At 39.0% G+C, this 72,089-nt stretch overlaps 1 protein-coding gene and 1 non-coding gene across 2 annotated transcripts; one reads left to right on the forward strand and one right to left on the reverse strand.

Moving 5' to 3' along the window:
- Positions 1 to 47,011: 47,011 nt before the first annotated feature.
- Positions 47,012 to 47,416, reverse strand: LOC133799543 (uncharacterized). The gene has a single exon (XM_062237552.1). It carries the CDS (start codon positions 47,414 to 47,416, stop codon positions 47,012 to 47,014), a length of 405 nt encoding a protein of 134 aa, XP_062093536.1.
- Positions 47,417 to 48,487: 1,071 nt separating this feature from the next.
- On the forward strand, positions 48,488 to 48,594 carry LOC133802976 (small nucleolar RNA R71). The gene has a single exon (XR_009877718.1). It is a non-coding gene; the product is annotated as a small nucleolar RNA R71 (small nucleolar RNA).
- Positions 48,595 to 72,089: the final 23,495 nt, after the last annotated feature.

The raw sequence follows: 72,089 nt of genomic DNA on the forward strand, positions 1-72,089 counted from the left end.
AACTTGAAATCAAAATATTGAGATATCAAAATCTTTTTGGCACCTTCCTCTTCCACCTTGAATATTGTGTCAAGTGCATCCCATATCTCCTTTGCCGATTTGGTTTCAGTGTAGAGATCATAGAGCCTATCGGAAAAGGAGTTGAGGATATGACCCCTACAAAGGATATTTTCCTCCTCCCTCTTCCTTCTTTTCTCCACCACCTTGGGAGTGTCCTTGTCGGATGGCGTTGGGAGAGGTTCTAGAGTGGACTCTAAATGTAGGCGATTTTGAGAGTGGTCAAAAGGAATCTCACCTTGTCTTGCCATCTAGTGAAATTGGACCCATCAAACCTATCCAACCTCACTAGGTCTTGATTCATAATCTTGACAATCCATTGGAATGTTAGGAAAAAAGTGATCGCCTCAATGGAAATTGGTAAGAAATGTTACAACTTTAGACAAAATAATACAAATAAACTTTAGATTGATTAAATAGTGTTACAACTCTATGACTAAAAATACAAATAGACAATAGAAAAATTAGAAGAAGAAGATAGAGAAATACAACTCTAAGTGAAAAGATACAAATAAAGTAAAAGTGTTTGAACAAAAGAAAAGAGAGGATTACAAATCTTAAACAAAAGTACATGTTAATAGAAGAAGAAGAATATGAAGAAAAAGCAATAGTAGAAAAACAAGAACAAGAACAAAAACAATAAACTCTCACTCACACAACAAAAGTGAAGAGTGTTGGGGATCACCAAATTGAACAAGGTTTGAAACCTTTGTCCAAAAGCTTATTTCCTTCTAACTCAAGCACTAAAGGATCTCGCACAGATTTTGGAAATGTTTTCTGGAATAATCAAGCCTCTAGGTGTTTCTAGCCAAGCGCTCTAATGAATAGAAAAATTGTGTCTTACAAGTGAGCAATAGGCTCCTATTTATAGAGTTTAGAGACACCCTCTGAATTTCAAATTCCACAAACCTCCATGGCTATTACCAATGAGTAATTGGATGTTTATGGAAAAAAATGAGAGTTGGGAGTTATTTGGGATTTTGGAGCCGTTCAAAAAGGTTGGAAAAAACTAGTTAGTTTTTTCACCTGTGGCCGCGACCAGGAACATCAGTGGTCGTGGCCACTACTCTCTGTTCCCCAGGCCGCGGCCACTAACCATTTTTAGCGCATAAAATTGTGTTGTTTTTCCAAACAGTTCCAACACCCTGCCAATTGATTTTTTAACCCCCAAAACACATTATTGGGGTTAAAATCATATCTCTAACAGTCATTTCACTTATGGCTTTAAGAAATTCATCTTAATATTGTGTAACAATAAATCTACACTATAATGGGAAATATTTGGAAGTTACAAATTTGTGACTGAATTTGTAACACCAAATATGTTACATATTTGGATATTTTACATATATCTAAATATTGTAACTCTCTATTATATGTTACAATATGTGACACTCTTTGTCATATTTATTTAATCTAAAATATTATATTATAAAATAATATAATATTACATTATATTATAAAATAATATCACAGTTTCCTTGCTATTTGAGACGAAATCCTAAACAATACACGTTTAAGAAGAGGACATAGGCCATATTTGGAACGATTGTGCCTTTCAAGTTGACCCTTATGTATTTTATCTCTAGTTACCCTATTTGAGCCTGAAAGTTGACTTTTTTCATTGTTTAACACATGTTTTGAGTCTATACTTGCATTCGTGTATTCATTATTTCCTTTGTCCTATACCATGAGCATAAACACATATCTTTTGATTGGAAGGGGGAATTAATATTTAAGGGACATATGTATAAACATGTGATTACTAAGCGCATAAAAAGATTGAAAAAAAGAAAAGAAATTATAAATTCAAAATAAATTACATTCCTTAAGTTATTTACTCAAAAATCTAAGTTTGGGGGAATGTAGTTTGAAAAAGAAGAAAAAAATTGATGAATAAATAGTCGACTTTTCTAAATCTTGAAACAAAATAAATAAAGGGGTTTACAATGGGATGTGAAATTAAGTTAAAGAGATAGGTTACTTGGTTTGAGTACTTATGGTATACTTGAGCCTAAAATGTCTTCTCATCCACCTTTGCCTAAACCATCTATTACAAGCTTTGTAAAGTCCTATTGATTTTTAAGTTTGTATTTGTTTACATTAGTTGAGAATAGTAAGTATAGCAAGCATATGGAATAGCCGTGTTGAGTGGAATGATGATGAGAATTGGGCATGCATACATTGGTTCAATTGTTTACATTTATTGGTTATGAATGAATGACCATGAGTTATGATGGATTACAGTGGTGGGTGAAGTATTTTGATTGAAACTCTGGATTAATATTGGGAGTGGCTTGTTACTTTTGTTTAGAACTATATGCACATGGTATTCATGATTTTTTTGAGGTTATTTTATGGTTGTTAACTTGGATAGTTTAGGTTTTGAGTCTTACTTGTGTTTTTTCCTCGAGGGCGAGTAAATGATAAGTTTGGGGGAATTGGTTAGGATTTGTTTTGGTATTTTTTATGGCATGTTTTAAGATACAATTTTAGTCTTTTATTTGGCTTTGTGCGATATTATGCATGTGTTTGTTGTGTTTTTCAGGATTAAGTGTGGTTATTAAGGGAATAGCTTGAAATTGGAGGAAAAATGCTTAATTCTTGAAGAAACAGTGTTAAACGGGCTAAGGAATGGAAACTGGGAGAAATCAGGGGTCAAATTGGTGATTTGGTGAAAAATTGGAATTAGAGCCGCAACAATATAGTGTAGAGCCGTAGCCCTAAGAGTTACATAGAAGGAAAAAAGAATCAACAAGAGTTAGCGCATAGGCACCAGGGAGACAAAGCTAAGGCTCTATTAAAATGGTAATTAGAGTTGCAGCGCTACCAGATTGAGTCACGGTGCTACATACTCCAGAGACGATGTCTGGAACTCGAAGCAACAAATAGTCGCGACACTACCAGATGGAGCCGCGACGCCAGTCCGTACAGAAGCATAATTTAGGATATTTTTTAAGGGAAATTTCGTTCTTTCACCCATAATTAATTAGGGACTATAAAAGCTTTCTTGATGACATTTTTAAAAGGATGATTAACCCTAGGAGACGGAGATAAGCACATTGTGGAGGATTGTAAGTGGAATCAAAGAACTCATTATAGTTTTTCTTCTTTTCTACTTTTAATTTCTATAATTTGGATGCTTTTTAATTATTCTATGGTTATTATGAATTATGTCATGAACAAAAATCTTTTTCTAGGATGTTAATGAATTATCCGAAACTTTATTTTGAATTAATGCATGTTTTATTATTTCTATTCTATCTTGTGATCTATTCGAATTTACTTAATTCTTTTGATTGACTGGCCATCTATTACATGATTTATATGATCTTGATTTGAAATCTGAGAAGTGAGAATTGATTTATGTTGTAATTGAATTGACATAGATTTCATTATAGGACAAGAGTACCTATTTGGGCTGTGTAGCTTTAGGGTTGTCTTAGTTAATGCATGTCTTATTTTCATTTATCACAATGATGTAGAAAGTTTACATAAGGTTGAGACTTGTATATCCTAGTACGAATATAAGTTACTTTTGTTTACCTGCTATCACGAGAGAGAATTGAATAGTATAATTTGTGTTACTGATATATAAAGTGGATGGTAGATGAAGTTAATTGCCATAGTTCATTTAATTATTGAATTCTATTTCCTTTGCTATCTTTTATTCCAGCAATTACGTTCTTATTTCAATAGTTTTCATTATTTATTATAATCTAATTATCGTTAACTAAATAGAATATTATGATTAATGATTGGTACTTGGTATCAGTTCTTTTGGGTTCGACCTTTTCTTACATTATATTACTTGTCAAACGAATGCTTATACTTGTGTGTAGAAAATCTGTAACAAGAAGGGGTAATAGCAATAAAAACTATGGTCTCCATTATTAGTTAACACTGATGTTTCATGGAATGAGCCTCGAGGCGCCTATGTTTGCATCCCCCTGAGGAAGGTTTCTGACTGTGTTGTTATTCATGGTTAACTTCTATATAGAGTGGATTGATGATGTATTGTAAGTTTGACTGACCCTAAGTCACACTCTTAAGTTAAGTCATTAATATAAAATAATGAGTTACACTCACAAAGCTTAACGAGGTTTTCGAGCGAACTAGTTTATCTTGGCCAAACAAGCGGTTGTTCATAAGTCAAATGAGAAAATAGTAGATTTTAAATTTTCACTTATGAATTTGTGAAGAGTCTCAAAATTAATTTAAGATTAGTCTGACCTACCCTATGGCTGGTCCATTAATTTTTTAAATTAATTTATTGTGGAATCAGTAATAATTGTTTTATATGTATTATTTAATTTGTTGCATTCATGGGTCATATGTACTATTCAAAAAATTGTTGATATTCATAATATATGCTAAATTAAATTTTGTTTTATTTATTTAGTTCAGCAATGATGAATTCAAGCCCTATTACTGCTTTACATGCAAACGAGAAACTTATAGGTCATAATTTTATGAAATGGAAATCAAATATGAACATTGTTTTGATTTGACCACAAGTTTGTCTTTACTGAGGAATGTCCCGAGGTCTCGCTAACACTACTCCCAAAACTACTAGGAAGAAGTATGATCCTTGGACTTTATCCAACAACAAGGCTAAGTATTACATGCATGCTATTATGAGTCATGTACCAAGAAAAAAGCATGAAGACATGGAGACTGCATATGAGATATGGGAGTCTCTTTAAGCCATGTTTGGACAACAGTCCGATCAATGCAAACATGAGGCTACTAGAACCTACACGAACATGAAAATGAAGAAAGGTGTTTCTGTCAGAGAATATATTCTAAACATGATCAATACAATGCATGATGCGGAAGTTCATGGAGCAACCATTGATGAGATAACTAAAGTTAGTTTGATACTTGAATCACTCACATTTACTACCAACTATGTTATGAACAAGTTGGAGTATAATATGACCCAGCTGTTAAATGAGTTGCAGACTTTTAAATCACTCAATAAGAGTAATTCAAAAGTAGTAGCAGGAAATGTTGCTGATTCTAAACCTTCCTCTACAAAAGGGAAAAATAAGAAGAGAAAGAAATCACGTGATAAGGAAAATGACAAAGAGGATAGGAAGCCTAAAAATTCACCCAAAGGCAAGGAGAACAAATATAACAAAACTTCCAAGAAAAAGCAACCCAAGGGAACATGCTTTCATTGTGGAGTTGAGGGTCATTGGAAGAAAAACTATCCTAAGTATCTCTCAGACCTAAATGAAAAGAAGAAATGTAAATATGATTTACTTGTTTTAGAATCCTATTTAGTGGAAGATTATACATCATCCTGGATTGTTGATTCTGGTGCCACTAACCGTGTTTGATTTTCTGTACAGATTCTTAGTTCTTCGAGGGAACTTACTGATGAGGAGGTGACTATGAGGGTTGGCAGTGGTCAGGTTGTCTTTGCCAAAGCAGTTGGAACAGTCCGTCTAGAATTTGAAAAAAATAAATTTCTTAGTTTAGACGATGTTTATTTTATTCTTGGATTTACAAGGAACTTAATTTCAGTTTTTATGTTGCATGAACAAGGTTTTGATATCTCTTTCAATAATAATTCAATTGTTATCTCAAGATCTGGTATTGAGATATGTCATGCAAAATCCAATGATGGGCTGTATAAACTTAAGGCAAAAGAACGATCTATATACAAATCTGAAATCTTTAATGTTACAAACCCAAGATCTATTAAACTTCTAAAAACTGATTCCACAGTAAACATATATATGTCATTTGAGATTGGGGCATATTGGTTTGGGTAGAATTAACAGACTAGCAAGGGAAGGAGCATTAAGATAATTAACTATTGGCTCTCTTCTAGTCTGTGAATCCTTTTTGGAAGGCAAGATGACCAAAAGACCTTTCTCTACAAAGGGTTCAAGAGCCATAGAACAATTCCAACTTGTACACATTGATGTGTGTGGAGCACTTAATGTGCAAGATAGAGGAGGTTTTGAATATTTCATCACCTTAATTGATGATTATTCTAGATATGGTTACCTATGTTTGATGCAAAATAAATCTGAAACTTTTGTAAAGTTTAAAGAATTCCAAGCTGAAGTTTAAAAACAATTAGGTAAATCAATGAAAGTTCTTCGATTTGATCGAGGAGGAGAGTATCTGGATTATGAATTTTAGTACCACCTGCCTGACCATGCAATTCAATCCCAACTCACTACACTAGGAACGCCACAACAGAATGGTATTTTTGAAAGAAGGAACATGACGTTATTAGACATGGTTAGATCAATGATGAGTTACTAATCATTGCCACTGTCATTCTGAGGCTATGTCAATCAATGTGCAATGTACATATTGAATTTCATTCCTTCCAAGTCTATCAAGAATACACCATTGGAATTATTGAATAGTAATAAACCTAGTTTACACAATTTTTCGTATTTGGGGGTGTCCAGCATACATGCTGAAAGGAAAAGCTGTAAAACTTGAATCTCGCATTGAACTGTGCATGTTTGTGTGATATTCCAAAGAGACTGGAGGTGGTATATTTTATAGTCCAAAAGAAAATAAAACATTTGTGTCAACAAATGCTACTTTTCTTGAATATGACTATATTAACAACCACAAACCTCCCAGTAAGGTTGTACTAGAGGAGATAGTCTCAGATCAAGTAATAAGATCACAAAATGTTTCCAATGAACAACGGAAAGAGGAAACTATAAGTTCTAGTCAGAACAATAGAGAACTTCGTCGCAGTGGGAGGGTTGTTAGGCAGCCAACTCACTATGAACATTCAGATGCTTGTGTCTAACAAAAAGAAAGATGATCCATTGACATACAAAGATGCGATGGAAGATTCTGACAAAGAAAATGGCAAGATGCCATAAACTTGGAAATGGAATCAATGTATTCCAATTCCGTATGGACTATTGAAGATATTCCTAAAAATGTTAAACATATTGGTTGCAAATGGATATTCAAGAGAAAAAGATGAGCAAGTGGGAAAGTGGAAACTTTGAAAGCTAGCCTTGTAGCCAAGGGTTACACTCAAAGAGAAGGAGTAGATTATGAAGAAATTTTTTCTCCTGTGGCCATGCTTAAATCCATCCGCAGACTCTTGTCCATAGATACTTGCATGGATTATGAGATATGTCAAATGGATGTTAAGACAGTTTTTCTGAATGGCAGTCTTGACGAAACCATTTATATGTGTCACCAAGAAGGGTTCATAGTAAAAGGTCAAGACAAAAAAGTTTGCAAGCTTCTTAGGTCCATTTATTGATTCAAACAAGCTTTGAGATCTTGGAATCTGAGATTTGATGACACAATCGAAACATATGGTTTTAAACAAAAATGTGATGAGCCTTGTGCCTACAAAAAAATCAAAGATGACATCGTGGTATTCCTGGTTCTTTACATTGATGACATCTTACTGATTGGGAATGACGTGGGAACATTGAGAAAAGTAAAGAAATGGCTAACCGAGCGATTCCAAATAAAAGATTCGAGAGAAGAAAACTATGTTCTAGGCATAAAGATCCTTCAGGATAGTCAGAACAAAGGTTTGGCTCTATCTCAAACTACTTATATAGATAAGGTACTAGAGAGATTCAGTATGCAAAATTCCAAGAAGGGTGATATGCCACCCATCATGGAATTATCCTTTCTAAAGAGCAGTGTCATGAAACACCTCAAGAAGAAGAGGATATGAGAAAGTATCCCTATGCCTCTGCGGTAGGCAGTCTAATGTACGCCATGGTGTGTACAAGACCTGACATTTGTTATGCAGTAGGGATAGTCAGTTCTTATCAATCAAATCCTGGATTGAGACATTGGATTGTGGTAAATAATATTCTCAAGTATCTTCAGAAAACTAGAGAATATATGCTTGTGTATTTAGGTGGTGACCTGAACCCCACTTGACACATTGATTCTGATTTTCTATCAGACAGAGATAGTCGAAAATCAACTTTTGGACCAGTGTTCACACTTGGTGGATGAGCTGTCTTCTGGCGTAGTATTAAACAAACAAGTATCATAGATTCTACCATGAAAGCCGAGTACATAGCGACTTGTGAAACAACTAAGGAGGTTGTATGGCTACAGAAGTTCTATTCCGATCTGGAAAATTTTCCAGATATGAATAAGCCACTTGTCCTATACTATGACGACAGTGAGGCAGTAGCTAACTCGAAAGAACCGAGAAGCCACAAAAGGGGAAAACCTATTAAAAGGAAATATCATTTGATCAGGGATACTATGCTAAATTTAGCACAAAAAATTAATAAATAATATATTTGACACAACTATAAATAATTTAGTAAATTAATGCCAATCTAAAATTTGAATAAATTTCATTTATTATTTATTGAAAATATAAATTTTTTTTATAAAGTTACATTTAATGAAAATAATAAATTATATACTAAAACTAAATTATAAAATAATCATTATTTCCATAAAAGTAAATAAAAAAGTAAGTATTTATCGTTGATTTAAATTTGGATCATGCAATATTCTGTGTCAAATTTGGCACAACTTTTCGCAAACCATTGGACTAGATCTTGTCTAAAGTATGGTGTATTTTATCAATGCATCAACATTTTGACACTCCGTAAGAGATGCTGTAAGAGTATGACTATTAATGCAATTTTTTTTGGAAGGTGTGTGGAAAAAAAATTAAAAAATCCACGAGAGGTTTCGATAAAAAAAAAGTGAGTAGAGAACCCATGATTAATCTTTTCACATAATTTTTTATAGTTTACTCATTTGGCACCCTTTGTTTTTGCAAATTATCATTCTGATACCCTCTGTTTTCAATAATGCTTATATGATACCCCGTATTTTAAAAAAATGGATATTTGGTATCCTAATTGATAAAATTTTGTCAATATGACCAAACTGTCAGAAATTATATATAATGTGTAGCTCGTATGATTGAGAGTAATTTGATTAAAATAGTAAAATTTTATTAATTAAATTTGAATTTAGGGTATCAAATATGTATAATTTTAAAATAAGGGTACCAAATATGTACGATTTTAAAATGCAGGTACTAAATATGTACGATTTCAAAATGCAGGGTACCAAATGAGCATTATTTCTAAACAGGGGTTACCAAGATGATACTTTGCAAAAATACAAGGTACCAAATGGTTACCTACCCTTTCTTATACGACTTTTATGTCATCTAGAAAACGTCGTAAACAAATTTTTTGAAATACAACGGCGATCTTTCCCTAGTTTGTCTTTTGTAGGTGCACTCCCTTTTGTTCTTCCAACGAAGAACACATTTATACCGTTGGCCATGCCAACGGAATATGAAGGTTACTGATGACCTTCAACGACTATGAACTATACTTGGAATTGATAATCAATTAAATTAAATGAATGATTTGGGGGGAATATTTTGACTCAAAACAATTGGCACGGTCTGCAGGAAGACAAACAATAAAGCGATGTGCAATGATGCAGAAAGCAATCTCTAAAATTCTTGGTAATTGTTGTTTTTTGTATCTATTGCAAAAATGATGTTGATGGTAACAAGGAAAGAAAAAAAAATGCTTCATTAAAAAACGCAGCTAGAGGAGGATGCAAGCGAGTCATCTCAAGTTGATTACATGCAAGAGCTGCATAAAGTGATGCAATACATGCAGCAAATGACAGAAGAGGAAGATGTCAGGTTCCGTTTAGCTTAAGAACAACGTCAATAGGTAGAAGAACGACATCAAAAGCGAATAGAAAATTTCGACCCAAAAGGGTCTTAGATGTCTTCGACCTCTTGTAAATAATTGCATGATACAGTAACTCGATCAAATTTAGTAAAACTTAACAAGGAAAAAAGAATTCAAATAAGGATTTGAATTAGTGATGTTCGCAATTCTGGAACTTGTTCAACATAAAGAACTGGTCCTTGTAGTCGTTTGGGTGGCTTGGAAGGTCAATGATGTTGGCAGATTTCGGGAACCGGGTGAGGTAATGAAAACTATCAGCTCAAAGTTTTATTCTCTGGAGTGGGACCTCCCACTTGTTCTTGAGGAACAAATTATTTAGCCCTGCAAGGAGGCTATAAGAATTTGGGGGAAGATGAAATGGGGCGAGCTTCACATAGTTCAAAAAATCCATGAAGTATGAATCCAACGGGAGGAAGGCACCCGACTTCAGGTGCTCATCACTCCAAGCTCCGAAGTCGTCCTCCAACAGGGTTTAACTTTGCTTGCCCTCCATCGCAGTCGAGCTCAGAATTTGGAGTCCGTCTCGATCCCATGACTCCTTATTATTCTGTCCACCTTAGACTGAGAAACTATTCGAGACACAATCCTCTTGGCCTTGAAGAAACTATCAGGTCTCACCTCGACCTCCTTTTCCACCATCGGACGAAAGTGGGGAATAGGAGTCTCAGTGGCCTGTTTATCTTTATTCAATGAAGAGGAGCCTACGACAATCTTTTTCTTGTGGTGGGCCATGATAAATATTTTTAGTTTGCCTGGTTACAAAACAACTCATTAGAGGCGACCTAGGGTTGTAACCTAGTTTTAAGAACATCTGAAATGATGATATAAGATTTGAAGACTTCATCGATTGATCTAAAGTTTATAAAGGTTGAATGCATACTTTAAACCCTAATATGTGTGCCCATGCGTGCCCCTAAGTCACGCACCCTAATCTTGGGAAGGTACTGGAACCTCAGGATTTGTGTGTTAGACTAGTGGTTTTGATGAGCGGTTTAATGCAATACTGTGTCAGTATCGTGTATCTTAAGCTACTTGGATTTGAGCCTAAAACCCTTCATCTTTCAGGGAAAAAACACATACATTCAACCTCTAAATCTAGAAAAACTTTGAAAAATTACTTATTTTTGTGCATTTAACTTAACAATTTATAGTCTTATTCATTTTGGCTTAATAATACCCAAACTAAGCCTATACAAAACCAAAACGAGGAAAAAACACGCTAGAAATTTTCATTAACTTGTTAAAAAACAAGTATTAAGAAATTTAAACAAGAGAAAAAGTGTACTTTCAGATTGGTTCATGATCGAGGTTGAAATTTAAACTAGAAATTTTCAGTGACTTTAAATCAAATAGCTCGAGGGTGTGCCACCAAGTTTTGGACAGCTTGAGATCCTCTAGATCTCCTCAGATCCCAGTGATAGAGATCGAGACATATGGTGTCCAATCGCGCTCATGAAGCTCCGATCATGATCCAAGTTAGTTCATCATGCTCCCATAACATCCACTTCGAAGTAATGCATCCAACTCACGAAAGTCCATTGAGGCGCATAAGAAAGAATCCAAACAAACTTGCAGATTCTTCATGCATAATAAATATTTATAATCGTTATGTATCCAATTCCCAATATAATAGCCACAAGTTTAATTAGGGAATTTATTTATTCAATTATTTGAGAAGTTACCCAATCCTGTAAGTTACCTTTTATTGTACGGTTACCCAATATTGTCTACCCCAATTCCCTATAAATATAAAGGGAATTTACAGTAAATTGGATCGACATTTTGTAAGCTAAAACTCTGCAACAGTTTCTCCAAGAGTTCCTAAGCAAAAATAAGAGTGACTCGTGGACTAGGTGGATTTTAACAACTAAACCACGTAAAATCTTGTGCATTCAAACTTTCAATTTATTATAAGTCTAATCTCTCTATTTCAGATTTCTTAATCCCTTATTGGCAAAAAAATCGCGTCAACATATACCATCTATATAAAAGGATGTTAGAAACATGAAGAAATGTTGTGTATTGTTGAAAGCAATGAATCAAGTAGAAACAAGAGAAGAGAAGCAGGAGGATGAAGCATAGCAATCAAAGGGCAAGTTACTAGCTTATCTGAAACTGCTTGAGGATGAGGAAGAATGATCAGAACAATGATCAACCATCGACAAATTGGAAGAAATGCAGCTAGAAGAAGAGCATTTAGAGAAAAATGTGATGGTAAATGCATGTCTGAGTAGTGAGCAAAAATGATTGATGATAGTCTTCCTCAAAAACAATATTTCCACATTCGAGTTGACGACCAAGGATATGTCAGGTATAAATCCTAAAGTTATGACGCATCAATTGAACATTATTAAGCATTTTACAATAGTGAAGCGAAAACAAAGACAGTTTTCCCTAGAGATAAATTAGGTGATAAATGAAGAAGTGGAGTGATTTTTGCAGATAGGGGCTATCGCAGAATGTATGTATCCTTCTTGGACCTTGAATCCTTTTCTTGTACTGAAAAAGAACGAGAAGAAAAAGGTTTGTATCGATTTCCTAAATCTGAACAAACCATGCCCAATAAACAATTTTCTGTTGCCAAGAATAGATCAAATGGAGGACATAACTACTAGATATGAACATGTGAGATTTTTAGATGCTTATTCTGGCAGAAGAAGATAAAATTCATACAACATTCAAAATGGAGCATGGACTCTGTTGCTATAAGGCGGTGTCGTTTGGATTGAGGAACGTAGGTTCGACATACCAGTGACTCATGAACAAAATTTTTGCAGAGCAGTTGGGAAGGATAATGGAGGTGTATATTAATGATATGGTGGTTAAGTCCAAAAGGAATGTCAACCACTTAGAACATTTGAGAGAACGTTTAGAGGTGATAAACAAATACATGATGAAATTGAACCCAGCCAAATGCGCATTTGGAGTCACTTCGTGCCATCTTATTGGCCATATTGTGAGCACAAGAGGCATTAAGTTAAACCCAACACAAATAGCGACTTTATATGAGATCACTGAACCTCATACTATGCAAGATATGCAGAAAATTATAGGAAAAATTGCAGCACTGGATCATTTCATCTCACAAATGTCATATGGCTGCGAGCCTTTCTATCAGTGCATCAAAAAGAATTCAAAGTCATTGTAGGGAGATGCTCAGCGAAAAGCTTTTGAAGAGTTAAAGAAATATATGAGCTCATGGCCAGTCTTTAGCGCCCAAGAATAAGATGAGGAGCTATAAATGTATTTAGTAGTATCACCAGTGATTGTAAGCTTAAATATGTTTAAAGAAGTTGAGGGTATGCTGAAACTCATCTTCTACGTGAGTAAAATGTTGCTAGATGTCGAGACACGTTACAGTGTGCTGGAAAAGCTCATGCTAGTTCTTATAATAGCAAAGAAGTGGTTGAGGAAATACTTTGAAACTCATGTAGTGACTGTGCTGACTGTGTTCCTGCTCGAGCAGATATTATCAAAGCCCAATTTGTCAAGTCGAATGTCCAAGTGGCCAATCGATCTTTCTACATATGATGTTCGATTTGCCCCAAGAAAATCGAAGAAAGGACAAGTCTTAGCAGATGTCCTTGTGGAAATAAATTCATTTCAAGATGAGCCTAAACATGAGGTGCAACTCATAGAGGAAGAAGGGGTATGGGTGATGAGCACAAATGGTTCATTGAATTCCAATTTGGCAAGTATTGGTATATTTTTGGAAGCTCCATCAGGGGTGAGGATTTCAAAAGCTCTGCAATTACAAAACAAAGTTACCAATAATGAGGCAAAATATAAGGTGTTGATATACGGGTTGGAAATGGCATGTCGTTTGGGCATAAAGCGATTGTGTATTAGAGATGATTCAAAATTGGTAATTGAGCAGGTTAGTGGTAATTTTGACATGAAAGAATCAAGAATGAAGACATATATGAGCACCGTGTATAGCATATGAACTAAATTCTCACAATTTGAGCTCACCTAGGTACCACGAGAGAGGAACTTTTGAGGAGACGAGTTAGCTAAGAAGGCTTCATCAGGTAGGTGGACTTGCAAGTCATCAATTACGCTCAATACGATAGAGCCCAGTGATTTTCAAGTCTGTTTCGAAGTAGCACAAAATAGTGAGTGTTGTATGGATCCTATTATATGCTATTTGAAGGAAGGAATAGAACCTCATAGCAAGGATGAAGCGAAGAACTTGAGAGATAAGGCTACGAGGTACGTGCTAATGAACAAACAACTCTATAGAAAGTCGTTCAATGACCCATATTTGAGATGTTTGAATCCAAATGAAGCCAAGAAGTTGATTGAGGAGAATCATGAAGGGATGTGTGGTCAAAGGTGCAGTCTAGGGCATAAATCCTTAACTGCAGGTTATTATTAGCCATACATGACGACCAAAGCTAGAGAGTATACTAAAATGTGTTACAAATGTCAAAGGCATGCACTGTTAATACACCAACCTGCCTAGCCTTTGCACTTAGTAATTGCACCATGGTCGTTTGCTAAACGGGGAATGGACATAGTTGGGAAATTGCCAAGAGTTGTGTGAGGGAAGCATTATGTGCAACTCGCTACTGACTATTACACCAAGTGGGTAGTTGGTGAAGCATATAATATGGTGGGAAAGGCTAACACAGTGAATTTTGTCTAGAAACACATCATTTGTGAGTTTGGGATTTCAAAAGAGATTATAGTCGATAATGGGACATCATTCAATACGTCCAAGGCGAAAGAACTATGTCAATAGCTCAAGATTTTTTTGGGATTTTTATCTGTCAGTTATCCCCAGGGGAGCGGGCGAGCTTAGGCCACCAATAAAGTAATCTTCGCTAATGTTAAGAAGAATTTAGAAGATAAGAAAGGGGCTTGGTTGGAAGACTTTCCAAAGGACTTATGGGCTAATTGAGAAAATCGTAAAACTTCCACTAGTGAGTCTCTGTATGCGATGGTGTACGGAACAGAGGTGGCGATCCCAACAGAAATTGGTTTGCCAACCTTGCACACAGACATACAACCTTTGAAACTCTCAATGTTATGCAACTTGCCCATAATTTAGATATACTCGAAGAGTTCAGTTAGGCGGCCCACTTTCGGAATATGGAGTATGTAACGACCCAACTATCTATGAAACTTAGGTCATTAAACCTAGTAGGCATAACCACAACTTTGAAAAGAACATACATAAGAAAATTCATAACTTTATTGAAAACTTTAAATAAACAATATTTGTAATACATAAATGAGCTCATTGTTTTAAAATAAAACATAACTTTAAATAAAATTGTTTACAAAGCTAAATGCAAAAACATACATAAAAACATCATTTTAAAGAGACTAAAAAAACGTTGTCCTCGAATCGACATGTAGCCCATCCACTCCATTCACCACCATACAGACACCAAATTTCCAAGAATCCTTCCGCCTCTGCATCTATTTTCCTGCATCATACTAAAGAAAAGGAGTGAGCCTAATGCCCAACAATAACACACCTAAGAACGGCTAACCTGACATCTGACTACAAGAACTTGATCTTCTTTTCAAGTGTCATTTTCTGCAATTGGAGACTTTCCAACAGATATTTTTTGTCATCACAGGTAGTCTGCAAGTTTTTCACAATAACTTTTTGTGCTTCTTTAGTCTGTTTCACTATTTCTTTCAATTTCTTGTGCTCCTTGAAGAGCTCAGCGTGTTTTTTCTACCAATCCCCGTTAGACGCCAATTTCGCCTCCAACTCATGGCACTTCGCTCCTAATTCAGCGTATTGAGTCTGGATTGCATTGTATCTTTGTATTTAAGTTTTGGCAAATTTCTAGTTCATTTGTGCCTCGAACAGAGCTTTCCACCTGCTGCCAATAAGATCAAGTAATGTTTTGATGGCTGACCTATGCACCGCAATGTTCATCTCATAACAATTTCGAAGCGCAACTACATCAACGTCACTCTAGGACATGCGCAGTTCTTGATAATATTTCATATATACATATTAACAATTGCAACATAGTCTTAGCTTGAATACTCCACGTGCAACATCATTATCAACTGATGATTACAGATGATAGTATAAATTTTTTACCATAGTCAGGTGAGCATCCAGGTGTATTTGAATGAAAGATGGAGATAATGAAATTCATATTTAGAGTGTGGTAGCAACGAATTGTACTTGTTGGAGCTCTAAGATTTTTATTTCATCAAACAATCTGCTCGGCAACACTTCTGTTGCTTCCATTGCTTCAAACTGCACAGTAGGTTGTGGGATTTTAATTTTCTCAATGCTCTCAGCTGTCAAACTCACGATTGCATAAATTTTGTTATGCACAAATGATGCACTCGGGGAAGGAGTAAGGTAGGATGTACTTGAACCAACATCCATAGTTGCGCTAGTAGCACCATGACAAGATCTAGCAAGAGTAATGCTATCAGTAGAACCAACTGTGATAGCAACAATTGGAGCATGGGAAAGAGTAACACTTTCAAGAGGTTGCATAGTAGAAACTTCATGAAAATTTGATTCACAGACAACTGTAGTAGTGTGTGAGGAATTATAAAGATCAGGAAAGTCTTGGATTCCTCAGTCAGGATCCCTAGAATTTAGCCAGACGTTAGGGGATGGACACTAGGAGTATTGAGAAGAACTGAATCCAAAAGTTTTTCAAGAGTGCTCAGAGGAGTAGTGCACCCTATATAGAACAAATGGGTTGTTTGTTGTGAATTTTCAGTGCAAACGTATACCAAATCGCTATAAGTAATATAATGACGTAACGTGTCGAAACCACAAGGACTACCTACTGATTAAAAAGAATTAACCCTTAACTCTAATTGATTGAATGAAAAATAAAAGTGCCGAAAATACTAAACTAAATTAAATACAATAAATCTCCAGAATTGAAAAGAACTCAATCAAATAAAAAGACTAATTCATTGGATTAAATATAGGGTAATTAACTTCATCAACTCTCCAGAATTCCTATCTCTATTGTGATAGCTCATTTACAATTACAAATTATATTCTTATTAGGACATATAACTATGTACCATATGCAAACTTCCTACATTTTTGTGGTAAATTAAGCATATAGCAAGCATTAAACGTCCAATCCCTAAGCTACACAAATCATACAAGTACTCTCGTCCAATATTAAATCTGTGATTATTCAACTAAAGCATAAGTAACCCTCACTTTTCATATTTCAAGTTAAAATAATATTGATCATCCGATTGAAGGCCAATCAATCACAAGCATTAAACACACATCAAATAATTCACAATATTGAAATGAAATTCATAGAAATATCATTAGATAATCATAAAGTTTCAAGAAGAAACCATTAACACCCTAAAAGAAGATTTAGCTTATGCTAAGCACAAAGAAATTTATAAAATCAGATCTAAACATCACTATTGTAGAAATTAAGAAAAGAAGAGAAGAAAAACAATGAAAGATGCATGAATCTTCAATCCTTAGCCTCCACAGAGCATTAATTTGAGAATCTAGGGTTCCACCCTCCAAAAGTAAAAAATAAAGATGTTTTATATAGTTTCTCAAAATGTTTTGTGCAAAATCGTGTTTCCTTTCCTAAATGTTTTGTCCAAAAGTCAACTTTTGCCTTTCCTAAAATGCATTTCCTTTGCGATTATAAAATCATGTGCCGCAGCTCAAGAAGTAAGCGTCGCGACACTACTTTGAAGGAGATAAATTGTATCCTCTCTAGTTAAGTAAGCACCACGGCTCTAAAGGACATCGCCCCAGCTAAAACTCCTCTCATATTAGTGACGCGACTATAAATTCCAGCATCACGACTCTCTATGAAACCCAGATTTTGCCTTCCCTATTTACCACTACACCGTGGCCCTAAAGGGAAGTGTAGTAGGTCTAATTCGTTTTCCTTCCAAAATCAACTTTTTAATCCTGGGAACCTAATTGATGGATAACATCGGTACAATAGAGATCTCTTAACAACATTTTTTGTCAATTTGGGCATTTTTCGTTCATAATTTCTCCATATTTCAATCCATTCCTTTATTTTGCGCATAATCCTGAAAACATTAACAAACACAATCGTAATACTGTACAAACACAACTAGAATGACTTAAAGACTCCTTAAAATACTCTCCAAAACACTATGAATACTATCCTAACAAACTACCCCAAACTTAACCTTTACTCGCCCTCGACATAAAACACTGACAACTAAAAAAGAAACTAAGAACACTGACACAATTAATTCAAGCAACAACAACAAATCAAGCCTCCAAGTTTATGAATAACATTCTCATATAATATTAAAAAAAATCAACCAATAATCCAGAATTTCAGCCAAAACATTTCTTCAATTCACTTACATCCACCACAAAATAAATGTTCTCCTAATCATGATTAATAAGTAACATGGATTTGAATCAATATGCGTTCGTCGAATTTTTCATCACTAGTCAATCAACATTATTAGCCCGTAAGCTTGATATACTTACTATTCTCCACTAATGTAAACAATACATGCTTGAGAATCAAAAGGAGCTTCATGGCTTTCAATGAACAACTTAGGTAAAGGTAGATGTTATCCAGATTTCCGGATAGCGTTTAGATTGATGACCTCGGGGAAGCAGAATTATCGATGTCTTTCACGGAGGGTGACCAGAGCTCGCGGATGGACAGAAAGGCTTCGCCTCTCCTGTCTAGTATCCGGATTACTCTTCCAAACAAGCACAACACGGAAACTCGTCAACTCTCCCGGACTCCCGAAGGATACCCCTCGGGGAGGCCCCTTCCAGGAGAGGCTCTTCGAGTGGTCTCCGCGGAAACAGTTCCGTGCCCCGCACAGAACAAAACCGAACGGTCGAGTCCGGGAGAAGGCATATTTGGAATGATATCCGTCTGACACAGGATCCCGCCTGACACGCCCGTCAGGTCAAAGCCGCACACATCCCAGCACGCCTAAGGGTACCTTTTCGCCTACTGTTCCGCTGACAACTTGGAAAAGACGGCTGACTTTGTGTGTTCCCCATACTTTCACGTAAATATACCCACATAGAGTCTGGTAGCCATGCTACTACAGTAATTGTATCCCCTATTTATGGCTGGTGTAATTAAGACTCATGTACGTAGAGAAAAACCCTAATCCGAAACCCTAGCTATAAAGACTCCTTCCTTTTACAAGAAGGGGGAGGGAGAGATCAGATAGCAAAAAACTCTACCAAAATCTCTCTAGCTTCATCTTCTTCAAGAGAACCCGAGAGAAACATTGTGAGTGTGTGAAGTTCTTATGCACCAGCCATCTTACTGTAATCTTTTCCAAGTATAATAACATCGACTCGTGGACTAGGGCTTGTTAACGCCTGAACCACGTAAAAACACTGTTTGTTTAGTTACATTTCAGTATTTCTACAGTTCTTATCTTTTTATTATTCTGTTAGTTATTCGTTTCCGAAAAACTCGGTAAACATTTTGGTGCTTTCATTGAGAGCTGTAGGAAGTTGTTAGTCAGCTCTTTTTCTGTGTACGTTTTTTGTATTCACTTCGTACTAAAGAGATGGTGACTACGCGAAAATCTGCTGTTGACAAAAATGCTACGGTCAACCCCGATACCGTGATGGAAGATGTGGTGCAGAGCGAACCCTTAGACTACCGAGGTGAAGACCCGACATCCCGCCAGGATCAGGTCAGTACCGAAGATACAACATACTTAGAAGACGAAGAAGAGTATGTCCAAGACGGTTATTACAAGGACGGCTGCTACTATGAGAAGGACCCAGAACTGGTCCAAGTAGCCGAAGAACTGGTGGCCACTAAGGCCAAGCTTGCTGAGCAGGAGCGCGTCTCCGAAAGAATGCAACGCATGATGGAACGCCTCCAAAGTAAGTTCGGAGATCTAGGCGACTCGGACGAGGATACCTCTGTTCGAGGTGGTGCTGATGCCCCCATGCCGGATCCAGCCGCTGCTGGACCATCCAAAGCCGCCCCTAACAAGGGCAAAGAAAAAGTTGGAGAGCCTGTGCGCGCTGACGCCCCTGCACCTCCTAAAGGCGTGAATCACCAGGCCGACTGCCCCCCCCGCGCGCAGAAGGTCTCTGGCGCTCCTAAGCCCAGACGCCCTTCAGCCCCAAGGGGGCACTCTGTGCCTAAAGGGCCCGGTGCTAAGGCACCCAGGCCTAGGGGAAGGAACAACCGCCCCAGTGATTCCGTCAATCAGGACGGTCGGGCTGCGAACTCGCACTCCGAAGATAGCTGGTCCACGGTGGACCTAAGAAGAAGGTTGGAGGCCAAGTATGAGAAGGCCAAAGGGGAAAAAGCCCGGCCTCGCGGAGATGACCTCCGAAATCATATTAATGACAAGCTCCAGGGACGTGACCTCCCGGAAAGTGATACGAAGAGGCTCGAGGAACAGATTGCTGCCTTGACCAAGCTGGTCCGGAAGCAAAGTGGGGCCCTGTCAGATTCTGAGGAGGAAGACCCGGAACCATGTATTAGGAGGATCGCGGAAACGTCCCTCCCGGATAACTTCAAAATGCCTCACATAGAATTATATGATGGGAGGACAGACCCGCGTACCCACCTAGCTAAATACAATAAAATGATGCAAGTGGCGCGCGTCAGTGAGGACGCCAAATGCATGTGCTTCTCACTCACCCTTACCAAGTCTGCGGAGGACTGGTGGAAAAGATTAGCTCCCGGATCAATCCACAGTTGGAAGGAGCTACAGTCCGCGTTTAGGAGGCAGTTTATTGCTGCCCGCGACCACGACATGGAGGTTGGTTCCTTAACCAACATCAAACAGCAACCCACTGAGAACCTCAAAGCTTTCATTCAGAGAATGATGGAAGCTGCTGCAAAAACCAAGGTCAGCGATGACATGAAGCTGATCGCCCTTCAATCGGGCCTTACTGTCGGCTCCCTGCTATGGGGGGAAATGCAAAGGAGACGGGCAGAAACCCTGTCCGAATTCATGTCAAAAGCTCAGGGAATCATCAACCTTGAGGATGCCTACCAGCAAGCCTTTGGAGTTCCCCCGGCTCCAACCCCTTCCGTGACTGCGCCGAGCTTTGCTTCGCAAGCTCCCGCACCAGTCCTCACGCTTCCAGGAGCCCGATTCACTCCGAGTGTGTATGGGCCTTCCGCGTCTGCTCAGACGCCGGGTCAAACCCATTTCTCTGGGTATGGAGCGGTACAAACCGGATGTAGTATCGCTCCTAGCATGCCGCAGCTGCAAGCGGAAGCCCCGGAACGAAGTTTGAGCCAATCGCGGAGTAAACGAAGCGGAAAAAACTCCAACCGGGGAGACCATTCAAAGAAACCCCGAAAGGATTATGAGCCCAAGTTCACGGAATATACCAGTTTGATAGACTCGCGAGAGAATGTCTATCGGGCGACCTGTAATATGGTCAACTACAGGAAGCCCCCGAAAGTGTCTCACGGAGGAAGGCGTCCGCGAGACTCCAATAAGAGGTGTGAGTTCCACGGAGACGTGGGGCACACCACGAATGAGTGCCTTCAGCTGAAGGATGAGATCGAGTCCCTGGCAAGAGCGGGACACCTCGGTCAGTGGGTGAGAATACCCATAATCTATCCCGGACAGGGGGTAGTTCACGGAGCTGCATATTCACCGGGACAGAGGGGGGCCGCTAGCGCTCCTGGAGCCGGTCACCCCCAAGCTCCCGGGTCTCAGTTCCCAGCACTTCCTCCTCCACCTGCTCCGGCGCCCATTGCCTTGTTGGCTCTAGGGCCAGGCAACCCATATCCGCCCGGCCTTGCTCCGCCACCCGTTGACGGACACGTCGCCACCATTTCCGGAGGACCACACCTTGCCGGAAGCACCAGCAATTCCCAGAAGAGGTACTTGAGGGAGTTAGAGCACGCCGAGGAGATGTGCGCCTTGGTCCAATCACCTGCTCAACGTCCCCGAATGATGGATCTTCCCATCACCTTCACGGAGGACGATGCTCGACATGTGCACTTCCCCCACAACGATCCCCTCGTGGTGGAAGCCCAGATTGCCAATAAGAAGGTCTCACGGGTCTTGATCGATAACGGAAGCTCCGTGAACATCCTCTTCAAAGCGGCCTTCCACGCGATCGGATTGACCGAGACGGACCTGGCCCCATGCCCCATCCAGCTTCAAGGTTTCAATGGGGACGCACTCATGCCATTAGGCAAAATTCAACTTCCGGTCACCCTCAGAGGAGAAAGCGACGCTTGTGCCTTCAAGCATAGCACATTCGTGGTGGTCGACTGCCCCACGGCGTATAATGCCATCTTAGGCCGACCGGTCCTGATCGATTGTGGGGCCATAACCTCGATACGTCACTTATGCTTGAAGTTTCCCTGCGACGATGGGCGTATTGGCACCCTCCGAGGAGACCAGAGAAGTGCACGGAGCTGTTATAACGTCTCCGTCCGAGCCGTCTACACGGTCCGAGAGACGTTTGCTGCCATTCCTTTGGCGTAAGTATTGCCAGAAACTAGGGATGCTCAGGAGGCATACTTTGACGAACTCGACCCAAGAGTGGGAATCGAGAAAGCAATAGAGCCGATGGAGGAAGTCGAAGAGGTGATCCTCAATCCGGGAGAACCCACCAAGGTCATTCAGGTGGGGAAAAACCTGCCGTCGGCCGTTCGAGATAAGATCGTGGCCACTGTGAAGGATAATCAGGATATCCTGGCATGGTGCCACGCTGATATGACGGGGATTAATCCCAATGTTGCGTGCCACGCACTCAACATAGACCCAGCTGCAACTCCAATTCGCCAAAAGAGGAGGCCGCTGGACCCAGTGAGAGCCGAAGCCGTCAAAGCTGAAGTGGACAAATTGATGTCCATAGGCTTTCTCCAGGAGTCGCACTATCCCGTGTGGTTGGCCAACCCAGTTCTGGTCCCGAAACCCGATGGGTCCTGGAGAATGTGCATTGACTTCACGGACCTAAACAGGGCCTGCCCGAAAGATTGTTTCCCTCTCCCGCGAATCGATCAGATGGTGGACGCTACTTCCGGGTACGAACTCTTATCCTTCATGGATGCGTACTCCGGATACAACCAGATCAAGATGCATGTCGCGGACCAGGAACACACCAGCTTCCTCACGGATAAGGGTGTCTACTGTTACGTGGTCATGCCTTTCGGTTTGAAGAATGCTGGGGCGACTTACCAGCGTCTGGTAAACAGAATGTTCAAGGACCAACTGGGGAGGAACATGGAGGTGTACGTGGACGACATGTTGGTAAAGTCCAAGACCTCCGGGGACCACAGTAACGACCTTGAGGAAGCTTTCGCCGTGATCCGAAAGTACGGGATGAAACTAAATCCAAAGAAATGTACTTTCGGGGTCTCGTCTGGGAAGTTCCTCGGTTTTATTGTCAGCTCCCGCGGCGTGGAAGCCAACCCTGAAAAAATAAAGGCGTTCATAGATATGCCTTCCCCCCGGAAGCATAAGGATGTCCAGAGCGTTACCGGAAGGATAGCTGCTCTCAGTCGCTTCGTATCCAAGGCCACCGACAAGTGTATCCCCTTCTTCAATGTTCTGCGAGGGAACAAGAAGTTCGAGTGGACCCCCGAATGCGAAGCGGCCTTCCAACACCTCAAAGAACATTTAACCCGAGCCCCCATTCTGTCCAAGCCGGTCGAAGGAGAGGCGTTGTTCTTATACCTAGCTGTGACTGAGCACGCAGTAAGTGCCGCTCTCGTCCGGGAAGATGGCCGTATCCAGCTCCCTGTGTATTACGTAAGCAAGAGGTTATTGGACGCCGAGTCCAGATATTCGATGATCGAGAAACTCTCCCTCTGCTTGCTGATCGCTTCACGGAAGCTGAGGCCATATTTCCAGGCGCACACCATCAAAGTACTCACCAACCACCCTCTCCGACAAGTCCTGCAGAAGCCCGAGTCTTCTGGCAGATTGCTTAAGTGGGCCATGGAACTAAGCCAGTTCGACGTCCACTACCAACCGCGTGTTTCCATAAAAGGTCAAGCTCTCGCGGACTTTATTGTGGAGTGCTCGGGAATGAATGACCTCCCAGAAGATCCTGTCCCGGAACTTCCCACCTGGAAGGTCTACGTAGACGGAGCCTCAAATGAAAAAGGAGCTGGAGCGGGGGTTATCCTAATATCTCCCCAAGGGCATCAGCTCCAGAGCGCCATCCGTTTCGCATTCCCAGCATCCAACAACGAGGCAGAACACGAAGCCATGTTAGCTGGGTTACGACTGGCCAGAGAAGTCGGAGCCCAAAAAATCGAAGTGTACAGCGACTCCCTACTTGTGGTAAACCAAATATCCGGGGAATACCAGACGAAAGGCGAAAGGATGGCTGCCTACGTGTCTCTCTCCCGCGACCTACTGTAGCATTTCAAAGGCTACAAAATCCGCCAGGTCCCCCGGGACCAGAACTCACTTGCGGACACGCTGGCCAAGCTTGCAACGGACCCGGAGATTGAACAGTATGGCTTAGTCCCCATCGGGCACTTAGAAGCCCCCAGTACTGAGACGCGAAGGATAAACGCCATCATCGACCATTCCCACTCCTGGATAGGACCCATCCTCAGATTTCTCACCACCGGAGAACTCCCCACCGATAAAGCGGACGCAAGGAAGCTCCAGTATCAAGCTCCCCGATACGTGGTTATGGATGGAAAGCTTTACCGCAGGGGGTTGTCCATACCCTTCCTTAGGTGTGTTGCCGGAACCGAAGTCAGCACCATCATCCATGAGATTCACGGAGGCTTCTGTGGCGATCATACCTCCGGGCTGAGCCTCTCCAAAAAAATCCTTCGACAAGGATACTTCTGGCCCACCATGAAGAAGGATTGTGTGGATTATGTCAGGAAGTGTGAGCAGTGCCAGAGGTACGCCAAGGTTCCGCGAGCGCGGCCTACGGAAATTACCCTAATGACCAGCCCCTGGCCGTTCGCCGTTTGGGGCATTGACCTAGTAGGTTCCCTCCCCACTGGAAAGGGTGGAGTGAAGTACGCCATAGTCGCGGTAGACTACTTCACCAAATGGGCTGAAGCTGAACCTATGAACACGGTCACATCTAAAAAAGCACTGGATTTTGTCATCAGGAATATAGTGTGTCGTTTTGGGCTTCCACGGAAAATTGTGTCCGACAACGGAAAGCAGTTTGACAGTGAACACTTCACGAACTTCTGTGCTTCGCATGGAATTATCAAAAGCTTTTCCGCAGTCGCCAGACCCCAGGCTAATGGACAAGTGGAAGCTGTAAACAAAATATTAAAGACCACGTTGAAGAAAAAACTCCAAGCCTGCAAGGCTCACTGGCCGGAAGAACTTCCGCGAGTACTTTGGGCTTATCGCACAACAGAGAGAACTTCGACGGGGCACACGCCTTATTCCATGACCTTCGGTTGCGAGGCCGTCATCCCAGTAGAAGCTATGATCCCCTCTCACAGGCAAGACACCTACGATCCTACCCGGAACCATGCCCTCCTCCAGGAGTCCTTAGACATGATCGAAGAGCTCCGGGAGCAGTCGCAGGTCCAACTAAAAATGTACCAAGGCAAGATAGCCCGACACTTTAACACGAGAGTCCAGAGCCGTGCATTCGAAGTTGGGGACCTTGTCCTACGGAGAGTATTTCCTGCTACGCAGGATCCGGGAGTAGGAGTCCTCGGACCCAACTGGGAAGGCCCCTACGAAGTCCAAGAAAAAGTGGGCCATGGGACGTATCACTTAAAGAGACTCGACGGATCTAAAGTCCCGCGCGCCTGGAACGCGGAGCACCTCCGCCGTTACTACCAGTAAGCCCCGGACCATCCAGTCGGAAGTCCTTGGTGAAAATAACAAAAGTGAAAAATGTGGAAATAATCCTCCCTGTTGTAAAACTAGCGCCTAGCAGGCTATTTTGATGAAACACGGAGGGATTCACTCCGCTTTTACTGCACTTTTTATCCCTATGTTCAAAGCTGCGTTTTAACAAGCGACCACGCGGTCCGGAGACGTCCGGACCCCACGCTCACTTGGGGGGTATACATGGCTAAGGCTTAGCCATACGCCCCTTGAACAAAACGTACACAGAACACCACTTATGTGCTAGCATTGTGTTTGAAGTTTTTAAATTGTTTTGCTCTAATTGTTAAGCTTAGGTTTATTTGTTGCCATGAACATGCTTGCATTACGTGTCATATGTGCATTATGTGCTTAAGTGAAAATTGCCACAGAAATGCCTGCCATTATGTATCATGAGAATTATCTCTTGTGTAGCCCAGCGATGGACGGGACTGGGGGTTGAGGCACGTTCATAGAGCTACGCCAAAACACCCCCAGCTCCTTGACAAGTCCTTTGCAGAATTCTCCGCGAGCTCTGTAGAGCTTTGCTTCGCAAGCTCCAGCTCCGGGTCCCGCAAGGCGAAAGATGGCAAGATCCGCGAGCGCTGAAGAGCTTTGCTTTGCAAGCTCCAGCTCCGGGTCCCGCAAGGCAAAAGATGGCAAGATCCGCGAGCGCTGTAGAGCTTTGCTTCGCAAGCTCCAGCTCCGGGTCCCGCAAGGCAAAAGATGGCAAGATCCGCGAGCGCTGTAGAGCTTTGCTTCGCAAGCTCCAGCTCCGGGTCCCGCAAGGCGAAAGATGGCAAGATCCGCGAGCGCTGAAGAGCTTTGCTTTGCAAGCTCCAGCTCCGGGTCCCGCAAGGCAAAAGATGGCAAGATCCGCGAGCGCTGCAAAGCTTTGCTTCGCATGCTCCAGCTCCGGATCCCGCAAGGCAAAAGATGGCGAGATCCGCGAGCGCTCTAAAGCTTTGCTTCGCGCGGATCTAGCCTCGCAGGGCTCCATGCCAGGTCCCTGAAGCCAGCCACCATGAGGTTCGCAACAACAGTTAGTTTTGCTTCGCAAAGATTTAACCTTAAGTCTAGCGACGCTCACCAAAAGAACTCCCGTTCCAAACAATAGAACGACTCACCTTAGCAATCCCAGCGAACAGTATAACTACAAGTCCCGGGATTGGCTATTTGCCTCAGGAAAGATAAAGTACGGTGAAAGGAGCCTGGCCGTTGGAACCAGAAAACCTTCGTAACCTAGAAACTACGTGGGGAAAGACATCATCCGTTAAAGCTTCAACTGGGAAGTGCATAAGTTTTGGCCGTTGGAACCAAAACCCCATACGCCCCTACAACAGTTTCTACCGTATAAATGTCTACCCTAAGCGCAAAGATAAATAAAGAACTCGGCAGAAAAAGAAAGGAGAATGCTATGATTATGGCAAAATTGTCCGCAATGAAAAACTCAAAATGAAAAACAATTAAAGATAAAACCCCTTCAAGCATTGGGGGTAACTACAGCGTCCACGACCGCAGCTTCGGGGGCATCTGTTTCAGCTGAGGCTGGCGGAGTCGGCTCATTGGAAGGAGGAATTTGGTCATGAGAAGGTTCAGAGGTCCCCGCCTCTCCGGGATCTCCCGCCTCAGGAGCTTCAGCACGATCGTCAATGTTATAAGTTTGGACGTACGCCTCTGGGCCCTGATCCCACACGAGTAGCTTCTCCCTCATGGCTTCGGCATCATCTCCCAGATAGCCTAACACCTCCGGGTTCACTTTCCAGAGTTGATGCATGAGGACCACATGCGATATATTAATAGTCCTGTTCAGTATCACCTCAGCATCCTCCTTCTCCTTCAACCGCTCCGCCTCGGAGGTTGCCAGCTGTGCTTCCGCGGCAGTTAGTTGGGCCCTCAATTTTTCCATTTCGGCCTTGGAGGCATCCCGCTCCCCCTTAAGAGAATCAATCGCCTTGCGCTGCTCCCTATTTTGGTTCAGCACGGATTGCTTCTCGGTCACATGCCCCCTGGCAGTGAATTGCAAAGCCCCGATCTCTTTATCCTTCTCGGCGAGCCCCAACTGAAGCATAGACACGAGATCCCTGCTCCTCTTATGGAGTTGCTCCTCGTCGTGCAGCTTACTCTGAAGAGTGGAATATTCCTCTTGCCGCTTAAGGAGGAGATCGTTCTTTGATTGCAAGCGGGCTTCCAGGGTATCTTTCTCCACCTTGGCTTGGGACAGCTCTTCCCGGAGCTTGGAGTTTTCGGTCTTAATCCCATCCGACCGCTGTCTAAACTCATTCTCTGCCTTGGCCCGGTACTCTTGATATTTGGCAAGATATTTCTTCTCCGCCTCTTCTTCAGCCGTGCGCCGGGCCTGATCAATCTTCTCCGAAGCCCCCAAGGCCTGTTGGGTCAGTTTCTGTTTCTCCGCTTCCAAGGCCTGGCGAGCCAGTTGGCTCTCCTCCAGCTGAACCAGAGCTGCACCAACCTCCCGGAACGAGCGTTCCGCGATCATAGAGGCCTGCAAGGAAAGACAACAGAATGAGCTAAAGCAGGACCAAAAGACAGATGGTCCCAAAAAAAAAAAAAATAATAACTGACGGCTTACCCCGGACAGTTGCTGCTTCACAGCGTGTGTCAGCAACAGCGGATCCTTGCTGCTGCTGATGGCCCATTTCTCAGAATTGAGCTCGCATAAGCTCAGGGCCATGTCCTCCATCATCTCAGCTCCGAACGGCGCCAATGCACGTCCGAGCCTAGGCACCAGCCTCTTCTCCAAGGCTGGACCATCCAGAACCGCTCCGGCCGGGTGAGGAGATCTCACCCCCTCGGCCAGCTCAGCCCTCTTCACGGCAGACAAGTTATCTGCCCTTCCCTGAGTAACGGCCTTCTCCGCCTCTAGCCGCCTCTTCAAAAAACTATCGGCCCGTCTTACACCCTCCAGGAGGGCAGCGGGAAAACTGGTCGGCTTCCGCGGAAAGTGGAACTTCAGGCCAGGCAGGGGAAGATTGGTTGTCTGAGAAGACGGAGACCCCGGAAGGGTGGACCCCCTTTGGGCTGGAGGAGGAGGCAGCCGGGGTATTAAGGCCCCGGTCTGTTGCTTTTGCTGCTGCGGTAGCAGAAGTAATTGCCCTTGTTGCTGCTGCTGGTTTGGATGTTGCTGTTGCTGCTGCTGCGGCGTTGGTGATTGTCTCTCTTGTTCCTGTTTCTGCTGTTGTTGTAGTTGTGATTGCTGTCGTTGCTGTTGTTGTTGCCTTCGACCGGGAGAAGAGTGTCTAAGGCGTTTGTTCTTAGCACCCTCAGCATCTTCTCCGGGACGCTTGCTCACCCCAGTTGTCCTCACGGGGAACACAAGCCCTTCCCCGTCGCTACTGCTACTCGAGACCATCATAGTCTCGGAAGGCCCTTCAGCAGGGGACTTCTCTACCCTCGGAGACGCTTGCGCCTCGCCACTTGTCTTCTTGGGGGAGGCAGCCTTACCTCCCCTACCAGCCTTGGTCTTCCTTCCTTTCCCCGTGGGCGGGTCTTGGCTGGTGGCAGCCTTCTTAATAAGCAAAGTAACCCTCCCCAACATCTTGGCTTCGGGATACTCTGCAAGAAACGTACAAAGCAAGGTTAACGAACCAACAAGAAATGAGAAAGAAGATAAGCGGAAGACAAGACAATCAGCAACATAAAAGTACAAGCAAGCCCGCCAGCAGGGAACAAGAAACAAGAAAAAGAAAAGTTTGAAAGGGACGACCATGCACGAGAAACGTGGATGGCCTTCCCCGAGCAAAACAAAACATCGCTTCCTGCTCCAGGAAGCTCCCGTACTCCTTGAAGTCCGGGAAGAACATGCTGAGAGAAGAAGGGTCAACCATGATGACACCTTCTGGCAGACTACCATCACTCAGACACCAGAGGAGCTCATCTACCCTATCACAGTACCTATCGAAAGGTATCCTACGCGGATCTAGCCTAAGGAAACGAGGATCAAACCCCATCTGAGAGGTTTGGGAAACTTCAGACAGGCTGGGGGTGTGGATCAATCGAAAACTAGTCTTACCTCTCCCGGAGGAACTAGCCCCCGGAGCCCCTTCGTTAGGGTAAGCCGCGGCGTGGCGAGCCTCGATCTCCTCTCCCTCCGGCTGGGGGTCGGGGAACCTCTCCGCCCAACTAGGAGATAGAGTATTTTCGTCCCGAGCGGCTTGGGTGATCACCTTAGACAGCTCCAGGGCAATCTGCTCCCGGATGTCAGCCGACACCTGAGTCTGCCCCCTACCACTTACTGGCTCGATATTTTGGAAGGAGGCGAGTAACCCATACTCCCTCAACGATTCGGAGGTCACAAGTCCCTCCACTCTCAACTCTTCCTCAGAAAGCCCTTCGTAGAACTTGGACCTCCTTATCATCTCCGCGCAGCGAGGTGTCCGCGGAACGACTTCTGCAAAAATCAAATACAAGCGTTAGAGATCCTCCCAAAAGGCAAATCAAACACAAAGAAACAAAGTTGAAAAGGAAAAGAGGAAACACTTACCAGGGATTTTGAAATCCAAAGATAGAGCTGGCACCCTCTTCAGCGGGAAGCCAGTCGTCAGGAACCAGTATTCCCGGAGGTCTGGAACCCTCGCGGTATGACAAGTGGGGCACATCACATCCGGGTGCCTTTCTAGCCTGTAAAACCCCACCTTGTCTGAGTGACCCCTCATAGGCTGAGACTTCAACCCATAAAAGTACAGCACCTCCTCCGGGGTAGGAGCTTCCAGTCTCCGGGACTTGCAAAAGATGAACCACCCCGCTAAGAGCTTGTAGCTGGGAGGAATTAACTGGAAGGGGGCAATCCCCGCCTTCACACAGAAATTGGCGAAGTAACTCCTTAGGGGCAAGTGCGCTCCGCACACTATGTGTGCCCAACTCCAGGCACCAAAGCCCTCGTGGCTCTGGCTAGCTGACTCGCCCAGCACCGACAGACGGTGCCACATCAGAACTGGGATGTTCTTCAGGCCTGCCTCAGAGGAATACAGCTCCAGCATGCCATAATTCCTGAAAAGGTTCGGTTTTTGGTCCATCTCCCAGATGGAACTATTGGAGGTTGGTGGGCTAGCCGCGACCGCTTTCGCCTTTCCTTTCCCCTTTCCACCAGCGATAGGAGAGCCCTTCTCTTGGGCAGATTCAGCCTCCCCCGCAGCAAGGAGTTGTTCCTTCGAGATGTTCGTCACTGGACAAAAGAAAAGAAAGAAGAAAACACTCTAAGCAGTCAGCACCCTTGTCATACCCTAGTGGTATCAAAGGCGTCGGGGAGACCCTCCCCGAAATCTGCTTGGAGAGGCTCCCACCGAGCTTGCCGAGGGATTGGCACCATGCCACCCGAAGGACAGCAAGGAACCAGACTCAGACCCCGAGCCTAAGCCCACCAAAAGAAGTGTTTTTCCAGAGAAAGACACCCTAAAGGCGTTCATGCTTATGCCCTAAAACAGCAAAACAAGGGACGACTTTCCAAACGCAAATCGCCAAAACACGCAGAAAAGGCTACTTATCGACTCACAATCAATCACATGCCTACCAAAGCCCTATTCACACATGCACATAAGCAATAATGGCAGAAACCTCTACTCTAACAACTACCAACAACCTAAGGTTTGGGAGGAAAGAGCAAAGTAGAAATACTTACTGATATTCGGGTAGGTGGAGGTTGAAGGAGTAACTGGATCACTGCACAGCACGATCGCGAGAAGTAAAAGCTGCAAAGATGAACGGCGATTCAAACCAGGAACTTCGGGGAATAAACCCACTGCCAAATCAAAAAGAAAAGTTTTCAGATACTTACCAAAAGAAATGGCAAGTTCGGAGGAACGTAAGCTGGGAAGCCTGAGAGTTCGAAGGTTTGGAAATCTGAAAATCCTAAAAATGGAGAATCTGAAAGCGTAAAGAGGAAGAAAGGTCCTTTCCCTCGTTTTTATAGCAGGGAAGAAGCCGTTTCGAATTCCTCGAGTGGACGGTCCCGATCTTCCCATTCCATGTGCGTCAGATCCAACGGCTGGAGAGGAAGCGACGATCCTATTTATGACTCCTCGGATGGGAATAAAGTATTTATTTCCCATCATTACACCACCTCGGGCCCTGAGTACCATTAAAAACCGTCAAATAGTCAGATGACTGACGCACGCATCCTCAACCAGTCGCCTCACGCACACGTCTTGGTCGCAGAACCATTCCCAGAATGACACGTGATCCTTGCCGCACTTGAGTACTTGATCTCAAACAGAAGAAATTCCTTTTTCTCTTTCATACTAATACTCAGGCGGGAAAAAGGAACCCTTCCGGGAACATAGAAGGTGCCCCCTCGCCTAGTCTAAGAAACCGATTGTACAAGCTCCCGGATCTCTCAAAGCTCCGCGACCTTGGGGGGTAAATGTTATCCAGATTTCCGGATAGCGTTTAGATTGATGACCTCGGGGAAGCAGAATTATCGATGTCTTTCACGGAGGGTGACCAGAGCTCGCGGATGGACAGAAAGGCTTCGCCTCTCCTGTCTAGTATCCGGATTACTCTTCCAAACAAGCACAACACGGAAACTCGTCAACTCTCCCGGACTCCCGAAGGATACCCCTCGGGGAGGCCCCTTCCAGGAGAGGCTCTTCGAGTGGTCTCCGCGGAAACAGTTCCGTGCCCCGCACAGAACAAAACCGAACGGTCGAGTCCGGGAGAAGGCATATTTGGAATGATATCCGTCTGACACAGGATCCCGCCTGACACGCCCGTCAGGTCAAAGCCGCACACATCCCAGCACGCCTAAGGGTACCTTTTCGCCTACTGTTCCGCTGACAACTTGGAAAAGACGGCTGACTTTGTGTGTTCCCCATACTTTCACGTAAATATACCCACATAGAGTCTGGTAGCCATGCTACTACAGTAATTGTATCCCCTATTTATGGCTGGTGTAATTAAGACTCATGTACGTAGAGAAAAACCCTAATCCGAAACCCTAGCTATAAAGACTCCTTCCTTTTACAAGAAGGGGGAGGGAGAGATCAGATAGCAAAAAACTCTACCAAAATCTCTCTAGCTTCATCTTCTTCAAGAGAACCCGAGAGAAACATTGTGAGTGTGTGAAGTTCTTATGCACCAGCCATCTTACTGTAATCTTTTCCAAGTATAATAACATCGACTCGTGGACTAGGGCTTGTTAACGCCTGAACCACGTAAAAACACTGTTTGTTTAGTTACATTTCAGTATTTCTACAGTTCTTATCTTTTTATTATTCTGTTAGTTATTCGTTTCCGAAAAACTCGGTAAACAGTAGATAAAATAGCCATTTAAGCTCAAGTATACCACAAGCACACAAACCAAACAAACCAACTTAATATCACATTACAAACCCAAAACAATCCCAAAATTCCCTTTTTATTGATTTGAGAGAGAGTCCTTCATTTGATTTTTTATTTTTTTATGAAACTACACTCCCCCAAACTTATTTCCTTGCATATTCAATTAGAGTGTAGTTTATTTACAACATATATTTTTTCTATTTTCCTTCTCTCTCAATCTTTTCATTTTTCTACTGACAACACTTTCAAATAGGCACATCATTATAAACTAATCCCCTAATCACTTTTCATATGCTCATGGTATAAATCAAAGGAAAGAAAAAATTTCAAAGGTTCAAATAGGGTCAACATTGGTGTCAAACAATAAAAAGAATCACTTGAAAGGCACAAATGGGTAACTAGGGATTTAATACATCAAGGTTGGCTTGAAAGCCACAAACGTTCCATTTTTTTTTCCTAAATCATCTTCCTAAGCATGCTTCATCTAGGATTTCATCTCAAATAGCAAGCAAACAAGTTCTAGAATAACAACATTTCCATCTTTCTTTTTTCTTTTTTCTTTCATCAAATTCAGGAAGCATAAATATTTTCAATCACAAGAAATTTATTTAAATGGACCCAACTAAACCAAAGAAACATTTTAACTATGCACATGAAATTTTAAAGGCTTTCATTTTCATCCAATTATACAATATATCATTCAAAACATGTTCATCGGCTAATTATTGCCAACTTGATTCAAAACACAACTCTAAACACCATAAAACACCTTAACCAAAATAGCATGACTAAACACAAACACCAAATTCACACACTCATAAAAAAAATGAAATCTCCTCCCCTAAACTTAAATCTAAAATTTACCCCAATGTTAAAAGGAAAGCAAAAAAGAAGAAGACATACGTCAATAAGCTCAATACGGCGGTGGTGGCTGATAAGGATGAAATTGAGGTGGGTGTGGAAAATAATGTTGATCCTCCCCATTCAAAGTCCAATGGTGAACCAAAGTGTTAAGTTGATCAACATGCTCCATATCATGTACAGTCCCTTGTGCCATATAATTCTACATATGCAAATTTTGCTGAATTAGGTAGTTCAACTGGGCACGAGTGTACTACATACAAGGGACAATAGGGCCTCCTATAGACAAGGGAGGAACTTCATGCATTGGCTCAACGTCATCCTCATTTTCCTGTCTAGCATTCGCTTCTTCATCTGCCTCTCATCGTCGACAAACTCTAGGACGTTGCTCACCAGGCATAGGCATAGGCATCGGTGTAGGATATTTATTGACCATAACCCTTGTAATATGATTTTGAAATAGACCCATCACATCTCAAGTAAGAGTCGGAACACCATAAGTGTAAGACAGATCCTTAATACAAGAAGCATGCCCTAAACATGCAGTGGTGGTAAGGAAACATGTGAAGTTAATGTTATTATGAATCGCACGACCAATATCCATTGTCATATCAGAAAAATTTGAAGATGGGATCATATGAGCACTCAAAAAATACATCCAAACATGCGTCACACTATTCAGCTGACACATATACTTAGCCGCATTCTGCGAATATGTGAAACGCACCTCAGGAAAGCCCACAGTCTTGACCACTTCAACATAATTAATTTTAGACTTCATGAAGGCAGTGTACTCATTCTGCTCTTTAAGATAACTCAATATCTCATACAAATAGTTAAAAAGTCCCAGAGCTCAGCTATATTTGCTTGCCCCTCACAAAAATAAATTTATTGACCTGCTCGGGAGAGTTAGCATAAAACTCATATACTATAGAAAGATTGGGCTTCTCCAAGCGAATATCCACCAAATAGCCCCATTGCATCTGTGTTTTATAGCTTGAATAGGCTCGTACATCGGATCCTCATAAGGCTCATTTTGATAATCCATTCCCTGTTCTAGAACCAAGAAATGGGCGCAAACCTTATCATACCGATCTTGAGCCTCCTTGGCAAACCGCTTATTATCATAACTATCCAACCTCCTAGAGATGATGCCCCGACTCATTCTTTTCTTGGACCCATCCTACACGTCAATTCACCACAATTGCCTACCAAAATTTTGACAACACCTCCCCTTGTTTTTCTCCAAAGACCAAAATATTCACAAACTCAAACTAATCCACATAAAAACTCACTCCCACAAAAAATTCACCATAATAATTATGAACAAAAACCAATCCACAATGCAATCCACCCACCAACTTTTCACAAATAAAAAAAATTACCTTAAAATTCCATAATTCAAAGAACAAAGTTGAGAAATAAAGTTACCCAATTGGATAAATGTAGTTCCTAGATCTTGATCTTGTCAAACCCCCAAGAAATTGAAGCTTCCCCTCCAAAATTGCAGATTTTTGGATTTAGGGTTTGAAAGTTGGGAATAACTGGGTTCTCGGTAAAAAAAATGGAAATTTTAATGGTGGAAAGAGTTTTATGGAGGGATTAGATGAAGATTTATGGCGAGAATTGGAAGAAATTGAGCTTTGGATGGAAAAAATGGGGATTAGGAGGTAGCGGTGGTTGGAGAAGAAGAAGAAGAAATGTTTGAGTTTGGGAAGAATGAAGGGAAAATGGGGATTTTTAAATCTGGTATTGACGTAGCACTGCGGCGCAGGTATAGGGCGCCGAGGCACCTAGAACTTTGTAAAATTTCCCAGAGCCTATGACTTCATAGGTATCGCGGTTCTAATTTGGGGTCCTGCGGCCCTAAATGCGACCCTTAAAACTTCATGGCCCCTGACTTGAGCAGGGCCACGATACTATTAATGACAATGCGACTCAAAATGATGCCCCTATATTTTTTTTTCACGATTTCCACTGTTCCAAAATTACAATCTAAAATCCAAATAAAATGCCAAAAAGAAAAAAATAAAACTAAAACAGTAAAATTTCTCAAAAGTGAAACAAAAATAACAATACAATAAGAAGATTGGGATGCCTCCCAAGGGCGCTGTCGTTAACGTCATTTAGTCGGATGCTAAACTCCTTTTTTAGAATTACGCTAAGAGGATGAAGGACTTGGCTTGATTGTATGGATCACCTAAGTATGGATTCAACCGCTACTCGTTAACCTTGAAATTACTAGCGTTCTTGCTATACTATTCTATTGCACCATAATGAAAGACTTTGACTACTGTGTAAGGACCCAACCATCTTGAGTTCAGGTATCCTGGAAACAACTTCAATCTTGAATTGAATAAGAGAAGTTGCTACCCTAGTAGAAATTCTTTTAGAATAAGGTTCTTGTCTTGCCAAGCCTTAGTGTGTTCCTTGTAAATCTTAGCATTCTCATAAGCTTCATTCCGCCATTCATCAAGTTCATTTATTTCTAGATAATTTCAAATCAATATTTAATTGCCTCATTGCCCAATAAGCTCTGTGTTCCAACTCCACTGGTAAATGGCATGCTTTTCCGAAAGCCAACCGATACGGTGACATGCCAATGGGAGTTTTAATTGCCTTCCTATAAGCTCAAAGTGCATCATCAAGCTTTTTGGACCAGTCTTTCGTTTAACTATTGACAGTTTTTTCTATAATGTTTGTCACCTCTCTATTGAACACTTCCTCTTAACCATTTGATTGAGGATGATAGGATAACACTATTCTATGCCTTACTCAATATAGAGCAAGCAAAGCATCAAATTTTTTTTTTTGCAGAAATGATTCCCTTCATCCCTTAGAATAACTCGAGGAGTTCCAAACCGAGCGAAGATATGATTTTTAAAGAAAGTTAGAACTACCTTTCCATCATTAGTAGGAGTTGCCGCTGCTTCTCACTACTAAAAAAATGGTCATTTGTGTCAATTCCCAACTGCCACAATTTATTTTTCGCATAATTTTTAAAGTGACACGGAATCCCAAGACGCAAACCAGCCTGACATTTGCTGCAGTTCTCCACTAACGCAAGCACTTGGCATTTGCGCTAGTACCTAACTACCACAAATGCCATGTTAGCGAGCACTATGTATGGTGCCGTATTCTTAAACTATTTAAGAAATATTTAAAATAATAAGTTATAATTCATCCAAATAAAATCATAAGCGATGGTTTAAATTAAATTTAAATGGTAAGACAATACCTCATTTTTCAAGTAGATCTTCGGTCTAGGTTGTTTAATCAATTCTCTACCAAACATCATCATGTAATAACCATACTCAGTAGGCTCAGTTTGGTTTCAATACTATGAAAACATAGTTATCAAAATGTAAGTATCATATTTAGCAAGTTATTATAATAAAAATATGTTCGAAACTTTAATAGGATAAGTAATAATTTACTTACTACAGGAACACAACTTTTTAGTTTAATAGACTATTTTTGTCTTCGGTGTGTATCATATTGATCCAATGCCCTGTACAAAATATTAATATTTATCCAGATGCGAGTTTGAATGAAATCGTAAATTAATTAAGTAATATGTATAACTTACATGATAATTATCTCCTTGATATCCGGACGAAAATGTGAATTTACAGGATCCAAAAATGCCACTAAATGATTGTGTGGTTGAATCAATACTAACATTTAGTGAAAGCTACAACCTAAAAAACTTTTGTCTAAGATATTTATCAATAAAAAAAATACATGTTTATAAAATTAAGTTGACGTACTTGTTGTTCCAAGGACAAATTAGAAACTATGTCTCTTGCTCCATCTGCAGAAATCGTTCGAATAGATTTTTAGCTCATGCTTCATTGGTTCCTCCATCGGTGGACACTAAAGCAGGATGCATGAAAGTATACATGTGGTTCAACCCCTTCGTTTGCACTAAATCATCGATCACCCAACATATAAAAAATTCAATAAACTAATAAATTTCAAGTTACACTAATTAAACTATAAATTTATAAACACCATTGTTCCTCATATATAATGCTAGCTCAGTCTGTCCAATCATCTCATAGTTGCAAAAGTGGAGGATATCCTCATTCAATAAACAAGCATCATTTTGGAATCAAAATACCCTTTATACAATTGAAATTTCTACCACGTGGTTGCGTTGCCACTGATCAATAAACTTCACCAACACTATAACATTTTCGTCACAGGCACTTCAATATTCTATTGTGTCAATGCCTCTATACTTTGCCTTGAGTTTCTTGTTTGTTGAGTAGAGGGAACAAGTGGCTCTTTCATTTGTTGATCAGTAAGGACTCAATGTTGTGGCTATCCAATATCGTACTCAACTGCTTGAACAACGAAGGTATAGCCTTCCATTGTAAGTGGAAGCAGTAAACTAGCGTTCACCCAAGTACTTTTGTGTAACAAGTACTTAAAATTTCCCCCTCTGCACCCCGTTGTCACTTTTCACCCAATTACAGAAGAAAAGAGAAATCTTAAAATTCACATAATCTAGTTCCCAAATTTGTTTACCCCATAAAATGTAATATCGCACTATATAGAATTTTTATCATTGGAACTAGATATTTGAAAAGTCTGGGTCATAATGATAACACCACTATTCTGTGTCTTTCTAATATTATCACGGTCCATGGTGTTAAATTGAGTACCATTAATATAATAACATTGATACGTAATTACACTCATTGAAGGACCTTGTGCTATCCATTTTAGTGTTTCTGACACTTTGTTTGTGGTGTTATTCAAAATCTAGAATAGATAACATAAAACCAAGACTATGATAATGTAAGAAGTTAAAATACAATAAAACTCAAACAAGAACAACACAAGTATTTTACCTCATAGTCTAACCGAAATTAAAATGAACATGTATTCATCACATAAACACAACAAACCAATTAATCAATAAAACATGCATAATTCTAACCTTATATCACTGCAGCACATAGTCTCAGAACCTATATCCTCTAATTTTTAAAGTAAAAAATATTACCTCCAAAGCTTGATCTCACCAACAAATTCGTCAACAAAAAAACTATTCAAAAATACCAATAAACAAAAAAAAAACGTTTTCAAAATATAAAGAAAAATATACTAAAAATATTCTGACTAAATAAATATTAAATTGGAACTTAAAAAATACATAATTTATTATATATATACTTATTTAAATACTTAAACCCGAAATTAAATTAATTTTTTTAAAAAAAGTTACCAAAATATAAAGAAAAATTTACTAAAAATATTATGACTAAATAAATAATAAAATGGAACTTAAAGAAAAAAAAATCATTCAATATATATACATATTTAAACAATTAAACCCAAAATTAATTTTAAAAAATAATTGAAAAAGTTAACAAAATATAAAGAAAAATTTACTAAAAATATTCAAACTAACAAATTTATAAAGTGAAAATTATAGAAAACATATAATTTATATATATACCCATTTGCAAACTTATACTCGAAATTAAAACTATTAAAAAAAATGAAAAAGTTAACAAAAAATAAATAAATTATAATAAAAAAGTTCTAAAAAAAATAAAATACTAAAATGCAAATTTTTAACATAAAACAATTACATAATTGTCAATATAAAACTAACCAAAAATTAAAAAAAATATAAGAAATAGCTATTTCATAAAAAAAAAAAATCACAAGAATTAATAAAATTGAGCTTACTTGTGGTAATTGAGTAGTGTGGGTTCTTGAAGTAGCAAACCACAAAAAACGAAGAATGTTTTTGAGTTTTAAAACAATAATCTTCAAGAATCTAAAATCTGCAAAAAATAAATAAATAAATAAAAACTATGTATAAGGTTCATAAACATATATAATTCATTATTTTCACCTTAAAATTGAAAAAAAAATATATAGAAAAAACTCACCAAAATGGGCCAAGAAGCTTGGAGGCACCGTTGGTTTGGAGGGATTTCACACCAAAAACTTGAATAAAGTTTTTAGGTCAAATGGGCAATCGGGGACGAAACTGTTAACTAATTTTGGGCGAACGACATTAGCGTAGTCAGTCCCTAACTAACGCTAACGATTCTGTTAACAGTGTCACGTGTCTAGTGACGCAAACGTTTGCCACTAACACCGTCAGTGTTACAACTGATGCAAATACCCTTTCATTTGTGGCAACACCCAACTGCCACAAATGCTAATTCTCGGTCAACGACATCAGTCAACTGCGTTAAATGACGTATTTGACTGATACAAAATTGATATTTTGATGTAGTGTCAACCCATATAGATACATAGTCCACCGCATGCAAGATACTTTTTATTGTCGGATGATGGAAAATGTCCCATAAAATTTATCAATCGCACATCAAATATTTCCACTTCCAATATGGCATGCAAGGTCATTGCATTCCTCCTTTAGATATTTTCGGTGTGTTGATAGCGGTCACAAGCTTTAACAAAGATATTACAATCTTTAAATAACGTTGGCCAATAGAAACTGCACTGTAAAATCTTGGTCGCTATCCTTGAAGGTCTAAAATGCCCACTGTTTACCCAAAAATGGACTACCTGATGACGCAGCAGGCGTGGGATGCATGTGGCAGTTTTAAGTGAGTATAATCTGCTCGACCCTCGATTAGAAGATCATTGGCTCATCAGGCATGTAGAGTCCAAGAACTTTACTTAGCTAGTTAGATAGTAGTAGTAATAGTAATAGCTAGTAGTGTTGTAGTATGTTTATGACTGTGGATTTTGGTTCAAGCCGGGACTTAGTTGGACACTCGTAGTAACACTTGTAGATTTTATAAGTTTAACCTATAGTTTAAGAATATTAATTATAACATAAGGTTTGATTAATATTACTGGTTATTAATATGACAATTATTATAACCTAAGGTTTAGATAGAGCCAATAAGAATATGACATTTGTCATGAGCATGGTTATTCCTAAGGTTTAGATAGAGTCAATAGGATTATGACATTTGTCATATGCATGATTATTAAGGAATTATTAATTTAATGATAAAATAAGGGAAATATAAGACTTAGAATTCACCAGAATCTATTAGGAGCATGACATTTGTCACAATTTTATTTATTTGTGGATTAGGTTGTAAATAAATTTTTCGTAACTTTAGGGTACTGTAACTTCCGACCTATTTTTGACCCAGTTATATTATGAATTTCGAAACATCGTATTTCTATAAAGTTGTAGATAATTGAATTAGATTTCTAACGGTATAAAGAGAGTCTAAATCAGAGTCCTACAGCTCCAGATATGTTGATTTTACTGTAGGTGAGTTTAGAGTTACGAGATTTAGGGAGTTAAAAGTTAGGATTCTATTTCTTTTTATTATTTTTGTTTTAAAAATCAAGCTTTGACTCAAACCTCTCTCTCTGAACAATTTGACCAAGTCCTAAGCCTTTGGCTGAAGAATATTCAAATATTTTCAATTAAATTCATTATTTTTATTCAAAGCCAAAAAGAAGATTTTTATTCCTAGAACTCTATAAATAGGACCTAGCACCAAGACATTTTATTCATTCCTCAAGCATTGATCAGAGCCTTCCAGGTGCTAGTGAGACTATAGAGTGATAAACACTTGGGTTGGGGTTATAAGCTTAATAAACACTCAGGAAGTAAGGTTTATAGTATATTTCAGTTTCGAGGAGTAGTTCGGTCATAGAAGCATTAAGGGTATTCCAAATTCTAGTTCATTTTTGTATTGTTTCCTTAAGTTCTTATAGTTATTCTACTCAAATCCTAACTCATATTCTCTATTCTTGGTTAGGCATCTAAGTTCTTCGAACTTAAGGTTTTCGTTGGTAAGTGTCGTTTCAATGGTGTAGTTTATTCTTTCCATCTCTTTTCTTTAGTATATTCACCTCTCTATTATGGTTTTTAGGAGTGTTCCAAAGTCCTGATACTGTTCTCATATCCCGGTATATTGGTAAGGAAAATAGGATAGGATTTTATATGTTATATGTTATATGTTATGTTGTGTTATGAAATGTTATATTATGTATGTTGATAGACTTGGGCATATGACTTGTATAGCTAGCAAGCCCCACAAATTTATGGGCATATGACTTGATTAGTTAACAAGCCCCAAGTAGTATAATGGCCATTGTAGTAGTATATGACATATGTTTCTGATACGCTTATAGAATATGTTTATGATATGTTTTTAGCATATGATATAAATTTTATGTATATGATTTATGTTGTAGATTTTTCTTGCTGGGCATTAGGCTCATTCCTTTATGTTTATATGTGCAGGAATTTAGCTATGGCGGCGGGAAAGGTTCTTGGTAGCTTGGGGATGTGTATTGAGGCAGGATGGAATCGATGGACTGAGCGTTCGATTTGAGGATGAAGTCTTTAAGTCTTTAAATTATGATTTCTATGTATTATTTTTCCGCACTATGTTTTATAACCTATTTATTCAAGTTATGTTATGTTTTATTTTTAAAACAATAGGATCCCATATCCTAACTACATTTTTATGTATTCAACATTGGCTTTACAGTCTTAAATAAAGTTATGGTATTTTTATATGTACGTTTTCTTATGATTAGCATAGTAGTTATTAATGGTCCAAAGTCTAGAATAGTTGGGTCCTTACAAGGCATCATAATTATGGGCGACCAGCCTTGTCGCATATATTCATTTATTTCCTTCAGATATGCAATCTTATAATTGTGTATTTATTGTAATTTTTATTATTATTTAGATACACCCGTATTAAATGTAATTAAGGCCTATTGGCCCATGTAAAAACTCATTGAGCCTATAAATAAGAATCAAATGGCTCAAGAGAGAGGACTTTTGGGCTTTTTGAACTTTTGAACTTCGAAATTCTAAGAGAGAAAAAGAGTGTTGTTATCCACCACTATTGTATTCATCTGAGAGCTTGTGAAACTCGTGAACCCTAGTTCATTGATCACAGTTCTTGGAATTTTACTTAAATAAGAACACCAAGTGGACGTATGTCATTACCATTTGATTGGGGCCAAACCACTATAAATTGTTTGTGTCGTTTATCTTTTTGTCTTGATTTTCATCTCATCTTCTATCATTTTATTCGACTCCGTGTCGTTGGCCATTTCGAAGGTCAACAGCTACCACAAGGAAAAGTATGACAATGAGTGAGAATGGAGAACATCTCATCCTCTGGTACACAACAACGAATGACTTAATCTGCACAGTGTTTGTATAAAATAGGCTCTTCCCAAAAGTATGCCTTCACCTCAGAATAAAACATTTTAAGTTGTTGCATAGACATCTCCGAAGGCACAATATTGGCAGCTAAGAAGTTAACATAATTAGCAAACCATGCCACCTCATTATTCTCCTTTACTCCAAATAACTATTCATCAAGAAACACATCATTAATCTGCACTTCTGTCATGCTCGAGCTCTCTTCCACTTATAATCTTGTCAAATTGTTTACTACCAAATTTTCCGTACCTTTCTCACCTCGATTCTCCATATTTAACTCTTGTAGCAATAAGACCCAATGAATTAGGCAACTCTTAGCATCTTTCTTGGTCATGGGGTATTTAATGGTCAAATGATCAGTATATACAATTTCCTTATTCCTAATGAGATGGTCTGAGCCTATCAAAAGCAAACATGATGGTCAAGAGCTCCTTTTTCATAGTAGCATAATTAATTTGATAGTAGTAGTAGTAGTAGTAGTAGTAGTAGTAGTAGTAGTAGTAGTAGTAGTAGTAGTATGATAGTTACTGTGGATTTTGGTTCAAGCCGGGACTCAGTTGAACACTCGTAGCAACACTTATAGATTTTATAAGTTTAACCTATAGTTTAAGAATATTAATTATAACATAAGGTTTGATTAATATAGCCGATTATAAAGATGTCATTTATTATACTATAAGGTTTAAATAGAATTAATAAGATCAAGACACTTGTCATGTGCATGTTTATTTAAGGATTTCATTATAGTTTAAATAAAAGAAAGTTCTAGAAAGCTCTAGAATCTTCCAAGAGCATGACATTTGTCACAATCTTGTTTATTTGAGGATTTAAGCATTTTAAGTGGATAATTCAAAAATAGAAGTTTATAGAAGCTCTAGACCCATCCAGAACTTGCTGGAATCTTGTATTGCTCAGTCAAACCTGATTAATCAATTCAAATTATGCTCAAAAAGTGAAATTACGTGTTTAATATATTCACGTATGCCGATATATCGCAGCATAGGAGTCGATGTATCGCCACACGGGGAATACGAAAAACACGTCAACTTTGCACAAACAAAATGACGAGCACTCGGGACATAGGGCCAGGCGATATATCGCCTATGATGGGCGATATATCGGCCCTAGGGCCATAATTTCAAACGTTGTTGAAACCGAGCTTGATTCATTCCCTAACCTCTTAACTAGCCTCTGAACGTTTTGACCGAGTCTTCAGCACCTGTTGAACAAATATTCAAATATTTTTCAATTAATACTCATTATTTTTATTCAAGCTAAAAGGAGATAGTTCACTCCTTGAACTCTATAAATGGGACCTAGTACCAGACCATTTTTCTCATTCTTCAAGCTGTGTTCAGAGCCTTCAAGCTGCTAGGGTTACTATAGAGTGATAAACACTTGGTTGGGATGAAAGCTTTATCTTCTTAAGCTTTATAAACACTTGGGAAGTGATTAAAATAGTGTGTTTTCAATATGAAGGTGTAGTTTGGTTCTAGTACATTCAAAGATATTCCTAATCTTAAGTTCATTTATGTATGGTTCCTTAGTTTCCTTTAGTTTTCTTTACTCAAATCCTAACTCGTTGTTTCCATTCTTGGTTAGGTATTTAAGTTCTTTGAACTTAAGGTTTCTTTTCGGTAAGTTTCTTCTTGGTGGTTTAGTTCATTTCTTTATCATCTCTTTCTTTAGAAATACTCACATTCTTGTTGTTGGTTTTAGGAGTGTTCTAAATCCCGTCCTTGTTCTCAAAAATCCTGGTGTTGGTAAGGAAATTAGGATAGATTTTGTATGCTTTTATGTTTTGATATATGCTATGATTTATGTATGATATGTTTTAGTGTTAGCATATAGATTATTTAGATAACAATCACATAATTGTTTAGATAACAATCACATGATTTGTTTAGATAACAAACATATAACTTGTTTAGATACAAGTCCCAACAAAATATTCCTTGGGCATATGATTGTTTAGATAATGAGCCCCATAAATTTATATGACTTGTTTAGATAACTAAGCCTCGTAAATTTATGGGCATATGATTGCTTAGCTAGCAATCCCCAAGAAGTATGATGGCCATTATAATGCATGTTTTATAGTCATATGTTTTGTAGTCTTATGTTTATGTTTTATGCTATATGTGCTAGTAGATTTTCCTTGCTAGGCATTAGGCTCATTCCTTTATTTTTATGTATGCAGGAAAATAGTTATGGCGGCGAAAGGATTCTTGGCAGCTTGGTTTGTGTATTAAGGATGAAGGGATTTGATGGACTGCGTGAACGATTCAAGGATGACGTTATTTTAGTCTCTTTAAATTATGTTTTATGTATTTTCCGCATTTAGTTTTGTAAACAATTTCCTTTAGTTTAAAGTTATGTTTTATTTTAAAACAATGGGATCCCATAGCCCGCATTTACGTATTTACTTTGGAGTTTTTAATAAAGTTGTGAATATTTCTTATGTATGTTTTCTCAAAAATGGTAGTTAAGTCTAGTAATTTTAATGGTCCAAGGTCTTAGAATTAGTTGGGTCATTACAATCATTTAAGGTGCGACTTATATAGTAAATAGTTCTAAACATCTTATCAACTCGTTGTCCCAACACTGCTCCTATCGCATAGTCACTTGCATCACACATTAGCTCAAATGGTAAATCCCAATTAGTTGCAACGACTATAGGTGTTGAGGTCAATTTCTCCTTAAGTACCTTGAACGCATGGTGACAGTCCTCATCAAACTTGAAAGTTACTCCATTCATCAACAACGTAGATAGAGGTTTTGAAATCTTGGAAAAATCCTTAATGAATCTTCTGTAAAACCCTACATGGCCAAACTTCTTTTACTGAGACAGGAGGTGGCAAATTCTCAATAGTTGAAATCTTTGCCTAATCCATCTCAATAACTTTGCTTGAAATCTCGTGCCCTAGAACAATCCCCTCATTCACCCTAAACTAGCACTTTTCCCAGTTCAATACTTGGTTAGATTCCTCACCTCTCTTAAGTACTAATTCCAAATTAGTCATGAATTTATCAAATGAAGAGCCATAGACTTAAAAGTCATCCATAAAAATTTCTATGCCCTTCTCTACCATATCATAAAATATTGCCATCATACACCTTTGGAATGTTGCAGGTGCATTACAAAATCCAAATGGCATTCTCCTAAAGGAAAAAGTGTCATAGGAAAAGTGAATGTTTCTTGATCGTTAGGTGCGATCGCTATATTATGATACCAAGAATAACCATCCAAGAAGCAATAATAATTATGGCCTGCCAACCTATCCAACATTTGATCAACGAATGACAAGGGAAAATTGTCTTTCCTAGTGTCTTTATTCAACTTTTGGTAGTCAATACAAATTCTCCAACCCATCACAGTATGCGTTAGAATAAGTTCATTGTTCTCATTCTTGACCCACGTCATACCACCTTTCTTTGGAACCTGTTGTAGTGGGCTCACCCATGCACTATCAGATATCGGGTAAATCATTCCAACATCTAGCCACTTCAAAACATATTTTTGCACCACTTCCTTCATTGGTGGATTTAACCTTCTTTGAGCGTCAATTGTAGGCTTGGTGCCATCTTCCATTAAAATACAATGCATCACCGTAGATGGGCTAATTCCCGTAATATCAGCTAGAGTCCATCCAATAGCCATCTTATGGGCTCGAAGCACCCTTAATAATTTTTCCACCTCTACCTCAGAAAGAGACGAAGACAAAATAATAGGAAGAGTCTCATTCTCTCCAAGATAAGCATAGCGTAGATGATCTGGTAATGCCTTTAGTTATAGAACAAGAGATTTTTCAATAAAAGGTAATGGTTTTTCAGGCCCTTTCCCTAGCTCCTCAACTCTTTTTTTATTTAGTGGCCTAAATGAGTTTATCCAGTGCAAATACTCTATAACTTCATTACTATCCTCTTTGCTGACATCACACTTGGTTAGGCTTAACTTGAGAGGATCATCAACCATTTCCATGGTCTCCACTACACTATCCGCTATATAAGCTGAAAAACAACTGTCCCTGTCTTAAGGATAGGTGATGGCATTAAATACATTGAACACCACTTCATCTCCTTGAACTTTCAATCGATGCTCTCATTTCTGTACATCAATAAGAGTCTGTCCTGTAGCTAAGAAAGGCCTTCCCAAGATAATCGACACATTTGCATCTTGGATGTCTAATACAATAAAGTGGGCATGAAATATAAATTTGTCTACCTTCACCAACATGACTTCAATGACACCTCGTGGGTGCTTGACAAAATAGTCTGCCAACTGAACTGTAGTGGGTCTTGCCTCGCCTATCCCACGTCTTGTGAAAATTGAAAGTGGCATCAAGTTAATACTTGCTCCCATATCACACAATGCTTGCTTACAATCAATGTTTCCAATAGTACAAGGTATGGTAAACCTCCTTGGATCTCTCAACTTTTTTGGAAGCTTTCTCTGTAGGATGGCACTACTATCCTTTGTTAAAGAAACTTTTTCATAGTCACCCATCTTATATTTTTTAGATAGTATTTCTTTCATGAAATTAATGTAGTTGGGTATATGCTCCAAAGCCTCCGCGAAGAGGATGTTTATATGCAATTTCATAAATACTTTGAGAAACTTTGCAAACTGCTTATCTAGATTGTTCTTTCATAGCCTCTGTGGGAAAGGAATCTTGACATGAGGACCTATACCCACTGTAGGTGCCACTTCTTTTTCTGTTTTGTCTTCAGTACCCCTATCATCACTAGTCTTTCTTTCCGGTGTGTTCTGTGCCTGTTTATACTTAGTCTTCTCAACTAATTGTTCTGCTCATGGCCCTGAATATTGTGTTCCACTTCTCAAGGTAATAGCTTGACACTATTCTTTAGGATTCACTACATTCGAACTAGGTAATTCCCCTCGAGCTATATTTTTCATTAAGCTTGCCAAATGACCAATCTAAGTCTCCAAATTTTTAATCGATGCCCTTCTTTCAGTCATAAACTGATTCAATATGTCAGACTGCGCTTCAGGTTGCTTCGTTAAAGGTTGATATTGTGTTGGTATGGCATGTGGCTGATAAAATGTCGGAGGAGGTTGTTGAAAAGGTTGTTGTGCTCCTTGATTATTTTTCCACTAGAAGGTAGGGTGATTCCTCCTCCCTTCGTTGTAGGACATGGAATATGGGTTATTGGCTGGGCTTGGGAAATTTCCTATGGCTTGAACTTATTCCATAGGAAAATTATTCATAACACTGCAGGACACTGATTGAGTGAATGAGCGCTCCCAAACATTTCACATAGATTTTGTAATTGCATGGCTTGGGTTGAGATGCTGTTATGATGTAACTGCTTTGTCAACGACGCCGCTTGAGCTGTAAGCATAGAGATGGTATCTAATTCAAGTATCGCAGCCACCTTCTTTGTATTTTATCACTCAATAGGCTAATGATAATTATTCACGGTCATCTCCTCCAGTAGTTCATATGCTTCATTAGCACTCTTGCTCATGAAAGCACCCTCTGCTGCTGCATCAATGATGGTGCAAGTTGTACCACCCAAACCATTGTAAAAGTTGTGGAACAGCATCCACTTTTCAATTCCATGATGGGGAAACTTTATTAACAACTCCTTAAAGCGCTCCCAAGCATCATACAAAGACTCCCTGTGATTATGATGGAAATTATTGATTTCGCCTCTCAACTTTGAAGCCTTTCCTGGAGGGAAAAATTTGGCAAGAAACTTTTGAGCTAGTTCCTCCCATGTGGTAATTGAGCTGGCTTGCAGCGAAATTAACCAACTCTTTGCTCGATCTCTTAAGGAAAATGAGAATAATCTTAGCCGAATTGCATCATCACTCACCCCATTAATCTTAAACGTTGTACACAGCTCTAAGAAATTGGCTATGTGCAAGTTTGGGTCCTCAGTATGTAAACCACCAAATTGAACAGTGGACTGTACCATTAGTAGAATTTCCGGCATGATCTAGAAATTATTAGCGGTAGCTGTGAGGTGTCTGATGCATGAATGCACTCCCGTAATAGTGGGAAGTACATAATCCTGTAACAGCGGGACCTCAGCAGCTGCTACCCCTTGAGCATTATTGGCGGCATTGTTCCCTGCATTCCCTTGATTCTCAGCCATGGTTGTCTCCAACATCTTCTTCTTTCAGCTTTGTCTACAAGTTCGTTCTATTTTAGGATTCACCAATAATATTTTCCGTTGTTTAACTCGTCACATAAACCAATACTTCCTTAAATCAAAGGATTAAGACACCAACAAAATTAGAACAATAATAAAAAACTAAGTTAGAATAAAAATTATCTATTTTGATATTAATAAAACGGTCCCCAACAATGGTTCCAAAAACTTGTTGTGAATTTTTAGTGCGCAAGTATACGCAGTTGTAACAAAGTAATATAATAAAGTAAAGTGTCGAACCCACAAGGACTGCTTATTAATTACCAAGAGTTGACCCTTAATTCTAATTGGTTGACTAAAACATAAAATTGCCGAAAATACTAAACTACATTAAATCCAATGAATCTCAAGAACTGAAAAGAACTCAAACAAATATAAAGACTAATTCAATTGATTAAATATAGGATAATTAACTTCATCAACTCTCCACCCTATGCTTTTCTCACACAATTTTCTGAATTCCTATCTCTATTGTGATAGCGGATTTACAAATGAAAATTATATTCGTATTAGGACATATAACTCTCTACGATATGCAAACTTCCTAAATTTCTGTGGTAAATTAAGCATATAGCAGGCATTAAACGTACAAACGCTAAGCTACACAAATCATAAGAGTACTCTCATCAATTATTAATATGCAAGTATTCAACTAAAGCATAAGTATGCCTCACTTTTCAAAATTTAGGTTAAAATCATATAGATCATGCAATTGGAGGCCAATCAATCACAAGCATTAAACTCGAATAAAATATTGCAAAATATTGAAAGAAATTTCATAGAAATTGCATTATATAATTATAGAGTTTTAAGAAGAATTCATTAACACCCTAAAAGAAAATTTTGTCCATGTTACGCATAAAGAAATCCATAACATTAGATCTAAACATCACTGTTGTAGAAATTTAGAAAAGAAGAGAAAAAAATCAATGAAAGGCGCTTGAATCTTTAGGGTTCCAGCCTCCAAAATTCGGAATAAAGATGGTTTATATAGATTCTCAAAATGTTCGAAATTCCACTTCTGCCCTTGCTAAAACACACTTTCTTTGTGATTATGAAATCATGCGTCGTGACCCAAGAAGTAATTTTCGCGACTCTACTTCAAAGAAGAAAATCATATCATCTCTGTCACAGTTAGCGTCGCGGCTCTAAAGAAGAAAGTTGCGGCTCAAAATCCTTCCTTATTAGTGCCGCAACTCTAAATTCCATCGTTGCAACTCTCTATCAAACCTAGATTTTGCCTTCTATATTTACCACTGCGTCGCGGCCTTAAAGGGAAGCGTTGCGCCTCAAATTTGTTCTTCTCCAAAAATCAACTTTTTAAACCCAGGAACATAATTAATGGCTAAAATCATTACAATAGAGATCACTTAACCACATTTTTGTTAATTTGGGCATTTTTCGTTCAAAATTTTTCCATATTTCTATCCATTCCTTTATTTCACGCATAATCCTAAAAACATTAACAAACACAAGCATAATACTACACAAACATAACTATTTTTTTAAAGGCTCCATAAAATACTCTCCAAAACACCATGAAAACCAACCTAACAAAGGTTTATAGGAGCGAATAGGCTTAGTCTTTGAGGGAAGAACTGGAACAGTAATGGAATCAGAGGATGAGCTAATGGGTAGAGTACCTTGTGGTAATTTAGAGGTAGAGGAAATTGAAGTATGGGAAATAGGGACATTGTTGAGCGGAAGGTTAATCGATTCCGTGGTCGTGGAGCAAATTTTGAAAGATGAGCCAAGATGTGAAGCAATTGTAGTAGAAATAATGATAGAATCTGATACAGCAGCATAGCTCAGACCTAGAGGTGGAATTTGAGCTAAACTCGTAGAAAGAGGATGGAGAGAACTCGATCCGGTGTGGGAAGCAATGATGTTTTTAATTCTGAGTAGCATGTCATAGAGTTTTGGGTTGACCCGCTTCTCTTTGTTAGAGTGCGATAGAAGAAAAGTTAGGGGTGGTAACATTGGAGATGGAGAACTTGTTAGGGTGGGAGGTAATGAGCCAGTTGAAGAAGTAGAGGAAGAAGAATCAACAACATTTTCTTAGGATTGTAGAAAGCATGGAGTGTTTGGAGGCTAGTGGAAGTTTAGATGCATCAGGCTGGTTGGATGATTTAGGTAGTTGTTTACTCTTGCTCGAGCTTGAGCTCAAAGTTCTTGAACGCTTATCTCTACGCACAGTTGTTTTCTTTTGGACCTACAGATGATAGGCAAAGGGGAAACTGTGAAGTCTTCAATTTCAGGATGAGAAGCTGCGTTGGACACAATGGCAAGGGAAGATCAGTGCTGGATGGAGTGATGACTAAGGTGTCAAGAGATGTAGAGGTTGGTGCAGCACCAATATATTCATTCAATGAGCGAGATTGAGATGGGGAATGGGGATTTTGAGTTGAGCCAACGTCAAAATCTCCCTTGGAATCAAAAGTCACTTCTTGAGCTTCCTCGGAATGCGCAGAACCCTTTGAAATCATGCCCTGGTGTATGGTCATATCATTTATAGGAAAAGGGGCATGATGAATAGAATCAGGATTGAGGATGATATGCACACATGATACTGATCATAGAAATGTTTTTCCCTCTTATTGTTACGCTCGGCAAGAAGGAACGTAGCATGGCAGTCAATAGAAAGCGGGAAGTAGAGCCTGGTCATGTAAATCTTCAGTGGATTTTTTAAATGACTCCAATGAAAATTTGTTCATCTTTGTGTTCACAGATAATTTTCAATGATCGAAGGCGAGTTTCACAATTCACGGACCATGTGACGTCCGTGGGCCATTTGATTTATGGAAATAAAAAGAGGTAAGAAAATGAAGCAAGAATGAAGCTAGAGCAGATGAACAAAAAAAATTAATGAATTAAAGGAGGAGAAGCAACTAACCTTTTGAAACACTTGGGTTAAGACAAAAACATCTTTGGGAACAGAGAATAGATATCAGTCACCCCCAATTACAAAGGGAGGATCATCCCAGATTTTGTTGGTCATAGGTGTAGAATCCCAGAATGTTTACTTATTTAGCTAGATAGTTAGTAGTAGTTATAGTATTTTAGATTTCGTGAATTTTGGTTCAAACTGGGACTTAGTTGGAAACTCATAACAACAATTATGGATTTTATAAGTTTAACCTATAGTTTAAGAATATTAATTATAACATAAGGTTTGATTAATATTGTTGGTCCTAAATATATTATTTATTATAACCTAAGATTTAGATAGAGCCAATAAGAACATGACACTTGTCATAAGCATGATTATTAAGGAATTAAGTATTTTGATGATAAATAAAGAAATAGAAGCTTTAGCACCTACCATAATCTATTAGGGTCATATTATGACTCAGTCAAAGTAGTTATCCCATTCAAATTATGCTGAAAATGTGCAATTATGTGTTTAAAATATTCACGTATGTCGATATATCACAGCTTGGAGCCGATATATCACCTAACGAAGGATACAGAAAACATGTTGACGTTGCACGAATGTACGAACGGAGGCTCGAGACTAGGACAGAGCCGATATATCGCCTTATAGGGGCGATATATCGCCCTTGGTGGGTTAATTTTTAATTTCTTTGTTTTTTTTAATATAAAAATAAACCTTAACTAGTTAGACCCACTTTTGAACGTTTTGACCGAGTCTTAAGCCTTTAATTGATGAGTATTCAAATAATTTTCAATTATATTCATTACTTTTATTCAAATAAAAAAGGGTTAGTTTCACTCCTTACCTCAATAAATAGGACTAGAGCTACCCAACCCTTCCTCTCATTCTTCAAGCTGTGATCAGAGACTCCAAGGTACTAGTGCTACCATAGAGTGATAAACACTTGGGTTGGGAAAAAGCTTTGTCATTCTTAAGCTTTATAAAATACTTAGGAAGTGAGGTTTAGTGTATTTCGGTATTGAAGTTAGACCAATCCATAAGGTCAACTAAGGTATTTCTATTCTCTAAGTCCAGTTCTTTAAACTACTTTAGTTTTTCTTTAGTTCCTTTTATTCAGATCCTAACTTTTGATATTGGTTTTGATTAGGTTCTTGAAACTTAAAGATCTTTCTTGGTAAGTTTCTTCTTGAAGGTTTAGTTCCACATTTATTCTTTACTCTTTAGAAATACTCACCATTCTTATTGTTGGTTTTAGGAGTGTTCCAAGTCCCGCATTTGTTCTCAAATATCCCGATTTTGGTAAGAAAAATAGGATAGAACTTTATATGTTTATATGATATGTTATATTATGATATGCTATATTATATAATGTTATGTTATCTTATGTTATGTAATGTTTACATTATAGTATGTTTATAGACCTTGGGCATATGACTTGTCTAGCTAGCAAGCCCCAATAATTTAGGGGCATATGACTTGCTTGGCTAGCAAGCCCCACAAATCTATTGGGCATATGACTTGCCTAGTTAACAAGCCCCAAGCAGTATAATGGCCATTGTAGTATTATATGACATATGTTTATAGTATATGTGTTTATGATATAATTTATGTATATGTTTTATGCTGTTAGTAGTTTTTCCTTGCTGGGCATTAGGCTCACTCCTTTTCTTTTAGTGTGATGCGGGAAAATAGATACAAAGGCGGAAGGATTCTTGGAAGCTTGGCATGTGTGTTGAGGTGAATGGAGTGGATGGGCTGCATGTCGATTCGAGGATGACATTATTTTCTTTAGTCCCTTTAAATTACGTTTTTATGTATTTTCTGCATTTAGCTTTGTAAACAAATTCATTTAAAGTTATGTTTTATATTTAAAACAATGATCTCATTTATGTATTACAAATATCATTTTAAAGTTTCAATAAAGTTATGAATATTTCTCATGTATGTTCTCTTCAAAGTAGTAGTTATGTCTAGTAGTTTTAATGGTCTAAGTCTTAGAAATAGTTGGGTCATTACAATAGGAAGATCCTTGAACATGAAATGTCTCTTTCTAGAAGTGAGGTGGTAAGTGTTGAATGGTTGTTCCTCTTGAGTACGACCATGCTTAGTGTAGGCGATGCAGTGAAAAATGTCTTGAATAGTGATTGTTGTATTATGCAATGTGCCAATCATAGCAGCTCTACAAATTGATTGAATAGCGTTTGGAACAAGCTGCATCAACTTAATCCTAGTGATCGCAAGCACATGCAATGGGAGGGGAATTGGAAACTAAAGCAACTCAAGGTGTTTGGGCCTAATAATAATTTCACCTGAGGCACAAATATCCTCGAAACGTCACTTTTTGAGTTCTTCTTCACTCAATTTCCAAATCGTAATGCTTGAGGGGAGAGTGTATTTGCGTTTCAATTCACTAAACGCCACTGCATATTTTTCTTCATAGGTTTTTGGACTCTTTGCAGAATTGCCGCTAGAAGTTGATGACGAATCGTTGGAAGAACCCTTGGTTGAGCATTTCAAAGCCATGACTGATCAATTTTTAGAAGGAAAAGAAGATTTAGAAGTAAAGATTGAGGGAAGCAAAAAATTCCACATTGAATTCCATAAGAATGGGGAAGAAGAAGTTGATAATTAAAGGAGACAAGAATTTGGGGAAAATGACAGATATTTCAGAAAAGGAATAGAATATGAAAAGTCGAGGAGGTTATAACAAAGGGAAAAAATTTCCCGCGTGATGGACTTCAAATTCGAAAGATGTGATTGATATTAAATGTTTGTCAGAAACCCAAGCACGTGTGCAGGTCGGGGAAAAATGTTGAGAAGAATTAATTGAGCAGAATGAAAATCACCTTTATCCATTAGTAAGTAATATAAATGGAAAAAGACGAGGGGCAATTGTATGGGAGTAATTTTTCCTATATGATGTGGCATTAAATTGAAGCAAGAAAATCATAAATTTGAGGAAGTGACTTGTTAAAAGAATGATTGAATTAATGTTAATGAGCTTTGAGCTCAGAATGATTTAATCAAGATTGTTGAGCTCTGAGCTCAAAATGATTGAATAAAGATTGATAGTTGAGATTGATGAACTCTGAGCTCAGAATGATTGAATTAAGATCGATGGGTTCTAGGTTAAAGTGATTTAAAAAGTTTGATGGGCATTGAGCTCGTAATGAATGAATACACTAGTGAGCACCGAGCTCACAGTGATTGACTTGATGGATGAACTCTAAGCTTGGTATGAAGAGAACTGATCGATGAGACTTGGGATTATAGGTGGTAATCGCCTATAGAGCCTTAGACTAAATGTTGAGTGCAAAGAAACGATGATCATTTGAGCTCATCATGTGAAGGATAGAGGAAAGCGAGAAGAAATTTAGTGAAGCTGGCCACGTGGACTAATCACAATAAACTTCTCTAACCCATATTTTTTGTCATTTTTCTATAAATACTAGAAGATTGACCAAATTTGGGGACTTTTGAATTGAGTTCAATTAAAATTGGAATATAATTTGTATTGAGTGAGAGAGCATTGTGTTAACTTAAGCATTGAAGTGTCTTTTGAAAGTACACTCCATTTTGCTCTTCCAACGAAGAACACATTTATATTGTTGGCCATGCCAACGAAATGTGTAGGTTAGTGATGACATTCAACGACTATGAACAATACTTGGAATGGATAATTAAGTGATTTAAAGGAAATATTTGGGGTGGGGGGATATTTTGACCCAAACATTGATCATTATAATATGAGTATTGCTATACACATAAATATTATACACAATTTACATATAATTAATAATATGTACATTTAATTTTAGTCATTAATATTATTAAGTAGAATCATATTATTCAATTTATGTGGCAATATTTTTTAATTTAGTGGGTCGCATCTTACATCAATAAGATTGGTTGAAAATTTTTATCACACAAGTGTGTGTAATATTTTGGTATAAAAAGTGTGTGCACCTAAAATTACTCTATTTTTAAATTGTGCAGTTGAAATTAATTACATGTAAATAATGTGTGCAATTAGTACGTAACCTTATCATTACTTATATTATATTAATTGATTGATCAAAGTCCTCTAAATAGTGTCAATTTTGGGAAATGGATAGATGACATAGTTTTGCCGTTTTGAGACTTCTTTTGTAGTAATTAGAAAAATTGAGATGAAAATATAAATATATAAATCTAATGTTGTCGAGTTCTTATGAATTGACGAATTTTTATTTTTTAGCTATCAGTATTAATTATTAGTTAAATGTAGGTATCACATAATATTATAAAAAAATAAATTACACATATAAACTAAACAAACATACATTGCACGTTATTTTTACCTAGTTAAATTAAAATATGTGAGGCTCGATATTGAATTGCACCAATAGTAGTTTGCCAATATCAATATAAGTGATACATAAGTAATAGACTTGTAGCATATGTAGAAGATTAGTTGAAGCAGAAGTGTAATATTTATAGTTTAATGAAATCTTTAATGAGAATATTTGGTGAAGTTAGGATGTTCTCAATCATTAATGAAACCTTTAATATGTGTAAATAGTATGTATAATTTGAATGTATCTCAATCATTACTTATATACGTATTGTCTTATTACAATTGGATATTTTGATAATCTGCTTCGAAAATATGGATCAATCGTTATTTTATTTATGTGTTCTAAATCATATACAATAATTTTAGTCTACATTCAATATATTATATATTATATAACAAATATAAAGCTAATAAATAATTAATATTGCCGACTTTGCAAGGTTGAACACTTGCCCTGAAGCCTTCTCATAGGATTCAAGAATGCACTTCATAGATATACTCGCTTGTGCCAAGGCCTTGGGAAAACAATAAGGCTATCATCGACAAAGATAATATGACTTACCCGTGGGCATCTCCTTGTACAAGAAAATCTCATAATATCCCCAATTGCTTCAGCCTTAGAAATTAAAATGATCTTCAATCGATCGCTAGAGATTAAATCCAACTTATATTAGGCTTGTTGGTTTTTCACCCACATGATAAGTACTTGGGACTCCCTTCTATCTTGGGTTGAAAAAAGTGTCGTGCTTTTAGATTTTTCGTGAGCGGGTATGGAAAAAACTTTAACATTGGAAGACTAATTTATTCTCCTTTGGAGGTAGACAGATTTTGATGAAACTTATTAATAGTGTCACCCCAACATATTCTATGGGGGTGTTTAGACTTCCATCTTACTTGCCTTGATATTCAGGCATTGACAGCTTGGATTTTGTGGGGTGGTGATCATAATATAATAGAAAGATGCTCTGGTGGTCGTGGGACTGGTTGTGAGTCGAAGAGCGAAGCCGGAATGGGGTTTTGTGATTTTATTGTTTTCTTTAACAAAGCAATGCTGGCTAAGTAGGGTTAGTGATATATTATTTATATAATATAATATTTAGATTAAATATTGTTTAAAAAATTCTGCAATATTGTAAAAGCACAATACAATTCCCATATACAAGTACTCCAGAGTAATAATGGGGGAGAGTATAGTAGTAATGAACTTCAAAAATTCTTAGACTCTCATGGGTCTATTCATCAACCAGTTGCCCAGATACGCCACAATAGAATGGTGTTGCTGGAAGGAAAAACAAACACTTATTGGAGGTCATTCGCGCTTCCCTTATTGATGCACACAGGCCCCCCCCCCCCCCCTTCCCCCACCACTATTGAGGTGATGCTCTTCTATCAACTGTCTATCTCATCATTCGAGTTCCTTTGAGGTCACTAAACTTCAAAACACCATTTGAAGCACTCACTGATGCTATTGTAGCTCCAACAGTCCCAAATCTGCCTCCTCACGTGTTTGGTCATATTGCCTTTGTTCATCTTCCCAAAGATCAATAAAGTAAGTTAATGCATCGCACCTTGAAGTGTGTTTTTGTTGGATAGGCACAACATAGTAAATGTTATCGATGTTATCACCCTCCTACTTGGCGCATGTTTATTACTATGAATGTTGTTTTCCATTAAGATGTAATGTATTACTTTGAGTCTGAATTTCAGGGGGAGTATCTTGAAGAAATTCAAACCCTTAAATACAACCTTGTGATAATTGCGAAGGAGGTAAAACTTGATATGGCGGAAATATCTGATGACAATATAAGAGAATTGGATGTGACTAGTCAAAACTTGGACGTTGGAGGTCACACTTTGCGCAAAAACATAGAACTGGATGAATTGGATATGAGTGGTCAAAACATGGATATAAGTGGTAATGAACATTCAGAAAACCAGGGAACCTCATAGGACGAGTTGCAACCTATCTCGATTAATATACCAAACCAATCGTTAGCTGAGAATATTCCAAAGTCATCTACGAGATAGTTACCACAACGTCTCACAAGAGGTATTCCAAAACCAACATACGAACCTGAATTACCTAGAAAAGTAAGATATCCTATGAATCATTAAGTTTCTACACAGCAATTGTCAAAAAATAAAACAATCATTTGCAAATCAATTATCTACTCCTAAAATTGTGCAGAACGATTAAAGGTGGAAAGCATCAATTAATGAAGAGATGGCATCCTTATAGAAGAACCAAACATGGGAGCTTATGAATCTTCCTATGGAAAAGAAAACAGTTGGATGTCGATGGATTTTTTCAATAAAGCACAAAAGTGATGGTGCAATTGAACACTTTAAGGCAACATTAGTGGCAAATGGCTATACTTAAACTTATGGAATTGACTGCACTGAAACTTTTACACCCATAACAAAATTGAATATTGTCTGAGTCTTATTATCCTTGGCTGCAAATTTTGGATGGCCTTTACAACAATTTGATGTGAAGAATGTATTTTTAGAAGGAGAACTATCTGAAGAAGTCTACATGGATCTTCCCCAAGGATGCACAGTGACAGAAAAGCAAAGCCAGAATGTATGTAGACTAAGGAAATCAGTGCATGGTCTAAAGCAGTCTCCCAGGGCCTGGTTTGGAAGATTCACAAAGTCTATGGTAGCCTTTGGTTATCAACAATGAAATTCAAATCACACTTTTCTTGAAGAAAAAAAAAAGTAAAGTTACTTCCATTATCATTTATGTTGATGACATGGTGGTAACATGAAATGATCCATTTGAAAGGAAAGCTATACAAGAATACTTGTCCAAAAAATTTGAAATGAAAGACTTAGGCCCTTTAAAGCACTTCCTAAGAATAGAGGTATCTCGATCAGAAAAAGGTATTTTCTTATCCCAAAGAAAATATGCTTTATATCTTTAAAAGGAAACTGGGATGTCTGCATGTTAACCAGTAAATACACCGATCCAGGAAGGATTGAAACTACTAACGAACAATGATCAAGTTCCAATTGATAAAGAGAGATACTAGAGACTTGTTGGCAGATTGATGTACTTAGCCCACACAAGACCAGATCTTGCATATGCTTTGAGCATAGTCAATCAATTTATCCATAACCCAAGTGAACAACATATGAATGCACATGTGGATTTTGAGATACTGGAAATCAACACTAGGGAAGGGAATTCTATTTTCTAGAAGAACAAAACATTGATGTATACACTGATGCTGACTGGGCTGAGGATAAAAATGACATGCGATTTACTTCAGGGTATTTTACCTTTGTAGGTGGAATTCTTGTTTCTTGGACGAGCAAGAAACAAAGTGTGGTCTCCCATTCGAGTAGTGAAGAAGAGCTACGAGGAATGACTCTTGGTGTTTATGAAAGATTTTTTGTATTCATCAAATACACCTATTCGATTATACTATGATAATAAGTTTGCTCGTGATATGGTCCATAACCCAGTTCATCTTGATCGAACAAAGCATGTTGAGATTGATCGATTTTTCATTAAAGAGAAATTGGTGGAGAAAAGTCTAGAGCTACCAGAAATCCGATCAGTAGAACAAATGGCAAATATTCTCCCCAAACCAGTTTCAATTCCCATATTTTCAAAATTTGTGAACAAGCTGGGCATGATAGACATCTATGCACCAACTTGAGGGTGAGTGTTGAAATATTCTATAAATTAATTAAGGATATTTTGTAAATAAATAAGTGATTTACATAAATCAATTAGAATTGATTTGTAATCAATTGTGATTCTATTTTTATCATTCTAATATCCTATAAATTTTACCATTCTTCTCATAATGAAAATATAAGAAATACATTTCTATACCCTAAGTAATATTAAAGATTATGAGCTATTTTTGTATGAAATTTCTAAATGTTTATGGTATTTTTCAAAAAAAAAAAAAAAAGTCCTTAGCTCAAGGTTGATCCTGCCCATCAGGACGATACTTGACGTGATTACAACTTTGCATGAGTTTCCCAATTGCTGTGTTAGAGAGTAAATGCATGAATGCGGTGTTTGCAATTAACGGCTTGGTAGGCCGCTCTCTTGAAGATCTTGTTTCCTTTGATATTAGTATTTTACTGTCTGAGCAGCTGAGCTTGGTGGTGGTACTTGTTACTTATTGTTACATATGGGAATTCAGCATTAGCTAAATCTAGTATTTCTTTTAATTAGGATATATTTTGGGATGGTATGATTCATTCGTGTATTATCTACACACAAAAGCTACTTGGTGTGTTTCAAATACAATTGCACACTACGAGGTCCACTCACCTATATTATTTTATGGAAATTAAATTAGAAGCCATTAATTTACTTGATCTCCTTGTATATCGACAGGGGTAGCAATTTGGGTCACGACACGATGACACGACACGACACGATTAAGGTAAACACGAACACGACACATTTAATAATTGTGTCGTGTTCGTGTTTACCTTAATCGTGTCATGTTATAATCATGTTGATCCATTTAATAATCGTGTCGTGTCATAATTGTGTCAGACACGATAACACGAATAATTTGCATAGGTTTTATGATTTTTTTCATATAGTTATGATTAATCGTGTCATAATCGTGCCGTGTCGTGTTCATGTTCGTGTCGTGTTGACCCATTTAATAATCGTATCGTGTTCATGTTCGTATTTTTGACACGTTTAATAATCGTGCTATATTCGTATTTACTTTAATCGTGTCGTGTCATAATCGTGTCGACACGAATCTGATACGTTTATACGAATTGCCAACTCTATATATCAATCTTTTTTTTTGGTAAACTTTTAATTATAGTATATGTATCTTTTTTTAAAAGGAAAAAAAAATAGTCTAGTATTTGCTTAAATTTTCTTCATTTTTTAAATTACTTTTTTAATGTTTCTGTAACAGCAAGTTATTCGTATTTCAATAAAATAAATATTGTAGCCTAGGCCTAAAGGGTCTATGATTTTAGCTGTATAGTTTTAGCGTAGAAATTGAATTATATAAGCCTGGTATTATCCACTTTTCATTAGTAAAAGTGAAGATATGTACTTATGGCTCCTGTAGAGTGTAGAACTTCATTCGTAGAAAAATGAATATGCCAATTTGGTATTGTAAAAGTGAAGATTTGTAAAATATATCTCTATGAAAAGTTTGGGGTCCCAACCAATCAGGCCAGAGGGGACATATCCCCCACTTATTATTATTTTTTTAAAATATATGTACAGAAATTAATTAGAGATTACTTTCATCCCTCTAAAATATATATTTTTTAGTAGTGCACATTCTTCAAATGAATAAATATTTTTTTACACAGTAGCCTGCCCATTTTTATATTCAAATCATAATTAAAATTGAAAATTTTGTGAAATTTTAAAAGAATTGTATACACATTAATTTTATGTATCATAAATTGTAAATTGTGAAAAAGGGTAAAAAAATAATACTTTCGTGTTACTTTTCAATAAATCAACAACTATGGATATCCATTCCTGTAAAAAAGAAAAAATAAAATTGAAAAGCATTTTTAGTATATTAAAAAGAGAATTACTTATTTGTTATTCTGTCTTTTTGCAAAGTATTATTTTTGTACAATTTTTTTCAATAAGAATACTTATATTTTACTTTGAATTTTAAAATCACTACAAAAACACAAGGCCTATACCGAGAACAAATGTTGTCGGTAGAAACCAAAATGTTCTCGGTAGAAGCTATACCGAGAACATGTTCTCGGTAGTGGGTCATCGGTACAGCCGCGTTGGTAGAGGTAAGCTTTTACCGAGGACATTCAATATGTCCTCGGTATAAGTTGTACCGGGGACAATGTCTGTCCTCGGTATAGACTGAACCAAGATTTTTTTTTTATATTTGCAATGTTTATTCACTTATATATTTATTTATTGATTTAATTTGAATTAAATATAAAACAATAGAATAAAATTAAAACACTTATATTAAATATATAAATAAAAACTTAAGAGTACGTTTGCTGAATCAAAATAAAGAGTTGTTCTAAACATGAAAATGTAATAGTCCATAGTAATAAAATTCATACATAAGTCCTACTGACTCGGTGCTCCAACATCGAGATCATCAGGTGGTGGTGGGGCACATTGAGATCCCAGGGTGATACAATGAGATCCTGGGGTGATACAATGAGTCTGGATGTGCTCCTCTAATTGTCGAACACGATCTCTCATCTCAGTCATCTCTTCTTCTATAGTTTGTGGAGGATCAATAGTAAATGGAGTTCGGTCCCTTATGTTAAGGATACATCCATATCCTTTCTGGTGGCCATGTCGGTTTCCGAAGATAGTTTGTACCAAAGATAAGTCATCATCTTTAAGCGCAGTCGAAACTAGTGTGGAACTCTCAGTTTCAGTTGTCTGTGTCTGTTGTGTGTCGGGATATGCACGCAATTCCTCCTATGATACAATATATAATGTAATTATGTATTGTAAACAAACAATTAAAAATTTGAAAAATGTTTAAAAAACTTAATGAACCCAAGTGTTTTTTGTTGTCTCTGTCACCCACCTTGTGCCTGATTTATAGTGAGTATCCATCCAGCTATCCGGGATCGGCTCAAGTGGCCCAGTCTCTAAATTGCGCTGTCACGTACATATATTTTTATAAAAAGAATAATTAAACGTAAATAAGAAAAGCAAACTTAAAAAGAATTAATTAACTAACTTTTTTATAGCGCAGCGCTGGGATTGACTGAGAATCTCCGTAGCTAAGCATTTTTAGTTTCTTCCTATTTTCCTTGTTGACCCCAGAACGTTCCAGTAAAAATTTTCTGTTAGTAATATATTTAATTAAGAGAGATAAGTTTAGCAAGAAATTAATACCATAATTTCTGGGTGTGGAAAAAATTCAATGGCTTTTGGCCACTGCGTATCTGTGCAACCACCATAACGATTTTGTGGCCCATTAATCGTTAAATGTTCTTTAATATCTGATGGATCACTTGGAGGATGCGCCCCCGTGAGATCGAGCAATAACGTCAGCCATATCTGTCAAATTAATCGATATTAAAATTACATTTATACTAAACATAATAACTATAATAATAAATTATTGTTAAAAATAATTACTTCAACATATTATATAATTACCACTTAATAATCACTATAATAATCTTCACTATCACCATTGGTTTCTATGTGTTCATATTCCTCTTCATCATCTTCTTCTTTATATTTGTAATGCCCAAATTTCCTAATAAGGTTTAGGACCTCGATTAGGAGGTCGGATGTGCCATAATTGATTTATTATGCCATTAAATGATTATATGCATGTTTATGTGAATTATATTATAATATGATGATAAATGCATGCACATGGGTCCATTTTTAATTATAAGCGCATTTTGGAAATTTGGCCCGTTGAGGGCGTAATTGTGTATTTTCATGCATGTTGGTGATTGTGAGTGAGACCACATCATAATGTGGATTTGTTCGAGCCATTCGGTATGAGACGATCTTTGAATGCAAGTTATTGGTCTGGTCATAACGGGGTTAGTTTCGGGGCTCGGGGTGAGTCTCGGGGTAATTTGGTGATTAGAACATTATCGGGAATTAAAGGGTAATGGGATATGATTTATTAGCATTTGAGAATAATAAGAATTGGAGGGTGTTAATTATGATTAACGAGATAGGCGAGAAAGGACGATTTTGCCCTTGGTGGCTCTTAAGGCTTTTAATTAGGCTTATGGGCAATATGGTCTTTTTACCCTAAGGTTATATTTAGCCATTAGAAGGCTGTAGAATTTGTAAAACAGAGCATAGTTCTTTATCTTCTCCCGACCAAATTCCTTCTCCTTTTCTCCTTGGATTTTGAAGCTCTTTTTGAGGAACCAAGCTAGGGAACCAAGCTTTGATGATTTAGGGTTATGTTCTACCATTGAAGAGGGTGTGATTCTGAGATTGAGGTGAGTTTTTAGCCATTAAAACTCTGGTTCTTGCTCTATTTTCTTATTGAGTTTCAGTTGGGATTTTGGTTTGAAAGTTGAGAATTCAACTGGGTTTTTGGCAAAGTATAGTTAGGTTATGATTCGTAGGACGTGTAGAGTAGATATTTGGGTTCATTTGGGGGTTTGGATGGATTTTTGGATCTTGTTTTTCAGGTTGGAAATGGAAAACTTGAAGGAGGAAGAACCAGGGCTGTTTCAGCCTGGTCCTAGCGCTATAGCGCCCAAGGGAGGGCGCTACAGCGCTGTCCAGGGCCAGACTACCCTGGTTGAAGCTCTGGGGCGCTAGGGGGGCAGTGTTGTAGCGCTACCCTATTTTTCCTGTTTATTTTGGCCACTTATGAGGGTTTTTGGCTCGGGGTTTCAATTCCTAAGGCTCCGGATCGAATCTACTCACCGTTTTGGTACGATTCGGGGTTCTGGGAGTGAGGTTTAGGTAAAAAAAACCTTTTAATGTTGATTTCGTTAATTGGAATTCCATATTTTGTTATGACTAGGTGACCGCTAAGGGATTAAAGGATCGATCATTCAATTGTTATTTCTCGCTCGAACCAGAGGTAAGAAAACTACACTCAGTATGTGATGCATGTGATGCATGAGAAACATCTGGCTAGGGCTATACGCCCCAACATGGTTATTAGAACCTCAAGTGTTAAATCACTCATCTAATTAGGGATATACGCCCCAGTATGGTTATCAAAACCTCAAGTGTTAAATCACTCATCTAATTAGGGCTATAAGCTCCAGCATGGTTATCAGAACCTCAAAGTTTTAAATCACTCATCTGATTAGGGCTATACGCCCCAGCACAGTTATCAGAACCTCAAAGTGTTAATCACTCATCTGATTAGGATTGACTTGATAGGCATCCATTTAGGAGGGTAGGATCCCCTATCATTATCTGAACCTATTTGCATGCATGAATAGGGCTATTATTGCTAGACATGCACATTATGATTTAGTAACATGTGTATTACTGTTTATGAGAATATTGAGTTTTCTTGTCGAGCCTCGGCTCACGGGTGCTATGTGGTGCAGGTAAAAGCAAAACAAAGTTGGACCATCTTTGAGTTTGAGAGCTTAGGTGACGATGTGTACATATGCGGCTGTTCGACCGCCACGGCTGAGGGTTGAAAGAGGAACTAGGGTTAAACCCTATTTTGCCGCTTAGGTCGGCTGGTTGTAAATATTTTGTTGTAATTAACCTTTAAATTATATTTTTGGGATCCCAATGTATACAGTTAACATTTTAGTGAAATTTTATATCTTAACCAAAAAATTTAACCCTAAACCGATAATCATACTTAGTTACACGATTATGGCCAAATGACTCGATTTGCGAGTTTAGCATTGTTTAAAATGCACACCGTAACGGTTCGTGGATTTTAGGGCGTTACAATATTCAACTTCCTCCTCCCCCCCTCCTCTTCCTCCTCCTCCTATTGATGACTAAATCTTCTTTGGAGGGGAAGATTTGTCAAAAAACTAGCCTTTGGAGGCGGAAATCAAGAGATTACAAAAAAAAAATGGCGGAGAGAAACAGTTTGGGAGGGTTTTTTTTTATTTCAAAGGAAATGACCTGTGTTTGGGGGAAGAAGAAGTATATAAAAGACTTCTATCGAGAACATATTCTCGGTATAGGGTTCTCAGTATATCAACTAAATGAAAAGAACCGCGTATTCTTGGCGCGATTCTGAAAATACTTGTAACGAGAACACTTTCTCGGTAAAACCATCATTTTTTGTAGTGATTCATACATATTTGGTGTGATAGACTCATATTTGATAAATAAAATTTTATTAATATGACAAAACTGTCATCAGTTATATGTAATTAAGTCATTAAATTTAAATTGGTAAGAATTTTTTAATTAAATTTGAGTATAGGGTACCAAATGAGCATTATTGTAAACATAAGGTACCAAATTGATACTTTACAAAAACAAGGGTACCAAATAGTTACTTACCATATTGAAAATGATGGTGTTATCCAACAAACAGGCATGAATGACATGGCAAACATTTAATACACGTGGCTGACATTTGGCAAGAGTCTTGTTCAACCATCGACCAGAAAGATGTCTAAGGCGCAACGCTCAATCTTTATATACGACCAGCCTGGTCGTATACTCAATATATTTGGAGAAAATCTTATGCAGTTATAACCATATCCGAAATTATCTCCCCTGATTTCCTGAGTATCTGATTATTTAGGAAAGAATATCTGTAACAAATTAGTGTAATCTTCCTTGAGCCTATAAATAGAGAAAGATAGCTCAAGGAAGAGGACTTTTGGTTTTCGAATTATCTGAGATTAGAGTTTTACAAGTGTATTAGAGCTATCACACTCGATATATTGTATTGTTCTTCAGAGGTTTGTGAAATTCATTGAACCCTAGTTCTTTAATCACTCCTTTGACTCTTATATCAATAACAGCTCAAGTGGATGTAGGTTATTACCAGATTCTGGGGCCGAACCACTATAAATTCCTGTGTGTTTTATTGTTTTTGTCATTATTCTCATCTCAACATTTCTATCCACATCAAGAAATTTTGACTCTATATCAGTTGACCAAAATCAGGGTCAACATTCTGGTGCTTTCATTGAGAGCTTGATATAATATTGTTGAAATATCAATGGCGAAAACTACCAAGAAGACTGGACAGGCGGCTAGCGCCGCACCATCTTAGCCGCCTCCTCCTCCTCCAAACGTGACTGAAGACGAGCCACATTTGGAATTAGATGAGGAAGAATTGGATTCCGAGACGCTGAAGAATACCCTGAGGGTATTGCAGGACGAACTGCCCAATCTGAGGGCCAGCCAAGAAAGTGCTTTCGAGATTATGGCATGGCAGCAACAAGAGATTGAGCGACAGCGCCTAGAACTGAGTGAAAGGCAGGAGGAGATGGACCGTCGCCAGAGGGAGGCCATGACAGCCCTCGAAGTAGCCCTACATCTGGCTAGGAATCAGGCAGCACCTGCTTCGCAGCCTGATCAACCTACAAATGGGCCGCCTCAAAGGGGTCCTAATCCTAGCCCGCCAATCCAGCCCCCAAAGGCCCGAGCAGCCACCAATGCCTTAGGACGATGTCCCCCTAAGGGATCTTGAAGCGCGGCTCCCATCACAGGCTGGTCGTGGCAATCCCCCGCAATCAAGGCAAAATAGGGCCGGGCAGCCGCCTCGCAGTCCTAGACGCCATAGGAGCGAAGAGCCAAACCCTCCGAGCAAAGGACAACGTCCTTCTGGCAACAGAAGGAACTCAGAGATAGGGTCTGCGGTCCGGGGCCCCCCACGACATGATAATGCACGGGGACCTACCGACCAACGCAGGCCACCCTTTAACGCTCGGGAGGTTTCAGCCCGGGAAGGCAACCAAGGGAACAATCGATCCCATCATGGCCAATCAAGATTCAAAGATGGCCATGATTATAATGATGTCGACTCAGGCAGAGGACACGCCGGTCGGAGAAATGAAGAAAGAGGTGGGGGCAATAGCCTACCACCTAGGGATGACCAACCCGAAAGACGTGACGCTGGGGGGCATCCCAGACAAAAAAACATCTTTAACCAGCTCAGAGCTAGCGAGCAGCGGAGAAGAGACGAAGATTTAAGAGACGTACTCAACGATCGCCGGGAACGGCACGACGAGTACGTTCCCCCAGCACCAGAGGCCCCGGCAATTCCTGGCGTCGTGCAAGCCTAGATAGATGCCCTCAACCAGGCCGTGCAACAGCTGGTCGGGGGAAGAACATCTTATATCGATCACGATAGGAGAAATGGCACTCCTTTCATTCAGAGGATAGCTATGGCAGAAACCCCTAGCAAGTTTAAAATGCCTACGTTTTCGAACTTCGACGGGTATGGTGACCCGGTATCTTACGTCAACAAATTTGAGATACAAATGGACATTCAGAAAGTGTCCGAAGACGCTCGGTGCAGGATCTTCCTTGCAACACTTTCTAATGCTGCACAGGAGTGGTTTTTCAAATTCCCTCCTGCAAGTATAGTTTACTGGGAGATGTTCGTGAAGGAATTTTACAGACAGTTCTATGCGGGTCGTGTGCACCCGACTGAGGCAAATCAGCTGGTCGAAATACGCCAGCAAGACGGAGAACCACTGAAAGACTACGTCCAACGTTTTATGCGAGCAGCTGCTGGAGCAAAAACAATGGGAGATGAAGGCAAGATGATGGCCATAACTGTAGGGTTTAAGCGCCGCACGCCTCTTTGGAACAGCCTCAGAAAGCATGGAGTCAGGACTACCCAAGAATTCTTAGATCGAGCTGATATGATACATTAAGCTCGAAGACACCATAGCTAGTGAAGGAAAGCCCCCAGGCAAAGATAAGGGGACTGCCGAGCCCGCCAAAGCCGCCAATGGGTCGAAGCCCAATGGCAACGGCAAAGGCAATAGGAATGGCAATGGCAATGGCAAGAATGGGGGGAAACGACCACATAATGAGCCTTCCATCTCTGACAATAAGCGCGCCAAGGGTAATCATTATGAACCTCGATTCACTAACTACACTGCCCTTATTGAGTCTCTGGGAGAGGTCTATAAGGCCACGAGCTCCAGTGTGCCTTATAAGAAACCTACCCCCATTCGAAAGGATATTTCGAGAAGAGACACTACCAAGTTCTGTCATTATCATAACGACTACGGACATGATACAAATGAATGCAACCAGCTGAAGGAAGAAATTGAGCTCCTTATTAGACAAGGACACTTGAGAAGATATATACGGGCCTCAATAAATTCCCAACGAGAAGCTCCAGGTGGCAACGAGCATGCGCCCAAACTTGAGAAGGCTCTATAACGAACCAAATTCGCTAATAAGGCTTAAGGGCCTTGATTAGTGTGCCTGGAGGGAATAATGGGAATTATGTGTGACTTTAATGATTAAGATGCATGATTATGATTTAAAGCATGTTATATGACTATTTGAGATGCATGACTATGTGTATTAGTATGCATGCAGGCTCTGATTAGGTTAGAGGGGCATAATTTTAATTTTGGCCATTATGGGCATACCTTCTTTGATATATGTGATAGTTGTCGAGACCACATTATTATGTGGATGTATCTGTGATCTGTGAGTCGAGATGATTCTAGTGAGCAAAGTAGCGAAAAAGTCATGCCGGGGATTTATACCCGGCTCGGGGTGAGCTTAGGGGTATAAATGTGAATTTGGTGAGTATATTGGGATCTATTCTAATATCGAGGAATATAATTGGAGACTAGTTAGGTATCGGGAATTAAGCGGGAAATATTAGAGACACTCGAGGAGTTAGCGGGAATTGGGTAAAATGACTAGAATGCCCTTAAGTGGATTAAAGGATTAGAAATAAAGGGGAGGGCATTAAGGTCATTTGGCTTGTAAGGGATAGATATGCTGAGGCTTTATGTTAGTGGGAATTGTAGAAAGTTATAGAAGTCTAAAAGAAAGGAAGGAAAAGAAAAGAGGAAAAAAGAAAGGGAGAAAACAGAGAGAGTTTTCTAAGGTTGGTTTACACTTCCTTCATCAGTTTCTTGAGGATTTTTGGAGCAAAGTCCAGAGGAGAGCAGGATTAGGCTGAGTATACAGGATCCTAAGCTAGGTCTGAGGAATTGGCAGAGGATTAGCAAGAACTCACCAACACTTGAGGTAAAATTCTGTAAGTTCCTTCAGTTCTAGTTTTGGTGTTTAGCAAAGATATCTAAGCTGTGTTGATGGGAAATTCTAGGGAAGTTGGAGCCAAGGGTTGAGGAGAAGCAAGTCAAGGAGGTCTAGAGACAACTTGGGGTCGAAGTTCCATCAAAGGTATAAATTCTAAGCTCTAACTTTGATGTTCAACTGGTTTCTGCTGAGTTTTAATGTCTAGAAGTGGCTATGGTGAATTTTGTGTTTGGGGATGAATGTGCTTGAGTTCTAGGTATTTGGGGTGCTTGGGATGAGTGGAGTATGATCATAAGGTTGTTTTTGAGTTTGGGAAATATTTGGAGGAGTTTTGGTTGAGGTTGGTTCGAGGAAATCGCAGGAAGGGAAAACTGGTATTTGCCTATCTGTGACTAGCGCTACAGCGCTAGCCTTTGGGCGCTGTAGCACTAGGCCAAGCTTGCTGAGGGGATTTTGCTTCTGTTTTTAGCGCTGTAGGGCCCTCCCATGAGCGCTGTAGCACTACCCTGTTTTCTGAAGGGGATTTTAGGGTTGTTTGCAAGGGTTTTGACCAAAGGTTTTGGGGTTTGTTTCCACCACCTTGTTTGGTGGAACTAGGACTTCCCGGAGGCTCGGGATTGGCCCCGAGGCTAGGTTTTGGACTTTAGGATTGATGATGACTTTGGCCTATGGTTGTGTTTAGGTGAGTGCTAGGGCTCGAGGGGGATCGTGCTCAAGGAGTCGAGGGATCAAAGCTAGTAAATTGAAAGGTAAGAAAACTGCACCCGGTTATATGTTTGTGATGGGACTAAGTGCTCCCGATATTTGTATCGTGTCAATGATGGTATTATGCCATGGGACATGTAAAAGCGGCCTAAGAGTGCCGTACATAATATTTGCGCACAGGGCGCGGCTTGGCCACTAGTAGCCAAGGACAGCTTAACATTCACTGAGCTCGGTTTAAGCGGGCCGGAGTCAGTGGGATAACGGAGCGAGCAGCCTGAGTGCGCTAGCCCTTGTTATCATTTGTGCAGTGATATTTGATATGAGTTGATATGTTTAGTATGTTGAATACTGGATTATACTGAGTGATTATATGGTTGAGAACTTGTGATGCAACATGAGATGTTGATTTTTCTGTTGATTGCTTATGCTCTGTTGTTGTGTTTTCTTGCGGGGCCTTGGCTCACGGGTGCTACGTGGTGCGGGTAAAGGAAAAGGCAGGTTGGATCAGGCCTGAGATGGAGAGCTTCGGGGTGGAATGTACATAGCCAGCTGCTCGATCACCATGGTCGAGGAGTGGATCAGAACAGGGATTGCCTAACTGTTCGTTTTGCCTTAATATGGCTTGTTATTGTATCTAAACTTTATGACTTTTGTATACAATCTTTAAACTTGATACTTTTGGGGACCCCGTGTAAACAAGAAATGCTTCTTAATGAAAATGTGGCTTTTGAGACCAAAACATTTTTAACCCTAGTTCCTTTATAGTTTCGATGACACGCTTTCAATAAAATGACCTGATTAGCAAGTCTGGCACTTTATAAACACATAGTGTAACGGTCTTGGCTATCCAGGGCATTGCAACTTGGTATCAGAGCGTCCTAGGTTTATGGGTCCTGCAGACTAGCTGGACATGTACATTCGCCACGAGAGACAAGCTCAACTCAGGGTTTGGTAATTGTGTATACATGATTATGTGTTTAAATGATTTGAGTGTGATATGATTGTTGATATCTGATTCATGAATAGGGAGCATGAGATACTGATAGGGCCTGGCCCTTGACTATTGCATGATGCTATTGAGGCATGCTTATTAGCACCGCTGTGCATGTGAATGAATATTTGGATAAATTGTTATACTTTGATTGCTTGTGAATGATTAGAGTTCCAGTGATGGATTACAAAAGGATTATTACCCTGTCATCATAGCCTAATTACCGAGTCGTTGACTGCAAATTGACTTGAATAGTTATGCGTTCAAGAAAATCCACACGACTAGCCGCAGGTCTAGGGCTAGAGATGATGATCGGGGCCCGACTCCTCCGCCAGTCTCTGAGAACTGGCATCAGTTAATGGCCGACATGTAGGCCCGGCTTCAGAGCCAAGATGAGCAGATTCGAATTCTGCAGCAGGCTCCATCTGGGAGTGTTGCC

The sequence above is a fragment of the Humulus lupulus genome, chromosome 9 (genome assembly GCF_963169125.1).
Source record: "Humulus lupulus chromosome 9, drHumLupu1.1, whole genome shotgun sequence".
Taxonomy (NCBI): Eukaryota; Viridiplantae; Streptophyta; class Magnoliopsida; order Rosales; family Cannabaceae; genus Humulus; species Humulus lupulus.

Bases quoted from the DNA above. Each gene is read 5' to 3' on its own strand.
- LOC133799543 (XM_062237552.1), bottom strand. From the start codon at position 47,416: ATGGGTGACTATGAAAAAGTTTCTTTAACAAAGGATAGTAGTGCCATC.